The sequence below is a fragment of the Notamacropus eugenii genome, chromosome 5, assembly GCF_028372415.1.
Source record: "Notamacropus eugenii isolate mMacEug1 chromosome 5, mMacEug1.pri_v2, whole genome shotgun sequence".
Classification (NCBI taxonomy): domain Eukaryota; kingdom Metazoa; phylum Chordata; class Mammalia; order Diprotodontia; family Macropodidae; genus Notamacropus; species Notamacropus eugenii.
This window is the reverse complement of record NC_092876.1, coordinates 341731349-341803437: the sequence shown is the minus strand read 5'-3', so window position 1 is coordinate 341803437 and position 72089 is coordinate 341731349. Positions and strand designations below refer to the sequence as shown.

At 36.9% G+C, this 72089-nt stretch overlaps 1 pseudogene; it reads left to right on the top strand.

Annotated features, from left to right (window-relative positions):
• The first annotated feature begins 12321 nt into the window (after positions 1-12321).
• On the top strand, positions 12322-67791 carry LOC140507935 (protein mono-ADP-ribosyltransferase PARP14-like; annotated as a pseudogene).
• Positions 67792-72089: the final 4298 nt, after the last annotated feature.

The following is a 72089-nucleotide window of genomic DNA, read 5'->3' as shown; positions in this document are numbered from 1 at the left end:
CCTGAAAATGAACACTTACATTTAAAGGATTTAAATAAAATCTTCTCTCTTTGCACACTATATAATGACACGACTTGAGGGCTGAGTAAGATTAGAGGAATATAGTAGGGATTTGCTACAATTAGCTTGAACCAGCTTAGGAAGCTGATTGTTAATTTTTCATTGTGAACAATTTACACCTTAGAAATTGGTAAATGTTACAAATCAGGGTTTGATTTGTTTTCTTGATTTCCTAGACTTAAGATAGTGATGGAGAAAATGTTAAGAATAAAATTAAAGTTAAAAGTGAATTATGGCTAGAAGTTGTTAAAAAATTTACCAGCATACTCCTAGATATGCCCAAGTGAAGATCCTGGGTTATACTCAAACTGCTTGTATTGCCTCTGAATCCATAGAAGTTAGCTAGGAAAATGAAGATATGCTCTTTTGTCCTAAGTAAACTCAGAGTCAGAAGCAATAGTATAAACTTGAAATAATTCTCTTTGACTCACCCTGTGATTTCAATGGTATAAGGAGCTACAAGTGAGGGACTTCCACTGTCAAATGCAGATTGATCCCTTCTCTAAATCTTATAGTTATATATGTTAAATGCGTCTACAAACTATCATAAGCAGGTATGACAAGGTCAATGGTAGCAGTCTTCAAGTATTTAAAGAGCTGAGAATACAACTAATAATAATGTGGAAGAGGGGTAGATTTAGGTTCATTATTAGGAAAGAGCTTTGAACATCATCCCACTATAGGTGATGCCATTGTGAAGTAGTTATAAGGAAGTAAGGTTGTGTGATGGAAAAAATACTGGACTTGGATTCAAATCCTGCCTTGGGCATTTATTGGCTGTGTGTACTTTGGCAAGTCACCTAATTTCTTTGAACCTCAATTTCCTCCTCAATAAAATGGGGAAACAGCACCACCTACCTACCAGGGTTGTGATTATCAAATGAGATAAAACCTTTAAAGTGCTTTGCAAACCTTAGAGTGCTGTATAAATACTACCTGTTGTTTTTAGTGAGATCCCAATGAGAGTGTGGATGTCCATGATTTTGGCATATTACAGTGGGGATTCCACCAACTGATCTAGATGACCTCTGTGCCCCTTTCCAGATCCAAGTGTCTGTAATTCATTCATTTTGCTGGGTTGCCAAGTTCTGTTTCTCAGGCAGTCAAAATATCTAATTGTTTTACATTTCCAAGAGAAGCAGTCCCACCCCCTTAAAAAGTGCTACTATTCCCATGCCAATGTGGTCGCAGTGTGTTCCAGGAAAGGTAATTCTTACATTATTCTACCACCTATAGCTACCCTCCTTCTTCATCCATCATTCTACCTCTAGTAGTTAACATCTTATGACTATAGCTATTGATCGTTTCACAAGAAGCATATCTCAACAGTAATGTAGTGGCAAAGGATTAATTCAACAGCAAGGATAAATACTCTGACATAAAAAAATATACTGAAAGTAATACCTAATGTCTCCTGCCTTTTGTTAATTACCAAGAAATAAACACACACACACACACACACACACAAAAGTTAATCTTTTCCAATTACACATAAAGACAATTTTTAACATTTCAATTTTTTCAAGTTTTCAGTTCCAAGTTTTCTCCATCCCACCTTTACCTTCCCCTTCCCTAAAGGAGTAAACAATTTGCTATAAGATATATACGTGCAATCATGTAAAACGTATTTCCATATTAGTCATGTTGTAAAAGAAGAAATAGACTAAAAGAGAAAGAAAACATGGAATAAACAAAGTGAAAATAGTATGCTTCAAACTGTACTCAGATTCCATCAGTTCTTTCTCTGAATGTGGATAGCTTTCATCATCATGAGTCCTTTGGGATTGTCTTGGATCAGAGAAGAGCGAAGTTATTCACATTGTTCATCGGACAATATCGTTGTCTCAGTGTACAATGTTCTGCTTATGCTCACTTCACCTTGCATCGGTTCATCCAAGGTTCTCTATATCTTTCTAAAATTAGTCTGCTCATCATTTCTTATATCACAATAGTGTTCCATTACAATCACATACCATGAATGTTTAGCCATTTTCCACTTGCTGGGCATCCGCGCAATTTCTAATTCTTTGCTACCATATAAAGAGCTGCTATAAACATTTTTGTACAAATAGATACTTTTCTCCTTCTAAAAAAATCACTTTGGGATATAAATCTAGTAGAGCTATTGCTAGAAAAAAGGGTATGCACAGTTTTATAGCCCTTTGAGTATAGTTCCAGATTGCTCTCCAGAACAATTGGATCACTTCACAACTACACCAATAGTGCATGGGAGTGACAATATTTCCCATATCCCCTTGAACATTTATCCTTTTCCTTTTCTGTCATATTAGCCAAATTGTGATGGTTGCAAGATGGTACCTTAGAGTTGTTTTAAATCACAGTTTTCTAATCAATAATTATTTTGAGAATTTTTTAATGTAACTACAGATAGCTTTGATCTTCATTTGAAAACTGCAAGTTCATATCCTTTGAGCATTTATCAACTCGGGAATGACCACAAGAAGCATAAATTTAAAATCACACTGTTATGATAATGCAGAAAGTACTAATCTCTGCAACAAGAATGAAAACTGTGACCAAAAAAATGTACTGAATGCTAAATTATGTTACAAATAAGTGTCTCCATAATCCCTCTTGCATGAGAAATCAAAATGTTATTTCCTGAAAGTAATGAGGCACTCTGGATAAGCCTGATTATCGTAAAATATGACAAATAAACTTGGATTTATGCTATTATTAGTGACACTGTCATGTAGAACAACAGCGTCTTGATCTCTCTTTGTGGGAGGGACAATTAATGATCTACTTCCATGAATGTAATCACCAGTATGCACTCACACATAATACATATACTTCTTCCCATTGATATCTGACTTGGATTACATATCTTTAGCTGAATATTGGGCACTGACAGCAAAATAAGTTCCTTTTCCCCATGCTGCAGCTGTGAAAATGAAGGCAATATTTTTACAAAATTAAGATTATGAAATATGCATTATTACATCAATTATGATGATGCCTGGACATATGATCAAAGGATAAAACCTCATTTCATCTTGTTGGGATGTTCTCTTTGCATTCATCACATTTTATCATTCATTTTAAATTACTCATATGTCTATGTAACACATCTCCTTACTAAACACCCTAAAGTTTGGATCTTTGTTGTATTTAATCATTACATTCTCTTGCTCTAAGAATTTACACAAAACACTTGCCTAATAAACATTTTTAAGTTGAATTCAGAGTCTTCCTCATTAAGCTAATACCATTTTATAACCTATCTAGAAGTCACTTTATTAAAAACAAAAAATTTTGTGTAGATAATGACTACAACCATATAAGCAAAGTCAACATAGAGAGAGAAGAAATCTCTAGTCAACCCCAAAGCCAACGGTCAACAGCCTGTCAGGCGACAAGCATTTATTAAGCCCTTATTATGTGCCAAGCACTGTGTGAGGTGCAGGGATAGAGAGAGAGACAGAAACATGGTCTTTGTCTTTAAGGAATTCACATTCTGGCAGAGAAAACAACATGCCAACAGCAATGTACAAGAAATATATTGAATCAATGGAAGGTAATCTCAGATGGGAGACTATAGCAGCAGGGAGCGTCTCCTGCAGAATGTGAGATTTAGCTGAGCCTTGAGGGAGGTTCGAGAAGCCACTTGGCAGAGGTAAGGAGTGAGAGCACTTGAGCCATGAAGGATAGTTAGTGAAACGACCCAGACCTGGGACATGGAGTCCAGTGTGTGAGGAACAGCAAGGAATCTGGTGGAGCTGGACTGGTAAGTGTGTGCAAGTACACTGAGAAGACTACAAAGACAGGGAAAGGCTGAGCTGTAAGGGGCTTTCAGTGCAACCAAACCATTTTAGATTAGATTCTTTATTTATATTTGATTTATATTTGATTTGTGAGAAAACAGGGAGTCACAGATCTTCTTTGAGTGACATTGTTGGCCCTAAGTTTTATGAAAATACATTTGATGGCTGAGTGGCAAATGGACTGAAGTGAGGAGAGACTTTAAGCAGGGAGATGAAAAGGCTACTACAACTATCCAGGAGTGAAGTGATGAAGACCTGAACCAGTGGATTGGCTGTGTGAGTGAAGGGAAGGAGACATAGATGAGAGATGTTGTGAAGACAGAAATATGACTTGGCCACAGATTGGATACATAGGGCAGTATCATACTGTCAAAATGAAAGGACGCAGCCTTCCTTTCTGCTGAGTATTCACGAACAGGCTATAGTGGTGAATGCAAACTTTGCTTCAATGTTTTTGTTGCATCAAATCAAAACAAATCATTTTTTAAAAAATCAAGTTTGCAAATTCACATACTTAAAAGATAAGTGACAATACATGTGAAGTGGACACAAATAAAATACATCTAACAGAAGTCCTTTGATCTACCTCTGGAGTTAAGTCCCATGTAGATTTGTATTATTGTGTATTTTGGCTGCATCCTAGCAATTATTCATACTTTCTAGGTTTGAAGATATTTTGGAGATGTGCAGTGGTGTAGTGATAAAAGCAGAGGCAAGATAGCCCTGGATTCAAATCCTGATGCAGAAATTTGCCATCTGTGATCCTCAGACAACTTCCTACTTTCTCTCCGCTCCCATTTTTTCTCATAAGATTAGAGGACTGAATCAATTGGAAGGTTCTCCTAGTTCTAAATCTCTAAGTCTTTGATCACTCCTCTCTGTGGTATAGATCATAACCCAATTCAGACCTCCCTCATTCTTTTCCATTCTTGTTCATATCCTCCTCATTGTTGACCATGTGATACATGCTCTTTATCCCCACCATATGTCCTTCTTTACACCCAAGATGTGTCTCACCCACTGCCTTCTGAGTCACCCATAATTTTGATTGTTTGGATATTGCTGTGTTCCATTATTAATAGTCATATACCATCAGGGAAAGGGTATTGAAAGCAAAACGAAAAACGGTGATGTGTGTGTGTATGTGTGTGTGTGTGTGTGTGTGTGTGTGTGTGTGTGTGTGTGTGAGTGTAGACACATGTACACTTCCTTAGGACAGCTGAAGTGGATGATGCAATCTTGTTCATTTCTGGACCAGCCTCTTTCTTTTTCAGTTGTAGTCCCTACCCCAGATTTGTGATTTGACTAACTCAATGGATAGAGACACTACAATCATCCATTTTAACATAGCTGCACTACTTTGGGCCTTCTCTGACTCTCCACCACGCCCATGGAAGCTCATTACTGGGATAACCTCATCCTCCTGTAAGACCTCATCAGCCTTGGTATTCCATCTCATTACTATCCTCTGGCTCTCTGGAGAGGGTATCATGAACTCTGAATCTCATTGTAAGGAGGGAGCTCAGCTCAGACAGGTCCTCTTTTCTCACATAACTGCACCATGTTGGGTCTTCTTTTACTTTTCTATCATCCCCCCCAAGCCCTTTTAAACTTCCTTTTTCTATTATCTTCTCCCATTGAATTTTAAGCTCCTTGATGGCAGGAACTGTTTCTTTTGTGTATTTTTATGCCCAGTGCTTAGCACAGTGCCTGACACAGAGTATGGGCTTAATAAATGTTGATTAATTGAGAAACAAAGCAGATTTCATGGTGACTCACTTTACAGTGTTCAGGTGTTGATGGCGTGATGTGAAAGCCACACCTCACCTTTGAATTTTTTGAAGCAAACAAGACACTTCCTGCTTTACTTAACCATTTTTCCCAACATAACTGCAATTAAAGCCTTGGCTATTGATATGGGACGATGAGTAAATATCTGTCCCATGGAAGAGGCATCTTTCATTATTTGTTTGTTTGTTTTGGTCATCCATGAATTCTTTTCGGTCTTATATGAATTCCAAAGTCTTGTGTTCTGTATCCTCTGAATCTACAAATTAGAAAGGGATAGTCAATTTGGAAATGAGCATAGTGATAGGCATGAAATACTTGTGGAAGTGAGTAATAAAATGATCAATCCATAGGAAAACATTTTAGATTATGTGTAGGGCAGTTTTCCTTTGAGCATAAAATAATAAACATCAAGTTCAGTGTTAACTCTTTTGTTTTCCAGATATATTCTTATATCTAGGCAACCTTTTAAACCTGGAGTTTTATAGGATTGTGCTTCAAAAAGAAATAGGTCCTCATTTGTTCACTTTCTGGAAATTTTGTTTTGTTTTGAATTGTACATCTGATGTCTTTAATATAGGATACTCTTGGTGAGGATCTTAACCAAAACAGATGGACACTTGCTTGGGAACTCAAAACTGTAGGGAATTTCTTGGAGACCTGAAAGTTTCAATGACTTGCCTGGGTTTATATGGTCAATAGGTGTGAGAAGCTCTGCTTGAAACAAAGACTCGTCCACTCCAAAGCAAGATATCTATCCATCATACCACACTGTCTCTCTCACTAACATTTTCAAGTTGAATTGTTTTTAGCTCATTTCTGATAGATGACATTGGCTAAAGATTGAGAAAAGTTATCGATCTTTTCCCACCCTTACCACACACAAACACACACACACATAGACATATAAGCACTGTCCTCCAAAAGTTCAAGGTCAAATGTTGAACACTGTCCTAATCTGTAAATGCCATTTTATTTCATATTTAATGTAAGTAGTATTTTATTATTTTCAATTACTGCAAATTTTTCAACATTCATTTTTGTATGATTTTTGTGTTCTAAATTTTTCCCTCTCCCTATCCTATGATGGCAAGCAATCTGATTTTGGTTATCATGTGCAGTCACGTAAATCATATTCCTTTGCAAAAGTCTTTTTAAAACATAGTTTGATCTAGGACCATGATCACGACTTGTTGCCCTTAAGTTTGTTAATAGATCTCAAGAGAGGTAGGGTTTGGGATAATGGCCCACCCAACATAGCCACCATTTCTAATATCTCGCTATGTTTTTTCTCTTCCTCTGAGTTAAAAATAATTGAGCGGTCATCATTCTGAGTCTCATAATAAGCTAGACATTGCTATAGAGTGAACTAGATGAGCTGGAACAAAAATAAGATTCCACTTGTGTTTGATAAATAGAAAATGATATAATAAGCATGTTTAGACAAAGCAGGCTTCAGCGGGTGGTGCAAATTTTATAAGAGCAAGTTGTTTTATTTATATTTCCCTTAAGTTCTATTCCTGTTCATCATTCCACTAAATGTTTAAAAGGAAATTTACTTGCTTTTTTGTGAATAAAAAAGAAAAACACCAACTGCTACCAAAAGTTTTGTATTTTTGTGATCATTATTGTATTTTTTATATTTAAGTCACTGAGGAGGTGAGGCAGGGCTGATTACTGTTTCTACATGTGGTACAACACGCTTATGGAGCTATAAATGTCACAGATACACAGGATTGAAAATAATTTTCAAGAATCAGCAGACTTGCTAGCATTTTTCCTCACTTACAAGATAGGCCATTACAATAACTTGGCCTGTGGAAATATCTTTTACGTCTTTCCCTAATCCCAACTCTACCCTTAATTTGTTCCATTACTACAAGAAGAGTGTAAAACAACAGAAAATGAAAAGAACAGGGGGGATAAATGGAAGGAAAACTCCAAACAAATCATAATTAGGTGAATAAGCTTGTCTATTCTGTGTTAGAAAACATTAAAGAATGGTTGATCTTTTTTATTGCTGAATCGCAGAATATTTGAAGGGGTCTCAGAAATCATCTTTTCCAACTCCCTCACCGTACAGGTGAAGAAACTTAGGCTCTTAGAGTAGGGAAGTGATTTTATCACAGACCACAGACATAGATTCCAAAAGCCTCAGATCAGTGAAGGCACACAGGGAGAAAGCAAGAGTAATAGTTTTACTAAGTAATAGTAATAGTTTTTTTTGCCTCTCCAGAATTGCTTGCTATAGACCTAGGTTGCCTCAATTGTCCTCTTTTCAATCTCCTCCTTCCCCCATCTCAAGATCTTCATAGTTTGGAACACATTATCATTTCTTTTACCATGGAAATTGATACAAAGAAATGACCCTGTACACTTTAAAAACATTCAGGAAACCTTAAGTTAGGAAAAAATGTCTATTTACATTTATGTTTCTGTATCCAATTTAACCTTTAATCAAATCTCATTTAATCAAATCATATCAGGAGATTCATAGAATCAACATGGAATAATACTAAGATCTACTCCATTAAAATATCTACAACAATATTTTTCTCAAGCTAATGTAACTGGTGAAGATGAAGAGATGCTTTAAGGATCATTAGGTACAGGGTAGATGGATTGATAAAAGATGATGACCAGATGAAGGAATTTCAGAACTAATGAACGTGGAAGTGAAACACTTCTAGGTGATGGCAACACCAAGAGTATGACCATTTCACTCTGATTCAGTTAGGAGTCAAAGAGGGTGCCAAGGATAGTGAACCTGTAAAAGTAGATTCCAAGAATAGGAATGTTGGGATGAAGGAAGGATGGGGGATGAAAGACAATAAATTTGTTTTGGATACATTGAATTTTAGAAGTCTAAAGGTAAACATGAAAGAGAAATCATGTGACTTAATAAGGTTAAAATGTTTAAGTTTCTATATGGGAAGAAGATCTGTGTAAGACCTAAAATTTTCTCATCATTAGGGCTGTTGGAAAGAGTCTACATAGACCAAGGAAGGAGAGAGAGAAGATGGAAATAGTGAACACAGAGTAATCAGAACATAGCACTTAAAATTATGACAAAAGTAAGAGATAAGATCATAGAATTGAAAGGAGCCTTGGCCATCATCCACTCTAAATGATTACGTTTACACATGATGAAACTGAGGCCCAGAAAGGTGAAATGATTTGCCTCGTCACACATCTAGTTAGTAGCAGACCAACCAGGATCCAAACCCATATATCCTGATTCTGGCTTTAATGTTCAATCCACAGAACTGCCTTGCCCAGAGAGATCAAGTCATTTGCTAACCGGCAAATTAAATTGTATTGATTAAATTAAAATGTACTGGGCTTCTTGCTGGGTAGACAATCCAGTTTTGTGACTGCATATTACATGCATTCTTCTATTCAGATACTTCATTTGGCAAATGAGGGGATTCCTCTGAGGAATTTTGCCTCTTGATTAGCTGGAACCAAAACAGGAATTTCCTCATCTGGCTAGCAATATTTTTTCAATAAAGACTTTCTTCAAGCATGGCATGGCATGAACTCTTCATGGCATGAACAGAGGGTAAATCATAACCTAACTGAAAGGACCTGTTAGGTGTTGTTTGTTGGGGCAGCTAGGTGTTACAGTGAACACAACGCCAGGCCTAGAGTCAGGAAGACTCCTTCTGGTGAGTTCAAATCTGGCCTCAGACACTTACCAGCCATATAATAACAAGGGCAAGTCACTTCACCCTATTTGCCTCAGTTTCCTCTTCTATAAAATGAGCTGGAGAAGGAAAGAGCACATCCCAGTACCTTTGCCAAGAAAATACCAAATGGGGTCATGAAGAGTGTTACCATGGTCTCTAAGAAAAATATGAGATGTTACTTCTTTTATAGTTCAGTGAAGCCATGTAACCAGAAGTCACTATGCAAATCCACTCTGGCCTTGAGACCCTGCCAATCCAAAATTGATTTCCCTTTCAGAAACAGGCAGTCTGTAGTCTGGGGTTTCTGCTGAGGAATTCCAGCTGAGAACTCTCCAAGAGACCACCAGCTTGAAAGTGAAAGGTTCCACCTTAGACAACTAATTGAGTAGTATTCTTGTTGCACAACTATAATTCTCCAGCACCACAGAAGGGCTCAAGGGTATTTAAATTACTTCAGAGAAGACAACATTTTTTGCACTGGAATCATATTTTAAGGTCCTGGTCAGTGTTGCTGGGATTTTAAAGCTAGTCCTCCTGTTACTCAGTATATAAGAAAACTAAATAAGAGTTAATGACATGAGTAACCTGTTGTTTTGGGAGAGGGAGAGAGAAAATCTAGGTTCTAATCACTGATGAAACAGAATTTAAAACTCCTTCTTGGTGAACACAGAGAATGAGAATGTAATGTTGCCTACAAAACCATTCAATCTTCTATAAGATTTGCTGACTAAATGAATATCTTTGTAATTAATCCTTTTGCAAATGCTACAAATTCTAAGCCTCAAAATGGGACCATCACAGTTCATCTTGACTGTTGTCTTGCCACTAGGCTCCAATGAATCTGGAGGGGAAAGTGAGCCTGACTTTGCATGGCTCTGCTCACCTAAATCCAATTCACTTATAACTCAAGACATCCATACTGCTGACGTCATTGGTTTTGTTTGAGAATGAAGGATGAACAACAACAATCATTAAAAGAACAAAAAGGAAAACTTTCTTAAGGTATCTAACCATATGAATGCCATATGTGACTGACAGGTGTCTCACTGTTGTTGTGATGTCAAGTTGTGTTGCAGGGTCATCTTGAAAGAATTCACAGATTCAGACCATCTCCAACCCAAGCAAAGGCATTTATTGAGGATTACACTCTCAGAATGGGGTAGGCTCCTAGAAGGAACCAACAACTAGCAAAGTAAGGTATTTATAGAGCAAATATTTATTTAGAGAGTAAATGATACTGATTACATAAAAGACTATATGAATATTAAAATATGGAAGGGATTTACTAATCTGGGGTGGGTCCTAGTCTTGGTGGAACTACACATATGGCTACCCACAATGCATATAGAAAAGCCCACTTGTGGGGGGCATTAATGTAGGACAATAATATTATTATAAGCCTTTCTATGTCATAAGTTCCCCTAAGGATAGTTCTTTGTTATTACTGTGAAGGTGTCCATTTAGGGAAAGTTTCTTCTGTGATTTCATAGTCAAACATCCTGATCAGCATCCTGTTGGTTCTGCTTTCTGATTGGCTGGCTGTTGTGGTCCTATATGAGATCAGATGGCTGGGCTGCCTATTGTGGTCTTACCTAAAACTAGATGGATGTGATTGACACACCTGCTGTTCTAGTGAGGCATATGAGGAAGTTGGATCTTGGGACTGGAGAAAGTAGCTAGACTCCATTATTATCACAGAAAAACTTTCACATGTGGATCCAAGGTCTTAGTTATATAAATCTAGACAAGCTACCATGGAAGGGGCTGCCAGGCCTAGAGGCCTGAGGGCTACCCGAGTCTTACCTTACCTGTCCCAGGTCTTCGGTTGGCCAAACCGGATAAACATATGAGAGAAGAGACTTTCCGGAGTCGAACAAGGGTTAGGCTTTATTCAGGGTCCTGGTTACATGTGCAGGGGGAGATCTTCCTTAGGAGGGAGAGAGAAATCTCCCAAGGAGGCAAAGATCTTACGGTAAGAGATTGGAAGCAGAAGTGTAAGTGGGGAGAGAGGGGGAGGGGAGAGCGAAGAGAGAAAAAATGGAGCCTTCTGTCCTGTCAGGGCCGCTCCGCGCTAAGAGTTCCTTCAGGCTTTCCTGACCCTAATTAAGCTCTCCGGCCATGTAGTTTGCACCTGAATACCGTGCCTGTTAGATAACAATAGGTGTGCCCAGATCCGGGACAGTCTCGAGGGTGGGGATGCTCCTCCCATCACGTTTCTCACGGGAAGAGGCGGAAATACACGAGATAGCTCAGTCTCACTCCTCGATTCCCTGGTGTTTCATGGGGGGCCTCATGAGAACTCTAAGATTTAGAAGTTCCCACCTTTACCCGCCCGAGACTGTCCACATGGAATTGAGCTTCCATCCCCAACAAGGGGCCATCTTCTAAATCTCCCAGCATTGAGAAGACTTGTATGAACTAAAGACGAATGTAGTGAGCACTTTGGACAATAACAACATTGTAAAAACAAACAGCTTGGAAAGATGGAGAACTCTGACAAAGACATAAAAACATTTAAGAACCTCTAATCAGAGTAGTGGTGGACTCAGAGTGCAAAATGAGACACGATGAATGCCTGATCTTTTTAGGGGGGTTGATTATGCATATTTGTTACAAGGGGCCTCTTCCCCCCCCCCCCACCATGGATTTGGAGGAGTAGGTATGAGGAGAAAATGTCAATTTTTGTCAACTGAAAAAAAATTAATTTGACAAATATTTTCCAGAATCTTTAAATGTAAGTATTTTCATTCATGACCAAGATCAAAGGCTACTGTTTACATTTAGTTATCCAGTTCTCAAAATGAATAGAAAGGAAGCAATCATCACTAATCAACATCCTCTATATGGATGAATTACAATATGTTTTTTTCCCTAAATTTTTAAATCTTATCACCATGAGGATAATAAATTGTTGAGATCTTATATGCAGATGTTTACTCTGTCCTTTTATTTCATTGTTCTGATTTCTGAAGTTCCTCTGTTTGGGGCTATCTAGACAAATGAATCCGTCTCCACCTAAGCCTGAGTGCAACACAAGGGAGCTTCAGGTATCCTTGATTAAATTACTTCTGAGCTTGGGTTGGGGTTTGACCAGGATTACCAGGCTCAAAACAAACTCATTATCAGTAATGTCCTTCTGAAGAAAAAACTCAGCTTTGGAAGAATGGGGCTGAGTGACAATCTGAGTTTCCAAGATATTGATTAATAAGAAAAAAAATTTACACACCAGCTATTTCTTCTAGGTATGACTGTACTGATAGTACTGACAAGGTTTAGAATTGTTAGAGCTGGTTCAGGTGTGAAAGAATTCACACAGACCTTCTCTGAAGCCCTTGGAAAATTTGTGGATGAAAAAGCATACGGGCCTGAGATTGAGCAAGGAGCTAAACAAAGGCACTGATATAGGAAAAGAATCAGATTTAAATAGACAGAAAGCTATACAGCCTGTAGGATGATGATATAATTTTTTGGGTTTCTAATGAGGGTTGGAGATAAGTAAAAACAAGGTGAAAAAGCTGATTGCTTGCAAGATAAGGAAAAGTTGTCATGACACAGAATGAGGAAGATGAATGACAGGATAGGGAACACAGGATAAGGAGGACAAAAGATGCCTGATATTTCAAGATAAGGGGGAATGGACATTAGGATACCCACAAATTACAGGATGGGCTATAAAATGAGCCTCAAATCCTTTCAGAAGGCCTGGGAAAGTAGCCCTTGTAGCACCATTTGTATCTATCAGTACCTTGGTAACAATTGTCACTAACCACAAGAGGTCCTTTACAGCACCAGTTTCACAAGAAGAAGCAGCTATGAATGCTTCTCTCAGTTTGGGCAGATCTCATAGATTCCACATATCCTATAGTCGTATCTATATTGTTGTCTTAATTGAAAAAAACAGAAGAAACCAATAAAATAATTTTTGAAATCTTGGACAAGTAATTATATACACTAAGTGGATTCTATGCTAGAATATTAAAAGAAAACAACATTAACAGGGTGACTTTGATCATTAACTTTATAAAAATGACCACCAGGGCGTGGGGGAGAAGAGGAAAAAGAAACAGTGAAGCATTGATATGATAAAATCTGCTTTGCAAATTGGATTGGGCCGGATTTTCAAATATATTCATTATAATTCTGAATTGTTTTCTGGTTAACAACATAAAAACACAAAAAATCTGGAGGAAAGGGTAGACAGACTACATAAATATAAAATATATTGCTAAAATTTTCTACTTGAAAAATGGAGGGGAAGGAGAAAAGGAAATCAAGAACTATTTGGTGTTAGGTGTCACACATGGTGCTATAAGAAATGTGCTCACAAAAGAATGGGACATTAACTGATGAGCCTAGAAAGGCATTTCATTTCATTCTTGCAAGAATGGTTAAACTAAACATAGGCACACTTATTTCAGGCAAATATAAAATATTTATACCTCACCCCAATTCATATTTCCCTCCCCTGCTTCCATTGGCTGGTAGTAGTAGGGTGCCCAGTCTATCAGAAGACACCTAAAACCCATCCATGTGGGTCGTTACCTCTGATTACATTTCAGCCTCCCCCCCATTCTAACTCCCTTTATATTTTGACAAGTCACAAATTCTTTCAAAGGAATTTCGTTAAGTGATGCACCATATTTCTAGCACAGACCTGAAAGTTTGGTTAAAGAGGCAAACAAGCTAGGTAATATCTTAACTGAGTGAGTGGTAAATGCAGTAAGATAAGAGAGTTGACAAAGTGTCAATTGAAATTGTGACCCAGGATATCTGTATTTTCTTTACCATTAACATGCCATGACATAGTATGTGTACACAAAATATGAAGAAAAAGTCCCATTATTCAAGATAGTGTCTCAGATTAAGGGTCTCATAAATAATGCTCTCAAGTCAGCCCCATCTGGCCTTGTTGACAAAGAAAGAATTTACTCTGAATTTACTCAGAGAGCAAAGAAACTGTTAGATTCAGGCCCTTCTTCTGGTTGATTAGTTTCCTGGCCCTTATTAAAGATAAAAATGATATTAAATGATTATCATAGTATTAGAGATATTACATATTTTCTGAGGAAACGTAAGTTCAATTCATCTCTTATAGTACATAGTGAAAAGCAGACTAGATTTGGAGTCAGAGGACCTGACTTCAAATCCTGGCTTTGCTACCTTCTGACTGTGTAACCTTCCTCCAACTTGTGGGAAGTCTGTTTCCTCTACATGAGTTGGCTTCATTATTGAGGGCAAGGCTGAGAAAAAAAAAGATTTTCTTTTAATAAACAACTGTTCATTAAGTGCCCAATATGAATAAGGCACTGTGCTAGGTGCTAGAGGTACAAAGATGAAAAATGACTGGCTCTCTTTCCCCCACTCTTTTCTCCTCTTTTCTTCTGTTAATTTTTTGGATGTCTTTCTAAAAGGTCAATTTTACATGCTACCAATTGATGCCTGGTGGGAAGAGAGGGCCTAGAGGACCAGTCAAGAAGGGATTTGGAGGTTACACATTCAAGTTACTAAGCAAATATGTCAGGCTTGCTGCTTCAGAAGGTTGGACACTCAACCATCCTCAGAATAATGCAATTCAACCAACATATGTCAGGAGCTACTATGGCTAGGCAGTGTGCCAGCTACCAGGGATACAAAACCAAAAATGTGGCAGTTTTTGCTCTCAAGAAGGGCACTGTGGGCATCAGAGGGGAAGAGAGGTAAGGGGGAAGGTTGGTGGGGAGAGCGAGAAATATGAGAAATATGATGTTCCAAACTTTTCTTGTTTCCCTCACATTTCCCACAGCATCCCCTCCTATTCTCTTAGCTGAAGCTTCTCCCTTTTCCCACATCTGACACCTCTCTGACATTATTCTTCCTTACTACCTTCTCCTTCACTTCAGTCTCTGATGAGATAGCCCTTCTCCTGGTCAAGGCCACACTATCTTCATGCATCCTTGATCCCATCCACTTCCATCTTCTCCAGGTGATGACACCACCATGATATCTATCTAACTTTCCATTTCCCTATCCATTAACTCATTCCCTGCTGTCTACAAACATGCTCATATTCCCTCCACTTCAAACTCAAAAAACCCTCATTAGGTTGTACTACCCCCTACAAGCTGTCTCTTCTTCCCTTCTCTGTTCAGTTCCTTCAGAAGGCTGTAGATACTACATAGATTCTCCTTATTCTCTTGCTACTCTATTGCAATGAAAATATGACTCCTTGCTTCATCATTTAACTGAAATTGCTTTCTGCAAAGTTACCAATGAGCTCTTCCTTAACAAACCTAAAGACATTTGAAAAGTCCTCCATTTTCTTGACTTCTGCAATATTTGACACTGTCGAACACATTTTTGTACTAGATAGTTTCTCCTCTCCAAAGTTTTTATCACACTGCCATCTCTTAATTTTTCTCCTGACTTCCAGACCTCTTCTCAGTCTCCCTGATTGGACCTTCGTTCTTGTCATGCCCAGTAGATATGTGTCCCTCAAAGTGCTATCTGGAATTCTCTACTCTCTTCTCTATATTATTTCACTGGATAATATCCTTAGTTCCCCTGGATCCAATCATCATCCATATGCAGATGATTCCCAGATTTTCTATCTACAAGCTTAAGGTCTCTCTGGGGCAACAATTCCACAGCACCAACTTTCTTTTGTACATGTTGACCTAAATGTCCCAAAGACATCTGAAATTCAATATGTCCAACACAGATCTCATTATCCGTTTGATAAATTTATATTTGCATACACATAAAACAGGACACATAAATATATGTATGTGTGTATCCTACTGCCTGTTAATACACAGTTTTTCTTTCTTTTTTGTTAAGGAATGTATATGTGTTTGTGAGGAGTATACATTACTGTATGAGTAATACCTTTGATATGATTACATAATGTCAAAGCTCAAATTTAAAACTGGAAACTTTTAGAAAACTTTTCCCCAAGACCTTTTTTTTTTATTTAAGAAGCCCTTCTCTCTGACTAACTGAATTTGAAGAAAATATTAGAAATACTGAATTATAATTTTTAAAAAAGAATTGTGAATAAAATGCTTAAGATTAATTATTCATTCCGTATGTGCTGTTAATTGGGTCACCCTAAACAAATTACTTCATCACTGTTGGGGCAGCTAAGTGGTGCAGTGGATAGAGCATCAGTACAGAAGTCAGGAGGACCTGAGTTCAAATCTCACCTCAGACACTTGACGCTCACTAGCTGTGTGACCTTGGCCAAGTCACTTAACCCCAGTTGCCTCATCTGGGGTCATCTCCAGTTATCCTGATGAATATCTGGTCACTGAATTTAGATGACTCTGGAGGAGAAATGAAGCTGGTGACCTGTACAGCCCTCCCTCACTCAAAACAAAGTCAAGTTCAAGTCATGTCTTGCTAGGTATATGCTAAGATCAAAGAGCCTCAGTGCTCCAGGGACCTATCTAAATTACTTCCATTTATTTACATAAGAAGAATAATTTTCCCCATTAATGAATTCATGGGACCAGATGGAAAGAAAATAAAAACCTTTGAAGCACTTCTAAGTTATTACCATATATTGATTGGTATATCACTTTTATTCTCCTCTCCCCACCCCAAAGATTTTTATACAATGGAATACATAGAATTCTATGTGAAAGTGCTTATAGTATGCAATCTTCATTCCTATACACTGAAGACAAGTAGTACAACACAACTTAATTCTAGAGAAAATTTGTCAGTTGTTAAGTCTGTCAAACTCCTCAACACTCCATGTAAGGTTTTTTTGACAAAGGTACTGCAAGTGGTTTGTCATTTCTTTTTCTAGCTCATTTTACAGATGATAAAACTGAGGCAAGCAGGAAACTGAGGTAAACAGGTTAAGTAACTTGACCAGGGTCACACAGCTAGGAAGTGTCTGGGTCCAGATTTGAACTCAGGAAGAAGAATCTTTCTGACTCAAGCCCAACTCTCTGCCCCACTCTGCTATCTCTCAGAGCCAGATGTAGTCCAGTTTCCTGGAGGAACTGGCATTTTCTTTTTTCTTTAAATGTATCCTTTTTTATTAGCTAATTTATTTATTTTTAGTTTTCAACAATCGCTTCTGTAGATTTTAAATTTCCTCCCTCTCCCTCCCCAAGATGGTATGCAATCTGATATAGGCTCTACACATACATTTCTACTAAACACATTTCTGTTAAACATTAGTCATGTTGCATAGAAGAATTATAAAGAATGGGAGAAACCAGGAGAAAGAAAAACAAAACAAAACAAAAAAGAAAATAGTCTGCTTCACTCTGCATTCTGATTCCGTAGCTCTTTCTTTGGATGTGAATGGCATTTTCTGTCATGAGTCCTTTGGGATTGTTTTAGGTCTTTGCATTGCTGAGAAGGATTAAGTCTATCAGACACTATGGTTGTTACTGTGTGCAATGTTCCCTGGGTTCAGTTCACTTCACTCAGCATCAGTTCATGTATATCTATCCAAGTTTTTCTGAAATCCACCTGCTTATCACTTCTTATAGCACAATAGTATTCCATTACATGTATATGCCACAACTTATTCAGTTGTGCCCCAATTGATGAGTATCCCCTCAGTTTCCAGTTCTTGGTCACCACAAAAAGAGTTCCAATAAATATTTTTGTACATGTGGGTACTTTTCCCATTTTTATGATCTCTTTGGGATACAGCTCTAGAAGATGTATTCCTGGGTTCAAGGGTATACACATTTTTATAGCCCTTTGGGCATAAAAGAAACAACATTTTCACAAGAAAAGAAAGAATTTTCTCTGGGCTTCTTTTTGCTTTATGTTGATAGATAGATGATAGATAGATAGATAGATAGATAGATAGATAGATAGATAGATAGATAGACAGACAGATAGATGATAGATAGATAGATAGATAGATAGATAGATAGATAGACAGAAAGAAAGACACAGATACAGATAAAGATATAGGTGTATACTTACACACACACGTGTGTGTGTGTGTGTGTGTGTGTGTGTGTGTGTAACTGAAAATCCATGGATATAGTTCTACCCTTGAATAAATCTCCAACAAACAAGAGTAAATGCTATCAGAAGAAGACCCTCATTTGTTCCTAGACCTTATCACTATTAAGCCTACCAAAACTTGCTCAAAGGCCCAAGATAGGGAGTGAGTGACAAGAACAAAAGTGGAAAAGGGGGACAGTGCTCACTCTGAAATCCAATAACCTGACTGAAAATCATGGCTCAGCTCCTCAATCCCAGAGGCAGCTAGGTGGCTCAGTGGGGAGAGCAATGGGTCTGGGGTCAGGAAGACCTGAATTCCCATCCAACCTCAGACAAGAGCTGTGTCGCCCTAAGCAAGACACTTAACCTTTCTTTCCTTCAGTTTCCTCAACCACAAAATGGGAGAATAACAGCACCTCCCTCAAAAGGGTTTTCAGGATCCAATGGGATATTTGTTAAGCACTTAGCACAGTGCCTGGCACACAGTAAGCACTATAGAAATGCTTATTCCCTTCTCAGTGGGACATTCCGTGAATCATAACTTCTCTGAGTTTCATTTTCCTTCTTTTTAAAAAGAGAGTGTTGAACTCGCTAATCCCTAAGGTCTCTTCTACGTCTAAATTTGTGACCCTACAAGACTTAAAGCTCTGGGGCTGAAAGGTGCTCCTGGGTGGTCTTGTAAAGCTCTGTCTGAATTCTGAATGAGAGTCTACCAATACACACTTGCTGTCTTTTGTTTTTTAAAGGAGGAGACACGAGTTGGTGCTTTTTACAACTACAAGTTTTCTGGAATTTTCACAGCTTTATATATGAATTCCTTTACCCTAAACAAGACCTTGAAAGCAGAGCTGACCCCATTTTCCAAGCGCTCTCTCATCAGCCTAAATGGCAGTGATCAGGGGGTCCTGGTCCGAGAGATGTGTTGGTCCAGGAGGGGCCAGGGAGGGAAGCCTGGAGAAGGTGCTGCTTGCCAGATCCAGGATGGGCTTTCTTTCCTCCTGCCCCAGGATCCCAGAACAGCTTATGAAGATGCTTCTTTATTTCACTGGGGTTGGATGAGGGCTCTCCCTCTCACCTTTATTCAGGATCTCAGGATTATCACCAGAGAGGGATCCATCATCTTTGTATCAGGTCAATACACATGTATCAAAGTTACGTGGTTTCACCTCCATGTTGTTAGAAAGCTAGAAATCTCCCAACAATACCACTCTTCAACCCACAAACTCTTTCTTGGAAGAAGGTGGCTGAACCATCCCAGTGGAAAAAGAGAACTGCAAATTAAGAGGGACCTGAGCTGTTTGTCTGAGGGGTGAGGGGACAGGGAAAAAGGAACAAAGATTATGTCTGGATCATCTGGGTTCTCACATCCATTGTATTCCCCAAACCCTGACAGAGTGGGCTGGACCCTAGGTTTTCCCAGATTGACTACCTCTTTTCACTCATATAGGCCATTATTTGGGGTTCAAATTCAGTGAAGCTCCAGCTGTAAATAATAATGAAGTAGAAGAGAAAACAGTCAAACCTTCAATTACCTCTACATTAAGATTCTGAGCAACACAGGGTCAGAGTACAGAAGAAGCAACAACAGACAGGAAGCAAATATAAAACTAAGAAATACTGTAGAACATTATTAGCCTATAAAGGTGTGGATGATAAACTTTTTTTTTTTTTTTGCTATTTACTGGGCAGTTGATTCATTTTAAAATTTATTTTAATTAATTTTTTGTTTTCAACATTCATTCCATAAGATTTTGGAATTTTTTTGGAAATTTTCTCCCCCTCCCCACCCAAGAATGACAATCAATCTGATACAGGCTCTACATATACATTCATATTAAATTTTCAGATTAGTCATGTTGTAAAGAAGAGTTAGAACAATGGGAGGAACCACAAGAAAGAAGAAAACAAAAAAAGAGAGAGTAAATAGTATGCTTCAATCTGCATTCAGACTCCATAGTTCTTTTTCTAGATGTGGGTTGCATTTTCCATCATGGTTCTTTTGGAGTTGTCTTAGATCCTTGCATTGCTGAGAAGAGCTAAGTCTATCAAAGTTAGTCATGGCACAATGTGATTATTACTGTGTACAATGTTCTGATTCTGCTCACTTCACTCAGTAGCAGTTCATATAACTCTTTCCAGGTTTTTCTTAAGTCTGCCTACTCAACATTTCTTATAGCACAATAGCATTCCATGACATTCATATACCACAACTTGTTCAGCCATTCCCCAATGGATGGATATCCCCTCAATTTCCAATTCTTTGCCACCACAAAAAGAGGTGCTATAAATATTTTTGTACATGTAGGTCTTTTTTCCATTTCTATGATTTCTTTGAGATATAGTCCTAGAAGCGGTATTGCTGGGCCAAAGGGTATGCACATTTTTAAAGCCCTTTGGGCATAACTCCAAATTGTTCTCCAGAATGGTTGGATCAGTTAACAACTCCACCATCAATGCAACAACTCCACCAATAATGCAAGTGTTCAATTTTCCCACATCTTCTCCAACATTTATCATTTTCCTGAACAAACTTTCTTTTTTTCCTAGATACCTAGTGTTTGTTGAATGAATGAATATATGACTAAGAAGTTATTGATACTTTTTGTTTTCTTTTAACTACTTTTACTTTAATTTATTTTTAGTTTTGAATTCAAAATTTTCTTCTCATCTCTCTCCTCCCCCCCACTCCAAGACAGCATTCATTCTGATTATCCCTTCCCCCAATCTGACCTCCCTTCTATCAACCCCCCTTCTCTTATCTCCTTCCCATCTACTTTCCTGTAGGGCAAGATAGATTTCTATACCCCATTGCCTGCATATCTTATTTCTCAGTTTCATGTAGAAACAATTTTTAATATTCGTTTTTAAAACTTTGAGTTCCACTTTCTCTCCTTCCCCACACACCCTCACTGAGAAAGCAAGCAATTCAATATAGGTTATACATGTATAACCATGCAAAAAACTTCCATAACAGTCATTTTCTGAAAGACTAACTCTATCTCCCTCAATTCTGTCTTGCCCTCCATTTATTCTATTCTCTTCTTTGACCCAGTCCCTCCTCAAAAGTGTTTGCTTCTGACTACAACCTCCCCCAATCTGCCTTCCCTTCTATTAACCCCTCCCCCTTATCTCCTTTTCCCCTACTTTCCTGTAGGGTAAGATAGCTTTTCACACTCAACTGAATGTGTATGTTATTCCTTCCTTAAGCCAAATCCAATGAGACTAAGGTTCACTCATTCCCTCTCACTTCCCCTTCTTCCCCTCCATTGTAAAAGCTTTTTCTTACCTCTTTTATGTAAGATGCTTTGCTTCATTCTACCTCTCCCTTTCTCCTTCACCTAGTATATTTCTCTCAACACTTAATTTTGTTTTTGAGATATCATCCCTTCAACTCACCCTGTGCCCTCTGTCAACATACATATATACATATACATATACATATGCATATACATATACATATATATATATGTATATACGTAAAATTATTCCCTCCAACTACCCTAATACTGAGAAAGGTCATATGAATTACAAATATCATCTTTCCATGTAGGAATGTAAACAGTTCAACTTCAGTAAGTCCCTTATGATTTCTCTTTCCTGTTTACCTTTTCATGCTTCTCTTGATTCTTGTTTTTGAAAGTCTAATTTTCTATTTAGTTCTGGTCTTTTCATCAAGAATGCTTGAAAGTCCTCTATTTCATTGAACGTCCAGTTTTTCCCCTGAAGTGTTATACTCAGTTTTGCTGTGTAGGTGATTCTTTAATCCTACTTCCTTTGACTTCTGAAATATCATATTCCAAGCTCATTGATCCTTTAATGTAGGAGCTGCTATATCTTGTGCTATTCTGATTATATTTCCATAATACTTGAATTGTTTCTTTCTAGCTGCTTGCAATATTTTCTCCTTGGCCTGGGAACTCAGCTACAATATTCCTAGGAGTTTTCCTTTTGAGATAACTTTCAAGTAATTAGTGGACTCTTTCAACTTCTATTTTGTCCTCTGGTTCTAGAATATCAGGGCAATTTTCCTTGATAATTTCTTGAAAGATAATGTCTAGGCTCTTTTTTGGATCATGGCTTCCAAGTAGTCCGGTAATTTTTAAATTACCTCTCCTGGATCTATTTTTTAGATCAGCTGTTTTTCCAATGAGATATTTCACATTGTCTTCCATTTTTTTCATTCTTTTGATTTTGTTTTATAATTTCTTGATTTTTCATAAAATCATTAGTTTCCATTTGCTCCATTCTAATTTTTAAGGAATTATTTTCTTCAGTGAGCTTTTGCACCTCCTTTCCCATTTGGCTAACTCTCCTTTATAAAGCATTCTTCTCTCATTGGCTTTTTGAACCTCTTTTGCCATTTCAGTTAGTCTATTTTTGAGGATGTTATTTCCTTTAGCATTTTTTGGGGTCACCTTTAGCAAGCTGTTGACTTGTTTTTCATTATTTTCTTGCATCACTCTCATTTCTCTTTCCAATTTTTCTTCTACTTCTCTTTTTTGATTTTCAAAATTCTTTTTGAGGTTTTCCATGGCCTGTGACTAAGTCATATTTTTCTTGGCAGCTTTGGATGTAAGAGTTTTGACTTTTTTGGGTTTTTTCTGGTTGTATATTTTCATCTTCTTTGTCACCAAAGTAAGATTCTATCATCTGATTTTTTTGTAACTGTTTGCTTATTTTCCTAGACAATGACTTGATTTTTGAGTTTTTGTTTAGATAGTACTCTGCTTCTAGGGTGAAAAGTGTATTGTCCCAAGCCTCAGAGGTTTTGTGCAGCTGTTTTCAGAGATATTTCTAGGGACTGTAAATTTTCAGTTCTCCTAAGGTTGTATGATCAAAGGAGAGGTGTTTACTTCTCCCCTGGACTGCTCTGGTCTGTGAATAACCAAAAGCACTCTTTTCTGCCTTGGAACTGTGAGGAGGATCCCCTCTCTACTGCTGCTACAAGCTCCACCACACCACTGTTCTTCCTCGCCCTAGGACAACCACCCAGCACTGCAAGCCAGATACAAAAAGCGAAAACCAGAAAAATCCTGCCTCAGAGCCAGTAAAGACATCCCAGCAGTCACCCTGTGATCAATTGCTCCCACTGTCTGTGGAACCCCAGCAGTAGTTGCTACAGCTGCCACCACACTACCACCTCCCTGTGTCTGAGTCTGGACCATGCTCCTCTCTCAGCCAGGTCTGACAGACTTTTCAAGTTGTCTTTGGTGTTTTGGGGTTGAGAAGTCTGAAAATCTTTATCTTTACTTTCACAAAGAAAGCTGATAGCTGGGGGGGATGCCAACTGACTGTCCACAGGCCCCGGATACCTGAAACTCAGGTATCCAAGGAAAGAGGCCCTTATGGAAAAGACATTTTATTTAGCCCCATATTTTTATTAAGAAAAGTCTTCACAATCTCCTCATCTCACTCAATCTCTCCTCTTCTCTATTGTGTTTCTGCTTTTATAACATATCCATTATTGAAATATGTTTTACATGATTGCACAAGTATAAACTAGATCAAAGTGCTGTTTGTCTTAGAGAGTGGTGAGGGAAAGGAGGGAGGGATAAAATTTGGAACTAGAAATTTTATTTTAAAAAACAGTATTAAAAAAATGATTTTTTTAATTTAAAAAGTCAGTATTTTTTACTTAATAAAACCTAACTATCCAGTGTTTTAATGGGATTCAACTGTAAAATAATCCCTTGACAGAACTCCACTTCACAATAAATGAGAGTATAGTTCATTGTTTAAGTGGAATACCTATATTGCATTACTATGACTCTTTAATAACATCACTATTTTAAAATAAAGGCAGTTATTTCAAAATTTCAATAAATGTTAGCTTTCTCCTTATGACAAATTCTGCCTGAATTTAGATGGAACACAGTTTAAGTTTTTATGAACTGTAAAAAATTTGCATTTATTTGTTTCATTTACTTTTAGTGGTCAAAACCATATTGGCAAAAAAGCTTCTTTTCAAGAACAATTCCATTTCAACATTCCCATACTACCATAGTTTGGGTACTGCTTTATAGAAATGCAAAACTACCAGTGAAGCTGCCAGAGCACTTAACAATACCAGTAGAGCCTTATCTATTGAAGTTCTTACAGAAAGAAGATCAAGCAGTTGAAGAGATAACTAGCACCCTGGAGAGCTATCATTGTGAGCTAACATGTCCTAGACCCCATGGTAAAGAACCAGAAATTATGCTTAGTCCTTCAGCCAACTTAGTCAGCCAAAAAAGAACAAAGAGTAACATAATCAAGACATGGAGTGAGGATGTTTCAATGGAATTCTCTTGCCTCATTTCTAAATACCAGGTTAGGAAGTATTATGTAGACCCTATGTGGGAAACAATTTGAGACAGCATAGAAAACAAGAGTATTTTGATGAAGTATGATAAGCTTCAGGAGACAGTAGTCATAGCAGGGAGACTGGAGGATGTGCAAAGAACGAAAACAGAAATGAGAATTCTGATAGAAAGGATCACCCAAAAAATAAAAAGAGGGGGAAAAAGTGCAAGTATTCTTGTGACCTTTGGTTCTGGAATGTTTTCCATTTTATCCAACAGTGGGTTAGAAGAGAAACTCCACAAGGAATACCCAGAGCTGGAAGTCACTTACAATGTCCTTACAAAGAATATTGACCTGAATGGATTGGCTACAGGTGTCTACAAAGCAAAGAGTGAAATTCTGGAGAAGTTGCACAGCTTGGCTCAGAAATCCCTCCATGTTCCTCCTCAGATCATTCAGTTTCTGCAGCAGATAAACTGTGAGACATTCTCTGAATCTCTTTTTGGAGCAGAGAGAATTTCTGCTGCTTATGAGTTGGAGGGTGAAGCAGCTGTGCTAGTTGGTTCCTCTCGCCAAATTCTTTCAGAAGCTGAGGAATATATGAAGAGAGTCTTGGACTTGAAGTGATTCAATGAGGTAGAAAGTGGGATTCTTAATGATTTTCAGTGGAAAAAGCTCACTGGTGAATTAAATGAGAAATACAACTGCTCCTCTAATAATAGAGCAACAAAATTCAGATACTGGTGTTCAGGTCATCATTGCTGGTTGTGTGAGGCCAGTACACGGAAGCTATCAGGAACTTTATGAATTTTTAGAAAAAAACACAAAAATACAGGAGTTGGTCACTGTGAACTCTCTAGCAGTTATCCAGTATATGAAGGAGGAAAAAAAGCAAATCTGGAAAAAAACTAAAGAAAAAAATGTGAAGGTTAATTTCAAAACACTAGCCAACCAAAGAGGCATTTCACTGAGTGGTCCAAAAGGAGAAGTGATAAGAGGAGTGGCCAAAGTTAAACAAGCACTAGTTTCAATACATGTTAGACATTTTAGCATTGATAAACCAGGGGCCAAATCCTTATTCAGAGACAAAGAAGATTATTGTACAAGGGAAGCCAAACGGAGGTATAATTGTTTAATTTGGCTACAAAAAAGATGGAAAAGAGGGCAGTGGGAGCAGTATTGATGGACAGAAGGTACATTGCAAGATAACCTTAAATCTGGCATTTTATTAACTGTTCAGAAAGGTGACTTAACCCAGTTCTCAGCAAATGTGGTGGTGGATGCAGCAAATGAGGACCTAAAGCACTATGGAGGCCTGACTACTGCATTCTCTAAAGCAGCAGGCCCAGAGCTACAGAGGGACTGTGACCAGATAATCCAGGAAATGGGCATGATTTTTCCTGGCTGTGCTGTTGTCTCAGGCGCTGGACAGCTCCCATATAAGCAAGTGATTCATGCTGTTGACCCCAGGTGGATACAAGAACATACTCACAGATTTGTGCAGCTACTGAAAAATGTTATCACAGAGTGTCTTTATCTGGCTGAACTTGATGACCATGCTTCAATAGCTATCCCAGGTTTTATCTCTGGAGACTTAAAAGTTTGCAGAGACCATCATTCTGTTCATCAAAGAAAACTTCCATAACTCCCAAAGTAAACACAGCTTGAAAAAGATTCATCTTGTTGATTTATTTGAGGAGACAGTTCAGGCTCTTTCCAAAGCCGTGAGGGCCATCTTTAAAGATGCATTACTTAGCAACAATTCAGTATCCTGTACACCATTAGAAAGCCAGAAAACCACCTTGAGAAAAAGTACTGAACACAGAAAAGTATTGAACTCCTTCCAAACCAGCGAACAGCTGAGCATCATCTTGATGAGAGGGGATGTTCAGGATGTGCAGGCAGGTATTTCCATTTACCAAACACCACTGAAGGATATTTTGAAATTTAAGTAGCCTAATTCCCATGTAACTGAGATGATATATACTATCATCATATGATCTTTGTAAGGTTAATGCAGATTTATTCTAAGGGTAAAAATCTACTCCCTTGAGTGCATGAAAGTTAAATATAAGTCAAATGACTTGCCTAGTATATAGCTCATAAGTGTTGAAGACATATTTCAACCTAGCTCTTCCTATCTACAAATCCAGTGCCCTATTCATGATACTATGCTGCCTTCCTAAAGAAATTTTATATGATCTAGTTTCTGTTCCTTTCCATCGTTACAATTAGTCAAGAGTTGACTTTATCTAGTTCTGTCTTTTTTCAGTTTTATCTAACTGTTTGTGACCCTATTTGGGGTTTTCTTGGCAAAAATACTGGAGTGATTTGCCATTTCCTTCTCTAACATATTATAAAGATGAAGAAACTAAGGCAAATGGGTTAAATGACTTCATGGCATGGCGACAAAAGATCTGAGATCAGATATGAAGACATGATTCTTCCTGACTCTAGGTCCACCACTCTGTCCACTTGACTACCTAGTTGCCCAACTTTATCTAGAAAACTATCTATTCTAGAGAAGGAAACACATATTTTTTAAAAGCCTGGTCATATTTTTGGGTGTTATTCCATTGTTTTAGTCACATCCAACTTTATGTGACCCTTTTCTGGGATTTTCTTGGCAAAGATACTAGAATGGTTTGCCATTTCCTTCTCCAGCTCATTTTACAGATGAGGAAACTTGAGGCAGAGTTAAATGTCTTGCCCTTGCCCTTGCACAGGGTCACACAGCTAGTGTCTAACACTGGATTTGAACTCTGTTCCTCCTGACTCTAGGGCCAGCATTCTATTCACTGAACCACCTAATTCCCCAGTCATATTTTTACTTTATCTTTAAAAAAATTTTTTCTTCTTTATTAAGATCTTCACAAATAGCAATCAACATTAATAGGCTGACATAGAAAGAGGCACAAAAATTATATGTGCAGCTGTGATTTTCTATTAGGCAGCTTGAAAGTGTGTTTTTTATATGTACATTATATTTAATGCTATTGTAACAGAACTGCCCTGCTTGTCTCTCTCCCCATCTGAACTTACTTCTGTGTGTTTTTTAAATGTTTCATCAATGTTTTCTTCTTTCCTTTCTCCATTTTTTCATTTTTGCATTATTATTATTCCCACCATTACCTTTCTCCAGAAACTCTGGTTTCTGCTTTCTTCATTCTACATTAGTTGATTAAGGTTTTGCTATGTTTTTCTTGAGCCCCTAGATGCACAGTGGACAGAACACTCCATCTGGAGTAAAAATGACTTGAGTTCAAATCTACCCTCAAGCTCTAAACAGCAAGCTACCTAGCCACTATCTGCCTCAATTTACTCATCCATAAAGTAGAAATAATAATAACACTTGCTTCACGGGGTTGTTGTGAAGATCAAATGAGATATTTGTACAGTGCTTACATAAATGCTCAGTGTTTTTTAAAATAATTCCTTGTTTTCATTGCTTCTTATAGGATAATAATATTCTATTATATTCATAGGCTCCAAATAACTCAAACATTTCCCTTTTTTCCTTTGTTTTTCTATCATGAAGATTGCTGCTATGATTACTTTGTTCTATTTGGGATTTCAGACCTCCATAAGGTCTGAACCCAACAATAGTTTTGCTAGATCAAAAGGTCTGAATAGCTTATTGCCTGTTTTCACACATTTGCAAATTGTTTTCCCATGTCATGGAAAATTTCTAATTCCCCTTCTCCTATCAGTATGCATTGCTTCCCACAGCTCCTCCAACACTGACGTGTTTTTTTTTTTAAATCAACTTTTCTATGACGGATATAAAGTCTATTTCTTGTTATTAATATAATGATGCTTTTCTCATATGGTTGTTCAACATTTGAATTTTTGTTTGGAACGCATCTCTGTTAAGGACTTGCTTTTGTTCTTATATATTTTTTATTTATTGTAATTTTATTTTTAAAAGATTAAAACCCAAACCTACAAATATATTGCTCTTAACCTTTCCCTTTGAAATCATCTCTTCAAAAAGTGCTTCTAGTCAAGACCCATCTCAAATCCCACAAAGCTATCCCAGATTATCCAGTCTGAAAGGATGGATTGGAATGGAAAAGTATTAATTACAGCACTATGTGCAAAGCTCTGTGTTAAGTGTGTAATACAAATAGAAAATCAAGACAGTCTCTGCTCTCATTGAGTTGACATTCTAATGTGAGAAACAACAAATAAATGAAGGTTCATATTAGGTCACTAATGTCCTATTTGGTTTATAGCAGATTGAAAGATCAGGTAGTACTTAGGAAAAGTAGTGGGTTGGGTGGCAAGACCCAAAGGCCTTTGAGGAGTAATGGTACAATGGATGGTCCCCTTCCAGGAAGACAGTGGATGCAAAGACTAGAGTGGAGATGGGTTCTGGGTTACATTCAGCAGAGATAAGGATATGAGAATCAGCATGCAGGTGACAGTGGGCATCTTGAGCCCAGTTGACACTGGACAATGAGACAACGAGAGTTAGTTGGAGAAGGGAAACTTTTATGGCTTTCTTCCCTTGTGATGCTACTCTGTCTTTTGTGTTAGTCTGGGTGCAGGTGGGCAGGAGTCAGGAGAAGCTAGGTGACTCGGAAGTTGGTTTGCTGGGTCTAAAGTTAAGAAGACCTGAATTCAAATCTGGCTTCAGTTACTACCTGTGTGACTCTGGCAGAATTACTTAATCTTTGCCTGCCTCAGGCAATCTGTAAACATTTATTAATACTCTGTGCCAGGTTGGGAAAGGTTTCCTGTAGAAGATGAGATGCCTCAGTTTCCTCAACTGTAAAATGGAAATAATAATATCATCCACATGCCAGGATTGTAGTGAGGATCAAAAGAGATATTTGTTAATCACTCTGAACAGTCAAAGTCAGAGACACCACATGACAGGTGCTTAATAAAGGCTCTTTCCCTTCTTCACTTCTCCTTGTCACTGTTCTGGTGGAAGCAGCTACTGATTATCTCTATACTATAGCAATTACTACTTGAACAATTATTAAGCAATTAAGTTTATACTGTTCTATGCCTTTGCTTATATGTTATGTGTTGTCTTCAACTTTCATGTGAATATTTTATTTTTATTTAACTTTTTATTTGTAGAGCCTAACTCCCCAACTAGATTGTAAGCTTTTGGAATTTAGGAACTATGTCTTATACCTCTTTGCATATTTCACATTGCTTTTCACATAAATATTTATTGATATGATTTTGTTTCTAACAAGGTTTGTTTTTATTTTAGACTGATATTACTGTCAATTCCACGCCTTGGAACTTTCATCTTAACAGTGGACTACTTTCTCAAGCCTTATTGAGGAAAGCTGGCCCAGAACTCCAGGAAGAATTAAATACATTTGGAAAAACATCAGTGAAAACAGGTCAAGTTCTCCTGACAAGAGGCTATAATCTGGGCTGCAGATTGGTGCTCCATATAGTGGCTCCTGCCTGGGATAATGGAGCAGGGAAATCACAAAAGGTAGAAAAATGTTAAAGCTCTCAATCAACAAGCATTTATTAAGCACCCATTGTATGCCAGACATCGTGCTGGATGCTGGAAATACAAAGACAGTCCTTACCCTCATGTGTTTACATTCTGTCAGGAAAGAAACATGTACACATGTAAGAAAACACAAAATATATAGAAAGTAAATACAAAGTAATTTGGAGAAGAAGGGGCACCATCAGTGAAGGTCCAAGAATGTCTCACATGGAAGGTGGTATTTAAACTGAGCTTTGAAGGGAGCTAAGGATTTCTTAAAAGTGGAGATGGGTTAAGGGTATACTCCAGGCATAAAGGGATAGTCTGTGCCAAGTCATGGAACCAAGAGATTCATCACCATTCACAAGCAACAGACAGTAGTCCAGTTTGGGTACAGAGTATATGAAAGGGTATCACATGCAGTAAGTCTAGAAATAAAGGCTGCAGTTGGATTATGAATAGCCTCAATGAACGTAGAAGTTGGCAGCCAAGTATTGTAGTGGACATCAAATGCCAGGCCTGGAGTCAGAAAGACTTGCGTTCTGCCCTGACTCTTAAGTCACACTAAATGTTTGACTCTGGACAAGTCACTGAAACTTTACCTGTCTCAGTTCCTTCAACTATAAAATAAGGATTAATAATAGCACCTAACTCCCAGGGCTGTTGCAAGGATCAAATGAAATTAATATTTATAAAGCACTTAGCATAGTTCCTGGATACTCTAAGTGCTATAAAATGTAATCATTATAATCATTTATTGTTGTTATCATCGTTACCATCATTATTATCATTATTTTATCTCTAGCCCATTTGGAGACATACAGAATTTTATTAATTTTCTTTTTTTAATATATAACATTTATTTTCAGTTCTCAACATTAGCTTCCACAAGAATTTGAATTCAAAATTTTCTCCCCATCTCTCCTCAAACCCCACAGCAGAACAGCATATACCCCTTCCACCGCTTCCTCCAGTCTGTCCTCCCTTCTATTTCCCCCCCACTTCTTCCATCGCCCTCCCCTCTATTTGCCTGTAGGGCAAAATAGATTTCTATACCTCATTGCCTATAAATTTTATTTTCCAGTTGCATGCTAAAACAATTTTATTATTCATTATTAAAGTTTTGAGTTCTATATTCTCTCATTTTCTCCCTTACCACCCACCTTTATTGAGAAAACAGGCATTTCAATATAGGTCATACATGTGTAGCCATGCAAAACTCTTCCGTAATAGCTATGTTGCAAAGACTAAACACATTTCCTTCTATCCTATCCTGGCCTCCATTTATTCTGTTCTCTCCCCTGACCTGTCCTCCCACAATAATGTTTGTTTCTGATTATCTTTCCCCAATTTGCTTTCCGTTCTGTCCTCTTCCCTCTCCTATTGCCTTTCCCCCTGCCTTCCTGCAGGGTAAAATACATTTCCCTATCCCATTAACTGTGTGTTATTCCCTCCTTAAGCTTAATCCCATGAGAGTAAGGTTCACTTATTTCCTTTCATCTCTCCCCTCTTCCCCTTCACTGTAAAAGTTCTTTCTTACCTCTTTTATGTGAGATGATTTGCTATATTCTACTTCTCCTTTTCTTTTACTCCTAGTACATTGCACTCAACAGTAAATTTTATCTTTTAGGTATTCTCCCTTCATATTCAGCTCACCCTGTGCCCTCTGTCTATGTATATACATACATACATACATATATATATATAGTATATATGTACACACACACATATACATATACATAACTACACATATATAATATACACAGACATAAATACCATACACACCTACATATATATGTATGTGTGTGTGTGCATGTGCGTATGTGTGTGTGTATTCCCTCTAACTATCCTAATACTGAAAAAAGGTCTCATGAGTTAAAAATGATATCTTTCCTTGTAGGAATGTAAACAGTTCAATTTTAATGAGTTCGTTAAGGCTTCTCTTTCCTATTTACCTTTTCATGTTTCTCTTGATTCTTGTATTTGAAAGACAAATTTTCTATTCAACTCTAGTCTGTTCAACAAGAATGCTTGGAAGTCCTCTATTTTATTGAAATTATACTCGGTTTTGCTGGGTAGGTGATTCCTGATTGTATTTCCACAATACACAAATTGTTTCTTTCTGGCTGCTTGTAATATTTTCTCCTTGACCCAGGAATTCTGGAATGTGCCTACAATATTCCTAGGAGTTTTCCTTTCTAGGATCTCTTTCAGGAGGTGATCAGTGAATTCTTTCCATATCTATTTTACCCTCTGGCTCTAGAATATCAGGGTAGTTTTCCCTGATAATTTCTTGGAAGATAATGTCTAGGCTCTTTTTTATCATGGCTTTCAGGTAGACCAATAATTTTAAAATTATCTCTCCCTGATCTATTTTCTAGGTCAGTGGTTTTTCCAATGAGATATTTCACATTGTCTTCTATTTTTTCATTCTTTTGGTTTTGTTTTGTAATTTCTTGGTTTCTCAGAAAGTCATTAGCTTCCATTTGCTCCATTCTCATTTTTAAAGAACTATTTTCTTCAGTGAGTTTTTGAACCTCCTTTTCCATTTGGCCAATTCTGATTTTTAAATGTTATTTTCTTCAGCATTTTGGGGTCTCCTTTAGCAACCTATTGACTTACTTTTCATGATTTTCTTGCATGGTTCTCATTTCTCTTCCCAACTTTTCCTCCACCTCTCTTACTTGATTTTCAAAATCCTTTCTGAGCTATTCCATTGCATATTTTTTTTAGAGTCTTTGGATGTAGAAGCCTCGACCTTGCTGTCTTCCTCTGATTGTATGTTTTGCTCTTCATCATCAGAAATGATGGAAGAAAGTACTATTTCACCAAGAAAAATAACCTTATATAGTCTTATTTTCCCCTTTTTTGTGCATTTTCTCAGTCAGTTACTTGAATTTTGATTCCTTTGTCAATTGGAGGGTATACTACCCTAGACTTTAGAGGTTTTGTGAAGCTGTTTTCTGAGATATCTCTAGGGACCTGTAAGTTCTCAGTTCCTCCAAAATGACACAATCAAGGGAGAGGAGTTTACTTCTCTCCTGGCCTGTACTCTGGTTTGTGAGCAACCAAAAGCACTCTTTTCTGCCCTGGAACTGCAAGTAGTATTCCCTCTCCACAGCCACCACCAGCTCTGCCACACCAGTGCTCCTTCTCACCCCAGGATGCCACTCAGGACTGAGACACAGATGATCTGCTCAATTCCCCCAAAGTCCTTAGGCTGAGGGTTCCAAAATTGGTTGCTCCTGTTGCAGTGGCTGCAGCAATCCTGGATGAAAGCTCCTTTCTCACCCAGGTGAAAGCTTTCTTACTGACCTTTGAGGCAGTATTTGGCATTTGTGGGTTTAGTAATCTGAAAACCACAGCAGCTACCCATGATTCAGAGCCCTGAAGCCTGTTCCAGTCCTGTGTCTGTTACCAGCGAACACTGGGCTGCACTCCACTCTGAATTCAGTGAAATAGATCTTTCCTGTCAGCATTCCAGGCTGTCTTGGGCTGAAAATTTGTCTCACTCTGTCATTTGGTGGCTCCTGCTAGAATTTTTTTCGAGTCTTTTTTTACAGGTATTTTAAGGGCTATGGGGGAGAGCTAGAGCAGGTCCATCCTTCTACTCTGCCACCATGGTTCCACCCTCCTCCCCATCCCAGAATTTTATTTCTGCATTATCATAATTTAAATATGTCTTTGGAACTCAAAGTAGAAGTTGTGGGACAATCCATCATTGTCATATTTACATCAATAAAATTGACTCTTTCTGCAGCTTAGTCAATAACAATAAAGAGCATAAAGGCATAAGACATTAGTAGTAATAGATGTATCAGTGAAATTAATGATACTGATGGTCATATTTCATTCATGAAATAAGGACATATGGGCTATAAGGAGAACAGCAGAGTCAGTGACACTGTGGTCATGCATCTTTTAGGAATTTTAACTTATTCCCAACTTAGTACACTTTTCCCCTTCAATAAATTAGGAGTTCCCTGGAGGGTACTTTGTACTTTCTTCAAATATTCTGTTACTTTTCTTTATTTTTTTAGCTTTTCAACACTTACTTACTTGCATATTTTTAAAATTTCAATAAATAAAACCTTTTAAATACACACACAAACATATACACACATACAAAAAGGTTACTCTGATTTTACAGTTTAGTTTATAGTTTTCCAGGACCTTGGAACATAATCAAATTTAATTCTGATAAGTAGATTAACTTTGGTCCTACTCAGTTTCTTCTTCACCAACTTGAAATCTCTTTCTGTGCCTTCTGGACCAAAATTAATTAGATGGGCAAATGGAAAGGGAGCATGTTGTGGCTTCATTATGAGTCAGTGGGTGTCTTTTTTTTCATTTTTTACTGTTGATGTGAGACAGGCAACATCACTACCTCTCACTATTACATAAGTTGAAGTAATGATCTCAGAAGACAGTGTGTGTAAGCTATATCCTGCATCTAGATCTAATGTTCAACTGTTTCTTTTAAAGGTTGTGGGGTTTTCTTTTGTACTTTTGTCTTCTGTTAAGGCTTATTGAATTTATGAACCTCAATCATATATGGTTTGTCAGACATATTTGCCACTTAAGGAGTAATAGATGGAACTCACCAGTAAGTCAGTCTTCTGAGGTGACTGCTCTGAACAATTCTTTCTTCTTCCTTCCTTTTCCTTTTTTAATTCCCTCAATTCTTCACCAAAGCAGTAAGCAAATCAGTTAGTCAGTTATGAAAAGTTGTATTTCTTTCTTCTTCTTATCATTAGCAAATGTGTTTTATCATTTAGTACACACATCTTTCTCCATCACATACACACACCTAGAGTTTAATTGACAGGTGAGTATTTCTGGAGCCATGGGGGCACAACTATTTCTCCTTTGACAGCACCCTCCATTTCTGTTGCTAGTCCAATTTACATTAAAATATTTGCTATTTTTCAGATCATGGAAGACATTATCACTGAATGCCTGGAAACCACTGCCTCCCTATTTTTAACATCAATCACTTTTCCAGTAATTGGAACAGGAAATTTGAGATTTCCAAAAACCATTTTTGCAAAATTAGTCCTTTCCCAGGTGCTCAAATTCAGTAGATCAGGACCTTTCAAGAATGTAAAAGAAGTATACTTTCTGTTGCATTCCAGTGATATTAACAACATTCAGGTAATAGTGGAATTTTCTTGGGATTAAGTTGCCAAAATGATTTGAAATCTATGCCTCTAATAAAATTAAAAAATTATTTTCAACCTATGAAACTACATGCTCTTGTTATCCTGAAGGGAGGAAGGTTATATTTGAAAGATGGTATTTATAAGATACTCATATTTAAAATATATTTAATATATGTATGTGAGTATGTATATTTAAATATGTGGAGAGACAGAAATTTATGAAAACACTACCCCATAACTGCTTCAGGATAGAAAGGTATTTTGGAAGTGTGTTTCTATGTGTGTATATATTATACATACATATATAAATGTATATAAAATGCACACATTGCTATCATATATTTACATGTATATATAAATATGTGTGTATACACACATATATGCACATGCATTCATATATATGTATATATACATATATATGTACACACACATGCATACGTACATCCACTTTGAAAATATTGCCTAACAACCTTCCTTCAGAATAGAAAGAGAAATTTCATTCAGAATAACTATACAATATGCAAAATATTGATAGTCTATCTACCAGGATACATAGAAGAACTATATTAATAAAATATTAAACACTTTTTATAGAAATAGAGACAGGCCTAAGTGGAAAAATATTAATTATCCATGAGTAGATTGGACTAATATAATGAAAATGAAGATAGTCCTAAATTAATTTACTTGATCAGTGCTACACCAAGCAGACTATAAAAGGATTACTTTATAGAACTTGAAAAAAAGATAACAAAATTCATTTTAAAGAACATAATGGAAAAAAATGGAAGGATGCCTAGAAGCACCAAAATTCAAACTAGGTTACAAAGCAGTATCATCAAAACTGTTTGGTACCGGTTAAATGATAAGAGCAGATAAGTGGTGTAGTAGATAAGAGCACTGGGCTTGGAGTCAGGAAGACCCTTCTTCATGGGCCAGGAAGAGCCATCTGGCCTCAGACCTTCCCAGCTATGTAACCCTGAGAAAGTCAATTAGCCATGTTAAGTGTTAGTTCCTCATCTATAAAGAGAACTGGAGAAGAAAATGGCAAACCACCCCAATATCTTTGCTAAGAAAATCCTAAATTGGGTCACAGTTGTGCATGACTAAAATAATAACCAGAAAAAAAAAAAGAGATTGACCAGTAGAACAGATGAGGTATGCAATATACAGAGGCAAATATAGTAGTCATGTGCTCAATAAACCAACAAATCCAAAGGCCTTAACTTTTAGAATTAGGTTTCATTACTTGATGAAAACTACTGAGACTATTAGAAAACAGTCTGGAAGAAATCAGATTAAGACCTATATGTCATACCATACACCAAGAAAAGTTCTAAATTGATGTACGACAGATATAAAACATACATCATAAATAAATTAGAGGAGCAATGAATAAAATACTGTGCACAACTGTAGTTAGAGGGAAAGTTTAAAACCAAAGAAGAAAGAATGGATATATTTGATTACATAAAATTAAAAAGTTCTTGTGCAATCAAAGCCAATACTACTTAAAATTTAAAAATAAAACAGGTAAAAAGGGGGAAAATTTTTGCAGCAAGTGTCTCTGAAGGTCTCATATCCAAGCTATATAAGTAAGGTAGCCAAATACATAAAAGCATAATATTTAAATGGTCAAAGAATTTGAACATGTATTTCTAAAAAAAATTTCTGAAAGAAATCCAAACTGTCAAGAATCATATGAAAAAAATGTTCTAAGTCTTTCTTAAAGCTTTATTTATGATCTTTCAATAATATGATCATAGACTTAGAGCTAGAAGGGACATTAGAGGTTGTCTAGTCCAACTTCCCATTTTATAAGTTATGAATTTGAAGCCCAGAGATGTTAAGTGACCACACAAGAAGTAAGCCAAAAAGCCACAAATCTAGGTCAGATCTTTTTTTTTTTTTAGTCTGATCTCTTCATTTTATTTTTTTTTATTAATTTATTTAACTTTTAACATTCATTTTCACAAAATTTTGGTTTCCACATTTTCTCCCCTTTTGTCCCCTCCCCCCACCCCAAAACACTGAGCGTTCTAATTGCCCCTGTCTGCCAATCTGCCCTCCGTCCCTCCCCACCCCTTCCCTTTGGAAGGCAAGCAATTCAATATAGGCCAGATCTGTGTAGTTTTGCAAATGACTTCCATAAGAGTAGTGTTGTGTAAGAACTAATTATATTTCCCTCCATCCTATCCTGTCCTCCATTACTTCTGTTCTCTCTTTTGATCCTGACCCTCCCCATGAGAGTTGACCTCAAATTGCTCCCTCCTCCCCGTGCCCTCCCTTCCATCATCCCCCCCACCCTGCTTATCCCCTTATCCCCCACTTTCCTGTATTGTAAGATAGGTTTTCATACGAAAATGACTGTGCATTTTATTCCTTCCTTTAGTGGAATGTGATGAGAGGAAACTTCATGTTTTTCTCTCACCTCCCCTCTTTTTCCCTTCACTAAAAAGTCTTTTGCTTGCCTCTTTTATGAGAGATAATTTGCCCCATTCCATTTCTCCCTTTCTCCTCTCAATATATTTCTCTCTCACTGCTTGATTTCGTTTTTTTTTTAAGATATGATCCCCTCCTCTTCAGTTCACTCTGTGCACTCTGTCTCTATGTGTGTGTGCATGTGCGTGTGCATGTGTGTGTGTGTTATCCCACCCTGTACCCAGATGCTGAATAGTTTCAAGAGTTACAAATATTGTCTTTCCATGTAGGAATATAAACAGTTCAACTTTTGTAAAGTCCCTTATGACTTCTCTTTGCTATTTACTTTTTCATGCTTCTCTTCATTCTTGTGTTTGAAAGTCAAATTTTCTTTTCAGCTCTGGTCTTTTCATCAAGAATGTTTGAAAGTCCTCTATTTCATTGAAAAACCAATTTTTCCCCTGAAGTATTATATTCAGTTTTGCTGGGTAGGTGATTCTTGGTTTTAGTCCTAGTTCCTTTGACTTCTGGAATATCCTATTCCACGCCCTTCGATCCCTTAATGTGGAAGCTGCTAGATCTTGTGTTATCCTGATTGTATTTCCACAATACTTGAATTGTTTCTTTCTAGCTGCTTGCAATATTTTCTCCTTGACCTGGGAACTCTGGAATTTGGCCCCAATGTTCCTAGGAGTTTCTCTTTTTGGATCTCTTTCAGGCGGTGATCTGTGGATTCCTTGAATACTTATTTTGCCCTCTGGTTCTAGAATCTCAGGGCAGTTTTCCTTGATAATTTCATGAAAGATGATGTCTAGGCTCTTTTTTTGATCATGGCTTTCAGGAAGTCCCATAATTTTTAAATTGTCTCTCCTGGATCTATTCTCCAGGTCAGTTGTTTTTCCAATGAGATATTTCACATTATCTTCCATTTTTTCATTCTTTTGGTTTTGTTTTGTGATTTCTTGGTTTCTCATAAAGTTATTAGCCTCCATCTGTTCCATTCTAATTTTGAAAGAATTATTTTCTTCAGTGAGCTTTTGAATCTCCTTTTCCATTTGGCTAATTCTGCTTTTGAAAGCATTCTTCTCCTCATTGGCTTCTTGAACCTCTTTTGCCAATTGAGTTAGCCTATTTTTCAAGGTGTTATTTTCTTCAGCATTTTTTTGGGTCTCCTTTAGCAGGGAGCTGATCTGTTGTTCATGCTTTGACTGCATGTCTCTCATTTCTCTTCCCAACTTTTCTTCCACCTCTCTAACTTGATTTTCTATGAGCTCTTCTATGGCCTGAGCCCATTGAGTGGGCTGGGATATAAAGGCCTTGACTTCTGTGTCTTTCCCTGATGGTAAGCATTGTTCTTCCTCATCAGAAAGTAAGGGAGGAAATGCCTGTTCACCAAGAAAGTAGCCTTCTATAGTCTTATTTCTTTTCCCTTTTCTGGGCATTTTCCCAGCCAGTGATTTAACTTCTGAATATTCTCTTCACACCCACTTTGCCTCCGGATCCTACCAGCCAGCGCTTGGGGTTTGAGATTCAAATGCTGCTTCCAGCCTCAGGGCTTTTGGCAGGGGCAGGGCTGCTATTCAGTGTGAGATTAAGTTCAGGTGCTCAGTTCGTGGCAGGGCCGCCTCACGGGCTCAGTTCCCTCAGGGGGTTTATGCAGAGACCTTCAACAATGGATCCGGGCTCCTGCCTGCTTGGGGAGCCCCAGTCTGCTCCCGTCTCCACTGTTGCCTCCCGAGGGGGCCTGAGTTATGGGGGCACCCCACTCTCCTCTTGACCCGCCAAAGAGACCCTCTCACCGACCCCTGTCACCTGTGGGTGGAGGGACCCGTGTGGCCACTGGAGATTCCATCCCTGAAGCCCACACAGATCTTTTCCTCTCGCTGCCGCGGCTGCAGCAGGGCTGTACTCATCTCCCAGTCCCGGCGCCCAGTCCACGGCATGAAGGACCTTTTGCGAAAGGTTTGCAGGTCTCTCTGGAACAGAAATCTCCCTCGCTCCAATGTTCTGTGGCCTCTGGGTGCAGAATTCGCCACGAGTTATTTTTTTGTAGATGTTCTATGGGTTGTGGGTTCGGAGCTATGTGTATGTGCGTCTTTCTACTCCGCCATCTTGGCTCCGCCCCCCTAGGTCAGATCTTTTGACTTCTAACTCAGTACACTTTGAAATAAAATCCTGGCTCTGCTCCTTAACTGCTACAATCCTTTAGGATTTTTATAAGATCTTCTTTTAGGAATAGAACTTCTATTGGGAATATGTCATTGTAATCACCAGGTACAGAAATATGCCCTTATTTTCTTGCTTCCTATGCTACTTTTAAAAATATGATTAATATTTATGCTGAGAAATGTTATATTCAGTACCTTCCTTTCTTTTTCCAGGCATTTGAAAGAGAATTCACTAAATGTACTGATGGAAATACAACCAATGATAAAGTTTCCAACATCAGTGATATGCAAGATCTAGTAAAGTTATTTTCTTATAAGTTGTTTACTAATAATTCAGTGGCAGTGAAAATGCAGAGAAATATAATGGTTTATATGAAAAATAGAGAAGTAATAGAGAAGATATAAAGCCATATGCAATATTTCTAATCATATAAAATACTAGATATATAGATAATAGATAGATAAATAGATAGATAAAACATTTTAAAATTAAGTGCTTATTGTGTTCCAGGCTCTATGCTAAATGCTAGTCATTTTTATCAGTCATGAGTCAGATCAAGTTATCTAGTGTGAGCCCATTTTATTGAATAATATGGGATGAGACCAATATTTTTCTCAGACTTGTCAAAATCACTTCCACATACATTAACTTAAATTCAACCAGCAAGATGTTTCTAGCTCTTCCAGTTTGGTTATACAATTAATGCTACACATGGTCAATATGCTATTTTAAAATATGTATCACTGAATAGAGAAGCTATTACACATAGAAAGTTAGAGGATTTGGAAAAGTAAAGAAGACAGACTACCTAAAAGGGAAGAGTAAGAGAGAGACATACAACAGAATCTGATAAGTGGACATTTCTATCAGTTACCACTTAAAATATGTGGAACTAAGTATGACAGCAAAGATCAAGTTGTCATAGGGGATGAAGCTACCAGAAAACAATTCCATTCCTTTGTACTCTTCTTGAGTGAATTTTACCTTAACACAGAGATTAAGGCAACAAAGGGACAGGATGCAAGAGCAGATGTTCTTCAAGTTGCTCTTTGGGAATTGCTGAATGTCCTTTTTTCTAATCCTGTGGACAACAATTTCACCTGTGTAATGAAACTGGTGAAGCTAACAGGATCAATTTTGAAAGATGAATGGAAGGAAAAAGGAAATACGGATAAGGATGAAATGATTCAGAGAATTGAAAATATTGTCCTTGATGCAAATTGCAGCAGAGACATAAAACAAATGCTTTTGAAGCATTTGTAGAACTCTGCTCAATGCCACCTTAACACACAAAGAATCAATGCCTGAAAATGATCCTAATTATTTTATGTATGGACAATTTTATATATCTGATGGCATTCCTTTTACTGTGCTGATCCATATTATCAAGAAAAATTTTAGGAGTTATGTAATAGAAAGAATTTCTTCCCAGATTATGAAGAAAATGAAACAGACTTATCAGGGGCTGGAGATTCATGCTTGGATGGATGATATTATTGATGAGACCCAGAAGCAGAAGAAGCCTATGAAAAATTTTGTGTAAAATCAGACGATAAGAGAAAACAGTAAATTTAGATTAAATGATATTAGCTTTACAAGGCAATTGAGATATAGTGATTAGCAAAACAGAAGGAAGCAAGCAAATATATCTCATTTATACCAAATTAAGGTTGAGTTTAAGTTATTGATAAATGCACCTTTAATTTTGCTTAACAGTATTTGCCCAGAAAAAGTAAACTTATTTCCTATAACTTAAATTGTGTGTGTGTGGTTTATTATGTACATATTATGAACAGCTTTGGCTGCAATAAAATTTATTTGAAATAAGTGACACATTTAAGGAAAATTTTACTTATTAGCTTATCTTAATAAAGCACTATTTTCCTTGAGAAAAAAATAAACCTTAGCTTATACATTATAATATAAATATAGCACCCTTTTATTTAACACTATGTTAGGTTAAGTATCCACTAATAAATTGGGGCCCAAAGATGAGTCATAATCAGGAAGAGAGCTTTAGCATTCTGAGTTTGAAATCATTCTTAACAACTAATGTTACATATGCAAACTAATTACTACTTAGGATGATAGTTGTTACTGTTCAGTTGTGTCCAACTCTCTATGACTCCTTTGGGGATTTTCTTGGCAGAGTTACTGGAATGGTTCGCCATATCCTTCTCCAACTCATTTTACAGTTCACCAACTGAGACAAACAGGGTTAAGTAACCTACCTGGGATCACATAGTGTGTAAGTGACTGAGGTCAGATTTAAACTCACCAAGATGAGTCTTTCTCGTTCCAGGTCTGGCACTCTGTCCACTGTACCACCCTCGCTGCCTACTACTTAGGTTACCAAGGTTTTTTTAAAAAGTATTAGTTTGTAGAAGAAAATTACAGCTAAAATATTTTATAGAAGAAAGCTTAAACAACCAGACTGCTTCTATGACAAAAAATTATTTCAATAACAAAGTTGCTTTGGCAGCTTTATTTTTTCCTTTTTAAACCTAGAACCTTAATTTTTTTTTACATCACCAACTTGATTATTCTCCAGAAAAGAACTAGAATATTGTCTTTTGATTTAATTTATACAATTTCTTCAGTTTTGTTTTGAAGTATTGAAAATTTTTGTAGTTGGGAATTTTAACAGGTTTATTCACCTACTCCTGATAGTTTCATTTTTCTTCTGCTTTATACTTTTGATCGAGTTATTTTTTCCTAATAAAAAAACTCTATAATTTTAGCATGGTTCTGTATTTGTTGAGTAACAAGTAAAATTCCTGCCAAACTTGAACCTGTACTAATTTCCACCTTCCTAAAAGTAGATAAAAGCTCAAAAACTCAAGTAGAAAAAAAAGATTGTAAATATGCATGTAATTAGTTCTGTTAATAATACGTTGTAACTTATTTAGTGCATTTATTTGTGTCAGTTAATATAGTTAGCTTTCTGACTCAGTTTTCTATTTGTTGAACATATTAGTTAAAAAATCATTTTTTAAGTAAAGGAGAGTTTGGGTTTCTTTAAATAAAAAAAGATCCTTGTATACAAAATTGGAAATTTCTGTTATATACAATTGCCTGTCTTTTAAATTCTACAATAAGCTCAATATGTGACTTTCAAAGCATTCTACTTCTCTGTGATACTTTCTGGTCTTCCTTCTGTTATTTTCTATGCAATTAAAAAATATTTCAATGACACTTTTTTCATTCTTTTTGTTTCTTTTCTTTGTTTTAAAAACCCTATCCCTTTCTCTCTCCTTAACCCCTACCTATTTTTTTAAAGCCTGTGCAAGAAACACACACATTCAAGAAAAACAAATCTCCATATTGTCCATGTCCAAAAATGTATCTTTTATTCTACATCTTAAGTCCATCACTTGTCTTTCAGGAAGTGATAGCAGGCTTCTTCAATGTTCCTCTGGCATCATGGTTGCCTACAGCATTGATCATGCTTCAGAGGTCTTTGTAATGTTGTTGTTATTTTATAAATTGTTCTTCTGGCTCTGCTTTTTACTCTGAATCAATTGATTCAAGCTGTCCCAGAGCTTATCCCACTGTAGTAATTTGTCATTTCCTGTAACTTAAATTGTGTGTGTGGTTTATTATGTACATATTATGAACTTGGCTGCAATAGTTTATTTGAAATAAGTGACACATTTAAAGAAAATTTTACTGATTAGAAGCTTATTTTAATAAAATACAATTTAAAAATATTGCAAGCAAGCATCCAGAAAGAAGCAATTCAAGTCCCAAAGGAGTACAGTCAGGATCACACAAGACCTGGAAGCATCTACTAAAAACCAAAGTAGAGTATGGAATACAATATTCCAAAAGGCAAAAGATGAGTACTTATAATAAGAATAACTTATCCTGAAAATCCTGGAGGAAGAAAAAAAGTATCTTTAATGAAACAAAATAACATTACCTCTAAGCGTTTGGGGACAATAATCAATTGCTTTAAGCTTCAATTTCCTCATCTATAAAATGAAGAGATTGGACTAAATGACCTCTGAGGTCATTTGCTATTCTAGACCTAAGATCCAAATACCTTAAAAGATTAAGGTAAGAAGGTGTCAAGAATTCTCTCAATCACACTTAGTATGTGAAAGCCTCTATACTAGGTCACAGAATCATAGAATTTCAGAGTTGGAAGGCACCTCCAGCCAAGTTTTCAATATGCCACGGAATAAGATCTCCTCTATCACATACCTGACAAGCAGTCATTCACTTGATAGGAAACCAATATCTCCTAGAGCAGCCCATTCTACTCTGGGAGAACACTGATTATTAGACAGTTTCACCTAATGTCAAGTTTAAATTACTCTCTTGTGGGTCTTCTCTAGCTTATCAACATTCTTCCAAAATGTGTCATCTTTGACTGAACACAATATTCCTGATATAGTCTGGCCAGGGCAGGGAATCTCAGAACTATCATCTCTTTCTTCCTCAATACCATGCCCTTCCTTTTTTTCTAATGAAAACAATCGCATTAGTTTTTTTTTTTTGCTGTCATAATAAACTGTATTGTTTCATAGTGATCTTGAAATCTGCTAAAACCCAGAGAAATTTTACAAAACACATTGGTATGAAGCTGACCTCATTATTTACTTGTGAAGGTGATTTCTTTGAATCCATGTAAGACTTTTGATTTACCTTTATTAAATTTCATCAGACTAGAATATTTTCTCACCAGTTGCCTTTCTGCCTGGTCCAGAAACTGAGACTTGAGTCCTGAGATGCCAGAAGGTATCCTGAAAATCTATTTATTGCTCTGAACTCTAAAATTCAGATAGAAGTTAACTCAAAAATCGAATGATTTAGGATAAAACTAAGGAGAATCATTAACCCCACTCAAAAATATTTGAGGATACAAAACTTGCCACAAAGCCCCAAATCAGGAACTAAGACTAGAGAGATAAGTAAACTGAAGTAAACTCCCACCAATATGAAGATTTATCAAAAATCTGAAAATGTTCCCAAATCCAGTCTTGTAGTGAGAAATGCAGAGACAACTGCAAGCAGAGAGTTAAAGAGGGAAAAGGAGTGCATTTTCCACAAGAATTACATTCTAGAAGAAATGAAGCAAGAAGTAAAAAATAAAAACTCTGGAGGAAAGAATTGGAAGGGAAATAAACAGCTTAGAACTAAAAATGACAAGCTTGACTTAAGTAACAGACTTCATGGAAATTAGAATAAATCTAAGAGAAATCAGTTATTGCATTGAATAGCAAGTATTAGAATAAAAATATTTTAATTTAAAAAGATATATGATGTCTGTAGTAAAAGATGACAGACCTGGGAAACAAGTCAAAGAAAGAATCAGTGGACTTCCTGAATCATGTGATAAAAGAAAAAGGCTATGTTACATTTCAAGAAATCATAAATATAATTTGCCTATTTTTATTACAATCAAAGATCAAAATAAAGATAGAAAGAGTCCACTGATCTCATCCTGTAAGAAACACCAAAAAGAAAAGTACTAGGAATGCCATTGCCAAAATCTAGCACATTATAGTAGAAAAATATTGCAAGCAAGCATCCAGAAAGAAGCAATTCAAGTACCAAAGGACCAGTCAGAATTGCACAAGACCTGGAAGCATCTACTAAAAATCAAAGTAGAGTATGGAATACAATATTCCAAAAGGCACTTACAATAAGAATAACTTATCCTAAAAAATCATATAGGAAGAAAAAAAGTACCTTTAATGGAACAAAATTTCTGATAATTTCTGATGAAAGGCCCAGAGCTGAGTTGAAATGCAAGCACCAGATTCAATAAAAACATAAATTCATTTGGGCAATTAGGAGGAGCTATATGATGACCCAGAGCTAATATTCCAATGATGAAAAAGAAACAAGTGTCTCTTCAGGAACTTAATAGTTTCAGAGTACAAAGGGAGTTCAATAAGGAAAACAGAGATTTGGGGTGGTCTGTTGGTTCTATTCTGAGGTCTTTGAGAGCACAAAAATAAGGGAGGGTAAGAGGGATATACTAGTGTTGAAAATAGGAAGAATGGAGTGGAATTTGCTATTCCATATAAGTAAGTTACGTGAGATGAGGGAGAAACATAGAAAAATATAGAGGAATAAGCAGGAGTGTGTGAGCATCAGATGAGCCTCACTTTTATGACAAAGGAACAAAAGAGGTTGAACACACATAGACACAGAATTTGGGATAGAAATATATCAAATCTAATCAGGAAAGTGGGATAGGAATAGTCAAGAAAGATTATAATAGGGTAGCTGTAATTATATGCAAAACAAACATCCTAATCAAGGAGAGAAGAAGAGAAGATAGGGGGAAGGGGAGGAGGTAAGAGAGGAAGATAGGAAAGAAAAAAGATGATCATTGAATCTTTTTTAAAGCATGCAAAGCAGTACAGAAGAATTTTCAGAAAGAAGCATAGACAGTAAAGATTTAAAAATGATGTGTGAAATTTATCATAAACTTTTTTTTTAAGCAAGCAATATGAAGTGAAAACTCATGGCCTGTTTCTTGTGTTTTCTGTTTATAAGGAAAGGCTCTGTTTTTTGATGATTAAGCACATAAAACATTTAGCATCTTAAAACTCAGTCAAGATCTGGCAAAATTATTCAATTTAAAGAGCAGAGTGAAGATGGAGGAGTGAGAAGTCACAACTGCCACAGTACCCTCCAAATTTCTCCTATAATGATCATAGAAAATATGGTACATTCTAGCTGGAAAATCCAAGAAAAGATTATGAATCATTTTCCCAATCAAGGGTAGCTTTAAAAAATAGAAAGGTCCATAGATAACTGAGGTTGGGGCTGACCAAGAATGCAGAACAGTGGAAGCAACACCAGACAGTGGTGGTACCATCTGCTGTGGCTATGGCAGTGATGGTGGTGAAAAATCCAGCATCCAGCAACAGTAAGGGCAAGAAAGGGACATGAGGGGGCTGCTGTACCTAGTACTAGGCACAAGATCCAGTGTCATCTAGCAGTTTTGTCACCCATCCATCCAAGGGTGGAATGGAACAGTTGAAAGGGAACAGGGGCACTACCTGAGTATGAACAAGAGCACAAGGAAGGCAATAAACAGACTTCCTTCTGGATCACACCATGTTGGAGACATCAAAATCTTGTGAGCCCCCAGAATGACTTGTAAAAGGAGTAGCAGGAAATAAAAAACAAAAGTTCAGATCAGTCATTCTCCCCTTCCCAAGGTAAGGAGAGACCAGCTCTAACATAAAGTCCAAAATTTAGAAGTAGGCTGAAGAAATGAACAAAAAACAACAAAAAAACCTGACTATAAAAAGCTATTATGGTAACAGGAAAGCTTGAAACACAAACCCAGAAGAAAACAATGACTTGAAAACATCTACAAACAAAGTCTCAAATGAAAAAAAAATACAGATTGGACACAAGATCAACAAAAATTCATAGAAAATCTTAAGAGAGGCTTTTTGAAAGCAAAAAAAATTTTTAAATTAAATGAGTGGTAGAGGAAATATTGGGAAAAGAAATGAGAGCTATGCAAGAAAATTATGAAAAGAGAATTAACTTGACAAAAGAGGCACAAAAATATTGAAAATAGTTCCTTAAAAATCAGAATTGACCAAATGCTAAAAGAGGTATAAAACCTCACTTAAGAAAATAATTTCTAAAAAACTTGAATTGATCAAGTGGAAGCTAATGATTCCATGAGACATTAAGAAACAATAAAACAAAGTCAGAAGACTGTTAAAAAGAATAAAGTGTCAACTATCTCATAGGAAAAACACACTTACCTGAAAAATAGATCAGAGAGATGATTTAAGAATTATTGGCATGTCTGAAATGAATACAGAGAAAAAAGGTGACAACATAAAATTTCAAGAAATTAAAAAGGAAAACCAACCAGATATCTTGGAGTAGAGGGCAAAGTAGAAATTGAAAAAAATCCACTTATCCTTAAAAAAGTTTCAAAATGAAAATTCCCAGGTATGTTATAGCCAAAATTCAGATTTCCTAGATCAAGGAGAAAATACTGCAAGCATCCAGAAAGTCAAAATACAGTGGGGTCAATGTCAGAATCACACAAGATTTAGCAGCTACCAGTATAAAGAATTCAAAGGCTTAGAATATGATACTCTGGAAGCCAAAGGAGGTAGGATTACAAGCAAGAATATTTTACGTAGCAAAACTGAGTATATAACCCTGGGGGGGATGAGGAGTGGGGAGGAAATGAACACTTAATGAATTAGAGAAATTATTCAATTTAATAAACATTTGTTGATTAAAATCATGAAAGTCTTTTTTTTTTTAGAAAAAAAGAATATAAGTTTCTTGAGGACAGAGATGATCTCAATTATCTTTTTACATCCCCCAAACTTTCTATAGTGGTTGACATGTAATAAGTGATTAATAAATACTTCTTTCATTCCTTCGTTCATAGGCACAATGTACTAGCCTGCCAAAATCTTTTTGGATCTTTACTCTCATTTACTGTGTTAACTATATTTTCTATCTTCATGTTACCTGAACATTTTGGGGGATTCTTTATAGAACCTATTTATCTTCTTATCCTCTGCAACAGATGTTGGAGCATAAACTTCAATTATTTCCAGTAATTCTCTTTGAAAAGGGTTACTATGTGCACTGCAATATGAAATGACCAAGAATCTCATGAAATAGTTTTCCTTCTTGTTTTTGACTGCATGACAAAATCATCTCTTGTTTGTGTCTCCCAAGCGGATACTGTGAGCTATCTCTGTTTAGCTGCAACTTCCCTTTATCTTCTGGTTTCATTCATTAAAAAAAAAAATGTGAGAACTGTACAGATTTAGTTCTTTGAGAGCTATGGCCTCTCCATTGTCTCTCAATAAGGATCGCACAGTTAGAGGATTCGATAACAAGTTAACATTTGTAGGAGGTCCAAAATTTGTGTAATTCTGAACACCCTTTATCCTTTTTGTGTCATATCATTTCAGAAGCCAGATAGTCACATAAAAGTGAAGGCCATTCTATATTTTTATTGGTTTTATGGGTTGCCATGGTTTAAGAATTCATCACCAAATGTGCCCTTTCCTGGTTATGTGTCTTTTCATACTTAACTAGAAATGGGCTGTGGTCAGGTTGTATTCAAAGCCTTTCTAATATGGTAGACTCTGAAGCTGCCAGGATTTCTTCACTGGAATTCCCATTCAAGAACTCTGGATTACTTCTACACCATAATGAGGCATTAGAGCACGAATTTGTGAAAGGTATTAGGAGCTTTACATGTAATTATGATTAAATGACTATATTGAATTTTGAATCAGAAAGATCCCTGGACTAGTTCACTACCTAACTGTGTGATTTGAATGGTGATTTACTGCCCCCTTGTGGACCTTAGTTTCTTCATCTGTAATATTAACGGAGTATGATCTAAAGAGATTGAAGAAAGAAGAAATCTGTGTGTGTATGCATATGTGTGTGTGGAGAAAGAGAAAGACAGAGAGAGAGAGAGAGAGAGAGAGAGAGAGAGAGGGAGAGAGAGGGACAGAGGAAGAGAGAGAGAGAGAGAGCAGCACTTTTTGTTCTAACAAGGAAATTAAATATATGAGTGTGCCTGTCTGTTGAGTTGGACTAAACAAATGTGGTATAAGAATATAATAGACTACTATTGGGCCATAAAAAATAATGGAAGTGGTGGTTTCAGAAAAACCTGGTGAGTGTTGTATGAACTCATGTACAATCAAATGAGTAGGACCAAAACAATAATTTATTCAAAAACAACAATGAAATAACAAATTTGAAAGGCCTCAAGACCATTTTTAGACATGTCCAATGTGTAAATTTGTTTTGTTTGACTTTGCATGTTTGTTATAAGTGTTTTGTTTTTCTTTTCTCTTAGATGGGACTTGTGGAAAGGGAGAAAATAAGTGTTTACTAATTTAAAAAAGAATTAAGGTAAAAATAAATAAAATTAAGACAGTGTAATAGATGATCTCTACAATCCTTTCCATCTTTGACATTGCGTGATTCTTTAATTCATGTTCATCTCTATTATTATTCTCTTATCCAAGGATTTCTAAAGCCATTTTAGAAGCTGCTAGACCACCTGTGGAATCAGAGTGTGCTACGTTAGGTAGCTTTAGCCATAATCCAGTGCAAGTGAAATAACTGGTAGTGAGAATGAGGGGATGTGGAATTGGAGGGAAACAAGTCAGAAACCCTTTAAGATCCATGGGAGAGGGACCAGAAGGTGAGATTATAATAATTTTCCTTCAAAACTTGAGCTAAGACTATGCAGGACTATAGTAGGAAACAACCACATATGGTATGATTTGAAGGATCCAGAAGGCTCCCTCTGTCTCCCATCTTCCCTAGCAATCTATCACAGTATCTAAATCTTTCACCATCAGAGCCTCTTCTTGGGGGTTAAAGACATTACCTCTATGGATTGTTGCCTCAAAAGGCATCAGACATTACAATAGTCTCAGGTACTACAACAATTTAAATATTTAATGTCAATATGAAGAGGCAAGAAAAATCTTGAGAATTCCAATTGTCCATGTTGGTACCATAATATCAAAATTAAATAACAAAGTCTTCTATTGTGTTAACAAATCAACAAATTTAACTGGTCTGGAGGAATGTATATTTAAGGGGAAGTGTTTGGGTGTTTCTTGGAAAGTATAGCAGAATAAGTACAAACTAATTTTTTAAGGATACGTATGAAATCCTACTACAAATGATATCTGTAGTAACCAGATTACTTAAATCCCTGCCACAGCCCTCCCCCTTCCCATGCTTTAGATTGTGTCTCTTCAATCTTGAGTAGAGAAGCCTTAGGAGTGGGATGTGAACTGGTCATTGTCTTCAGATATTTGAAGTCTTCCTATATGGAAAAAGGATGTGACACTCCATACACTTCCAGAGGAGTATTCTAGACCAATGGGAAGAAGTTCTCAGCATTAGATTGTGAGCTCCTTGAGAGGAAGGGCTGTCTTGGTGGATACACTTCATTGTATCCAGTGTATTGACTATGACTAAGACTATAGGGTCATAGATTTAGAGATAGAATAAATGTTAGTGGTTACCTAGTGGAACTCTTTTAACAGATAAATAAACTGAGACCCAGAAAGTTTAACTGATTTACCCAAGGTTGCACAGGTCATTAATGGCATAACCGGAAATTGAGGCCAAGTCTTCTAATTCCAAAGTCATTGTTCTTTCCACTGCACCACAGTATAGTTGTTAGAGGTTTAGGGGAAACAAACTGATCATTAAATTCTGGGCTTAGAGCTGGAAGGGACCTCAGAGCCCTTCTTGTCCACCCCCTCTTATATCCAAATGACTAACTTGAGGTCCAGAGAGGTTCAGTGATTTGCCCAAAATGATAAGTACCAGAAATGGGATTTGTAACTACATCCCCTGACTTCAGAGACAGGACTCCTTCTAGTATACCATATTGCAACTGGTAAAATAAAAAAAAGAAAAGAAAAGAATGGGTTACTTTATAAGTTAGCTTTCCATCACTCAAGATGTTTAAGTAGAGGGTGCATAATTATGTCAGTGATGCTTTGGAAATATTGATGTATAGGACAGGATTTCATTATATGACCCCGTAGGTGCCTTTCATCTTTGAGATTCAGTAAGAATTTTAGGCAATAAAAGGAACTCCCTAAACTGGGACTGTTGTTTTCATGTCCTCTAAATAAAATATCCTCTCTTCTCAATTATCCAAAAGTTTCAGTTTAGCTAATGTTTCATGCCTTTGTGTCTTCTTGTTTTACAGCTATGAATCATCCCGTAAATTTTATGATAACACAGGGTGGAAATCTAAGATGCAAGAAAATAATTCATGTTGTTGGGAGAAATGATGTCAAACCAACCGTCTCTGAAGTACTAACGCAATGCGAACAGATGAAATACTTGTCTGTTACCCTCCCAGCCATTGGAACAGGCTTGTAGCCTCCTTCAGAATTATTTTTTAAGTACTTAGATTCCCCTGGACTACATATCCACTAGTAAAGATAATCATTAAGGTTGACTGTATATGAGAGTGGTGGAAGTAATGTTTATTTATTTAGGTCTTGGCAATGGTTTTTCACTCTGGGGACCACGGTGCTTGTGGGGACTCTTGGGTTTTGCCTCTAGTCTTAAGCTATGGATAAGCAAAAAGAAAAACAGAAAAAGAGAAACAGGTAAAGAGCAAGACTAAAGGACAGAAAACGAAGGTAGGGAAGAGAAAGAAAAAGTAGAAAGAAAATAAATAGATCCATTTCTCAGTCTATTTCACTATCTCTTCTTTTCTATTTTTTTCTTTTTTTCTATTCTATTTCTGTTATTTTTTTATGTTTCTTCTTTTTCTATTTTTATTTTTCATTTTCTATCATTTCTCTGGTTTAACTTCTTGGCTTCCTTCTCTTCCCTCTTTCTCTCTCACATATCTACCCTTTAGGAGAATTCACTCATTCATTTTTGTTTTCACCTTCTACCTCCATGCAGGTAGCTTCTCAATCAGCAGCTCCAACCTGTGAACACCTTCAGCCCCTAGTCTAATCTCTCTTTTATCAGACAATTCTACTTTGGTGCAACCTAAAACTTTTCAGGTCAAATACTGAACTTATCATTGAATCATTGACTTTTTATAGTCAGAGGACATTATGTAATTCTAGTTTAATTTCCTGGATTTCAGCCGAGACCTAAAGAAGATAAGCAACTTGCCCGAGATCCATTAATAATAATAATGATTCAACTCCTTATATTCAACTCTTCATTTCAATTACCCAGTCCCCCGTCACTTCATATATGGATTACTACAGTAGTCTTTTAGATGATCTCCTTTTCTTCCTTCACTTTTTGTTATGTATAGTCCTAGGATAATCTTTATTCTTTTGAAAAAAATGTTGTTAAATATAATAATGATTTTACATTTAGTCTTTTTTTAAAAAACTGAAAGGTTTTTTTTCTACACAATAAACACTTTCCAATGTAAACACAAACAATCCTCTAACAGAGAACATTCCTAGAAAAAGAGTTTATCAATTGTTACCAGGAAGTAAGAGTATGACAGTATGGTGTTAAGACTGACTTTATAATTGAGCAGACTTTTGTGGACTCTCCTTGTTAACGTTATTTAATTTTCAATCAGCACAGTCTATCTTGCTTTTCAAGCTCAGCTAACTTTCCTCCATTTCATTTCAATACAAGTCTTCATCTCTGGTAATAATCAACTGCTTGTGAGAAGGCCAAGTATTTTGCAGTTGATTTGTTTATGAAAATCTGTGATTTTTATGTATTTATTTTACTTTTATACACTTATGTAAGTCTTATAGAATAAACTTGGTGGGTGATAAAGGTAAACTTTCAACCATCCTCTATGTTCAACTCCCTTGCTCCCATGTCCTGGTAACACTCCTGCCTTGCCATGAATTACTCCACCTTGAATCACTGCCATCCCTGCCTCCTCCTTTCCTCCTTATCTGCTTTTGAACTGAAAAGAAGGTTATCACACAGTTGTGTTCACCAGATCTGCTTCAAATTTATGGTATCCAATCTCAATAAGTTCTTCACTGGAGGTAGGTAGTCTCTTTATTCCTCCTTAAAAGATTCTCTTTCCCACTCATCACAGCAGCATTTTCAATCTTTCCTCTGCTCTTCAGGCCTCTCATGGTGCTCTTTCTTTCCCTCTCTCTCTGAGCTGAGGATTCTCCCTCCTATTTGACAGAGAGAATCAAGACCAATTGCAAAGAACTCCCCCTTTTACTCTGCTCTTCTTCTGACACCTTCTTGACTTCATCTCCCACTGTTTCCTTCTTTGCTCCAGTCTCTGATAAAGAGGTGATCTTCATTTCCCAAATAATAAGAAGTCAGAGGAAAGAGATATCACACAAGTCTCTTCCCACTCAGTTATCACAGTAATATTAAAGCCTTATCTTTCCAGTCTTCCTTTACTTCACATCCCACCATGGAATCTGTGATCCAATGACATTGGTGTCCTGGCTGTCAGTTGAACAAAACAAGCAATCTCCAGACTCCAAACGTTTTCACAGATTGTCTCCCATGCCTGGAATGCTGTCCCTCCTCATCTCTACTGCCTGGCTTCCCTCACTTCCTTCAAGTTCCAGCTAAATTCTCGTCTTCTAAAAAAGAAAAAAAAGCCTTTCCTAATACCTCCTAATTCTTAGCTCCTTATATCTGTTGTTATTCTCTATTTCCTTTGTACACTGTTTATCTATATTTGTTTGTATGTTGCCTCCCCCATTAGACTGTGTGCTCTCTGAGAACAGGGACTGTCTTTGCCTCTTTTCATGTGTCTCGCTCTCCCTCTCTCTCTCTCTCCCCCCTCGCTCTTGCTCTCTCAGAAGCAATTGGTATTAAGTGACTTGCCCAAGGTCGCATTTACTCACTGCACCACTTATCTAGCCCTGTGCCTCTTTTCACATACTGAGTGCTTAGCACAATGTCTGGCACATAGTAGGCACTTAATAAGTGCTTACTGACTGACTGTCTTCCTCCTATCAATACCTAAGATGTTATTAACTTTTTGGTTTGGTTTTGCTCCCATATCACCCTGTTCCCTTATATTGAGCCTATACCCCATTTAAAACAGATACATATGAAATGCTGTATAGTCATCCCCCCCCCATCCTATGCTATGGACTTTGTAAAACTCAAATGTAGAAGTCAGCATTTATCTTGTTGGTCCTCTCTCCATAGCATCGCTGACATTTTTTCCCTTCTCTTTCCTCACGGTCATTACCCAAAGTCAGATCCTCATCTCTTGTCACTTGAATTATTACGTTAGCTTTCCAAATAATCGTCCCTTATCCAGCCTCTCCTCTCTTCAATCTATCTTCCACAAAGCTGACCTGTTGATATTTCTAAATATCATGATCTATGATAATAACAATACAACCATTTTGCTTCCCCACTCAAAAAACCTTAATAGTTCCCAATTAACTCTAGGATAAAATACAAATCCCTCTGCTTGGCGTTTAAAGACCTTTATATTCTAGCTTCAGGCTATCTTTCTAGACTGATATGTTCTTCATACATTCTATGTTAATGTAACCTACTTGCTGTTTCCCACACATAATAATCTCTCCTCCATACCCTTTTATAGGCTCTTGTCATGTCTGGAATTCTCTCTCCTCTGCCCTCACTTTTACTTTTTAGTGTCCTTAGTTTCCATTAAGTCTCAGTTCAAGTGATTTAACCTACCCAGGATTTTGCCTGGTCCTCCTGGCATTAGTGCTCTCCCTCCAGAGCAATTACATCTAGGTGCCCCTAGGAGTAGAGCTCTGAACTTGGAATCATGAAGACTTGAGTTCAGATCCCACCTGGGGCTTTATCTACCTCAGTTTCTTCATCTATGAAATGAAGATAATACCACCTGCTTCCCAGAGCTGCTGAGAGGCTAAAGTTAAATAATATTTGTGAAGACATTATAAATCGCAAAGTGCTATATAAAGGCTACCTACCATTATTATGTGTTTTGTATATATTTTTTATTTATGTATCTGTGCATGTGGCATCTTCCTAAGTAGCACAGAAACTCCTTGAAGACAAATACTGTTTCATTTTGAAATTTGTACCCCCAGTACCTGGTCCACAACAAATGCTTTTCAGACTGTCAGCTCCCAAAGAAACTTACTCAGCTGAATGGCCAAAATGCCAATTATTATCTTTATTCTTAAGTAATTCAAAGAAATTTTATGCCCTTTCATTAAAAAACAAGGTAGAGACCCAACACATTGGGCATCTTGTCTTTCTTCACATACCTTCTAAATGGCTGTCAGTTCATATGGTTAAGACACTTTACTGACTACCAAAAAACTTATCTAAAAGGGGGCGGGACATGAAATGAGCATCTAAATCCAGTGAGCACTCAAGTTCAGTCTTCAGATCATTCAGATTCCTGTAGCCATTGCTAATTGAGCTGTAGGCTTCCAGAGTGTTTCCTATAGGACATAGATAAGAGGGAACTCTTGTTTGAGATACTGACAATGCATCAAATAGGGATTATTAATTTGGAGGAAGCAGCATTTTTCCATTAAGGATCAAGCCTGCCAACATTTAAATAGTAGTTTGGGACAGAGGGAGACTAAGAAAAAGGGGGAGGTGTGACTTTTTATTACTTTGTCTTTATCATTTTTTTTATTTTATTCCTTTAGGACAGGCCAAAAAAGACCCTACTAATGTTGCTGAATCTATAATGATGCCATTGAAGATTTTGCACAGAAAGGGTTTGGCCAATTAGTGGAAAAAGTGAAAGTGGTCCTCTTCCTGCCACAGTTACTGGAAATTTTTCATGATACTATGAAAAAAAGAATAAGATCTAAGCCACAAACCTCAACCACTGTGTTCTCCAAGGAAAAATGTAAGTTGTACATTTTCTTTAAAGTACATGTGCCTATGATTTACCTTGAAAATATTTATGGGTAACTTCTCATTATATTTTCATTTATTTTTAAAGCACTTTTCAGTCTTGCAAGCCAGTCTCCCAAAAAACAAGATAATTTGGTTTTGGAAAAAATTTAAAAATTAACACCTTTCCAGGTGTGTGATGAAAGCAAGGAGAATGTTGAAAGCATTATCTCTTGGATGCAAGAATTGATTTTAAAAGAACACAAAAGTTGTACTTTCTCTGATGAGGCCATCCAAAACTTTGGTGAAAAAGAATATAATGAACTGAATGAGCTGCAAAAAAGACTAAATATCACCATTGATGTGAAACATGGAGGGTCTCAAACTGAGGTCACAGGAACTGCCCAGGATGTATTTGAGGCTTCTCAGGGAATTCAAGGCATGATCAAGAGAACACAATGACATATGGATGAGGACTCTAAGGCTGAAGAGCTCAGTAGTTCCATCACATGGGAATATAATGACAATGGTATTTTCAAGCCTTTTTACAAAATAACTAATCTGCATTTAGAGGATGCAAGGAAAGGAAAAAAAATAACAAATAAATGTCCAAATTGAGAATGAAAACTACACAGTAGACTTTAACACTCACCTTGCTACAAATACAAAGGGACACAGCTTCCCTGTTCATCATACCAAAAAACCTGAAGGTAGATTCAGCTTTGATTTACTTCTTTTAACATAATGTCTCGCCTCCTCCCCTTCTACCTCTCTGTTACTCAGCCAATAAACATTTATCAAGCATCTACTATGTGTCTAGGTACTGTGCTAAGCAACTGGAGGTACAAAGAAAGACAAAACCCTTCCCCCTCCCAAAAAAACCCTATAAATTAATTTTCAACTTTGTAAACCAGTCTCTGCCCCGTTCTTCTTAACTTGAATTAGTTTTATTGATAACCACAGGGACAGATTTCTTCTGGAGAAACCTATAAAGATCAAGCTTTTGGAACTGGCAAAGAAAATACAGAGCAGAACACAGGTAGAAGCATGGTTGAGTTCAACAGATTTATTTTTCCTAAAGTCAAGTTTTGACAGTGAAGCAGGAAGAGGAGCATGAGCATACAGCTGGCTGGGTAGATGAAGAGGTGGCAGAATGAGAGGAGTATGACTCATTGGGAGGTAATATAGTACCCTCAAAAGATGACCGGATCTGGAGTCAGACAACCTGGGCTCAAATCCTTCTACTGCTTATTACCTATGTGAATATGGACCAGTCATTTATCTTCCCTTGGCTTCAGTTTTCTCTAATATAAAATGAGGTTTTTGGACTAAATGGCTTTTGAGGTCCTTTGCTAAATCTTTGGTCTTCACCGAAGACATTTGACAATATTATCTAAATTTGGTCCTTTAATGACATAATTGATGTGTTAATCAGTGAAAAGTGAAACATGGTTGCAAAAATCATCTGAATGCCAGAGATAATTGAGAAAAAAAATCAGAAAAAATTAGACATACAGATCTGTAAAGGGAAATGCTCCAAGAGTGAGGATGACAAGAGTCCTCCTCCAGAGTGCTCCATCCACAAGTTAAGAATAGATTCAGAACTCCAGACCCATTTCCTAGAGCAGGAGATCTTAATTTGGGATCTATGAACTTAGTTTTAAAATATGTTGATCACTATATTTTAATATAATTGCTTTCCCTTATAATTCAGTATATTTTGTTGTAGACTTGTAGAACCATTATTCTGAGAAGGGGTCTATAGCTTCTATCAGACTGCCAAAGGAGTCTATTATCAATCAGTAAACTTTTGTTCTGTGCCTACTACATGCCAGGCACTGGACTAAGCTCCAGGATACAGATAGAAGCAAAAGACAGTCCCTGACTTCAAGGAGCTTGCAACTTAGTAGACTGAACCAGAAAAGGTTACAGATAGGTGAAAGAGGGATCTTGACCATCAAGGACTAAGCCATCCAGGAAGATTCAACTAAGATAATTTGCTCCAAGAAACCAACCAAAACAAAGAGAGATGGGCAACATAAGAAAGAGAAAACAGCTTCCAGGCGCCAGCGTATAGTACGGGAGGTTGAGGGGAACTGCAGCCTCAAGACCACATGTGAGAAATAAGTAATAAAAGAATTTGTTCTGTGACATTCAGATTCAGTCAGAGGTCCACATTTGAGGACCTAGAGGGCCACATGTGGCCTCAAGGCCACAGATTCCATACCCCTGGGGTGGAAAGTTGAAAGTTAAAAGTAGGCCCATAATCTGGGGAAAGGTAGCTTTGGAGCCTGGATAGAGAAGGGTACTTTCTTGATGGAAGTTTAAAAAACAGGAAGCACTGTTCCTGTGGTTCCTGGACAGTGGGTGAGGTCACTTCACTTCTCTTGAAGACTATGAGTTATAGAAAAGATGCCACTTTGCATTGGTGGAGACAATGTTCTCACCCAATAGTTCCTTGTACTAATGAAATCATAAATCTAGCCCCTAACTCTATACAGAGTTTTTAATATTCCATATTTTATCAACCAACAGGAATCAGCAAGGAGTAGATGACTTGCCCAAGGTTCCAGAGTGACTCAGGGACAGAGCTAAGCATAGAAGCAACGTCTCCTCCTCCTTTGATTCATCTCTCCAGGGACCAAAATAACACTAAATTCAGTGTAAGTGCTGCTCAAGCAGTGCTTGTTAAGAGAAAAATGAGGTGGTTTTAAAATGATGAAGCTAGGGTAGTTATAAGTGGAATAAACTGACCTATCCTAAGGCTTCTGCATTCTATATTGAGAACAGAAGAGATATTGTGGGCTGATAGAACTAGAGACTGAGCCAGTTCAAGATCAAGCCTGAGAACTAGGAATTTAGATATTAGGAAGCAGAAGTGATGTGGGCCAAGCATTCTCTCATTAGTACTGAAAAACAGGAATAAATTCCAAGAATTTGGGCAGCATGTATGGCTGTTAAACTCTTCCTTATTAGTGTAAATGTGCCCATACCCCCACTGTCGCCTGTCCAGAGCTTTGGACAGAGATGGAAAGTACACAGAGTACTTCTTAGTGATCTCCATTTAAAACAACTGAATATTATGTGTTTTCGGGTATCATCTGATCAGTCAACAAGCATTTGTTAAACACCTACCATGTGCCAGACCCTATGCTAAGGGCTAGCTAGAGATAGAAAGAAAAACAAAAAGACTCCCTGCACCCCTTCTAGTAGGAGAAATAACATGTATAATAACTAGGAGCATACAAGATATATACAGAGTAGTTGTAAGTCCATTTTGGAAGGGATAGAATGCACTAGAAGTTGAGGGAACTAGAAAAGACCTCAAGAAAAGGGTGAGTTTTGAGCTAATTCTGGAAGGAATCCAGAGAAATTAGGCGTTAAAGTTAAGGAGGGAAACATTCCAGGTGTGAGAGACAATCAGTGTCTCAGAAATGAAATGCAGTATACAGGAAATGGAGAATAGGCCAGTAGAGCTGGATTGGAGAGTGAGTGGAAGGCAGTCAAGTGTAAGTCAAAAGATAGGAAGGTGACCAGTTATGAAAGTCTCTAAATGCCAAATAGGCTGAGACTTAACAAGACTTTTGTGACACCCAAAGACTGGTCAAGGAAATAGTCAGGCAAGATGAGGTGAGGAGGACAAGGCAATGAGAAGAAAAAGCTATAATCAAATGACTTAAGTTTTTTTAATTAAATATGAGGCAAAGACATCAGATAAAAAAATGGAGAAAGGAGTACTATGAAGAGGTTAGAAGAGAAGATTTGAAATGGCCACTTTGGTGAGCAGGATACCTAATTGATTAGAGAGGAGAAAGCTTGCTTGTTGTAGGGAGGGTCCAGTTGACATTAGGAAACACTTTTAGTTGATTATCATCTTGCTTTTGTGATTTGCTCCAGCTTCATGAACAGACAGCATCTGGATGGACATGATAAATATACGTGGTAGAATTCATCCAGGCATTAGGAGAAAGAGTGGGATGAAGGATGCCTTCATGATGGCAGAAAGAGATTAAGGGGATCTCAGACAACTATGGGGATTGGTGATGGAAGAAACCTATAGGTATCACTAGCTGACCAGAACAAGTAAGGCTAGTTCAATTATGAGAGGGAGCCAAAAGGCTGAGATACCATAAAAAGGTGATGGACAGTAGCCTCCTGGTTCCCAAATTTGGGTTGTCGTTTCTCAGCTGCTAGCATCCTAGGTTTTTTTTCATATTCTAGTGTCTAGTTTGGAGATGCCTGTTTTATTTTGTTTACTTTGGTTTTGAAACTGTGCTGTCATTGGTAGAAAGAGCTCCCAGTGAGAAAATGCTCTATCACAATCAGGGAGGAAATGGCTTCAAAAGATCAACACCATGGACTTCTAGTGTAGGAGAGTTGCTGGGGGAGTGAGAACTGAAATGATTTATCCATTGTCAGACATCCACTATGGTACCAGAGGAAGAACTTACTAACTTTAAGAAATAGTTCTTTCTGCCCACTATACAATACTGCTTCTTTATCCCCCACCTTCCATTATAAATTAATAAGTTTGCTTTCCAGTTTGTAATTCTATGTCTTCTGAGTTTTCTTCACCTCAGATCATTTCTGCAAAAATCATTTCTTCTTGAACTAATAAAATAGAGTTTCTGAACCTGCCATGCCAGGTACAGGAACCTGGGACAGAGGTAGAAGGCAGTTCCTTCCATACCAGCTCATACTTCCTACCAGCCTTACCCATTACATTACCTCACCTGCTTTTCTATTTAACTCTTATGAATTCAAGAACAGATGTGAAAGAGGGAAAGAAGTATTTATTGAGAACTACTATGTATCAGACATTGTGTAATTTTAACCAATATCTCATTTGATCTTCACAACAACCCTGCAAGGGAAGTGTTGTTGTTATCCTCATTTTATAGTTGAGAAAATTGAGGCACGTAGACTTTAAGTGATTTACTCAGAGACTCACAGTTCATAAATGTCTGAGGCTGAATTTGAACTCAGATCTTCCTGATTCCAGACCCAGGACTCTAGCCACTGTACCATCTGGCTGCCTGTAAAATATGTTGAGAAGATGAACTCTAGATAAATTGTGTATGCTAGTGTTTTTAAAATAAAGTAGCAATTCATGCAATTTGATTTAAAATATTTGAAGGAAAATTGAATGATAAGAGATAGCATGGTATAGTAGATAGAAGTTGGAGATAGGAAGGCATAAGTGCATATCCTGCTTCAGACTCTTACTGGCTGTGCGACTCTGGGCAAGTCACTGAAATGCCCCAGGACACTAAGTTATAGATAGGATACAATCTGTATTGATGCTATAGGTAGTAAAATAGACTTATGGTATAAGTGATGTATTAATCTGTTCATCAGTTACATGTTATATTGATAGCAGGGTGAGCAGAACAAGTCAATACACACTCAACAAGGACACCATGGGTATAAATTTTTTTCTTAATATTACACTATCTTTAATGTAATTCGTGCTTAATTAATGTTTACTCAATTGAATCAAATTCTCAAAACCTAGCGTTAAGAGAATGTAAAACAATTCAAATGCTATTTTGCTTTTTATAGAACCCTAGGAATTTAAATTGCATAATCCTATCCTTCCATTTGGGAGGAAATTATTGATCACCAAATATCTGTCTTTCAGTTGAGATCCCTAGTCATGGGATGACATGGAAGACCAGAACCTTCTTTTGGTGGATTTACCTCCAGGACATGAAGAATACAAGCAAGTGAAAGACAAGTTTTGTCAGACTTGTGCTAACAACACAATAGAGAAGGCAAACCTATTCTTTATCCTTGTCATGACTTCTAATCCTCCATTCCTAGGTTCTGTCTGTAATCCTCACCCCTGCTCCTCTTTCTTACATATGTATCTAATCTAAGATCATCTCCTGTTTCCCAGTTGGCCTAAACACTGCCTACTGGACATTTTCAGCAGTATATCCCATAGACTTCTCAAATTCAATGTATCCAAAACAGAATTCATTGTCTTTCTTCCCCCACCCTCCCTTCTTCCCAACATTTCTATTATTGGCATCTACTTTTACAGGTTCACTATCATGGCATCCTCTTTGACTCCTTACTGAATCAGAGTGAAATGGTCATACCCTTGGTCTTACCATCATCTAGAAGTGTTTCACTTCCATGTTCATGAACTTGGAAATTCTTTCATCTGGACACCATCTTTTATCAATCCATCAACCTGGACCTAAGTTAATTCTTCATCTTTATCAGTTATATTAGCTTTAGAAAAATATTGTTGTAGATATTTTAATGGAATAGATCTTAGTATTATTCCATGTTGATTCTATGAATCTGCAAATAGTAACAATGAGATTTGATTAAAGGTCAAAATGGATACAGAAACCTAAATGTAAATAGACTTTGTTTCCTAACTCAAAGTTTCCTGAATGTTTCTAGAGTGTATAGTCATTTCTTTTTATTACTTTCCATGGCAAAAGAAATGACAATGTGTTCCAAACTGTGAAGATCTCCAGATGGAAGAATGAGGAGTGAGAAAAGAGAAAAACTGAGGCAACCTAGATCTGTCGCAAGCAATTTTGGAGAGGGGAAAAAAAACAACTGGGTTCCTGTTGCTTTTTCCCTGTTTTCACTGGTCTGATGCCTACAGAGTCTATGTCTGTGATATCTGATAAAATCATTTCCTTACTCTAAAAGTCTAAGTTTCATCTGTGTAGTAAAGGGATTGGACTAGATGTTTCTGAGACCTCTTCTAACATTCTGTGAGTCAGTAATGGAAAAATAGTCACTCTTCAGTGTTTTCTAACTAATAATACACAAAAAACACCCACCTAATTATGATTTGCTTTGGAGCTTTTTTTCTATTTATCCTCCCTGTTCTTTTGATTTTCTATTGTTTTTGGACTCTTCTTGTAGCAACAGAACAGGTTAGAGGCAGATTTGGGATTAGGAAAAGAAGTAAAAGAAATTTTCAAAGGTCAAGTCATTGTAATGGCCTATCTTGTAAATGAGAAAAAATGTTAGCAAGACTGCTGATTCTTGAAAATTATTTTCAAGCTTGTATGTCTGTGATATTTACAGCTCCATAAGGGTGTAGTACTACATTTACAAATAGACCCTTCCTCCACCTCCCCAATAACTTAAATATAAAAAAGATATAATAATGAACATAAAAATACTAAACTTTCCTTAGAAGTTGGTATTTTCCTTTTTTATTCACAAAAAAAGCAAGTAAATTTCCTTTTAAACATTTAGTGGAATACTGAATAGTAACAGAACTTAGGGGAATTATAAATAAAACAACTTGCTCTTATAAAATTTGCACCACCCAGTGAAGCATGCTTTGTCTAAACATGCTTATTATATAATTTTCTATTTATCAAAGACAAATGGAACCTTATTTTTCTTCCAGCTCATCTATTTCACCCTACAGCAATGTCTAACTTATTATCAGACTCAGAATGGTGAGCCTTCAATTCTTTTTAACTCACAGGAAGAGAAAAAAAACACAGCAAGATATTAGAACTGGTGGCTATGATGGGTGAGCCATTATCCCAAACCCTAGCTCTCACGAGATCTGTTAACAAACTTAAGAGCAATGAGTCATGATCATGGTTCTAGATCAAACTATGTTTTAAAAAGGCATTTGCAATGGAAATGTTTTACATGATTGTACATGTATAACATATATCAGATTGTTTGCCATCATGGGGTAGGGAGGGAGAAAAATTTGGAACACAAAAATCATATAAAAATGAATGTTGAAAATTGTACATGTAATTGGAAAAAATAAAATACTATTTACATTAAAAATGAAATAAAGTGGCATTTGCAGATTAGGACGGTATTCAACATTTGTCCTTGAACTTTTAGAGCATACTGATTATATGTCAGTGTATGGGGGAGGGTGGATGGAGAGAGAAAGAGAGAGGGAGAGAGAGAGAGGTGGAGGGAAGGGAGAGACAGAGAGAGACAGAGAGACAGAGACAGAGAGAGAAGGGAGAGAGAGGGAGAGGGAGTGTGCATGTGTGTGTCTCTGTGTGTGTGTCATCTATCAGAAATGAGCTAAAAACTATTCAGAAATGACAGCAAGAGAGACATTGTGGTATAATGAATAGAAAGCTTGCTTTGGAGTTGGGAAGTCTGTTGCAAGCTGAGCCTCTCACACCTACTGAGAAAATAAACCCAGGCAAGCCACTTAATGTTTCAGGGCTCCAAGCGACTCCTCACAGTTTTGTGTTCCCAAGCAGGTGCCCATCCATGTTGGTTAGGATCCTCACCAGGAGTGCCCTATATTAAAGACATTAGATGAGCAATTCAAAACAAAACAAAATTTCCACAAAATGACTAAATGAGGGAATATTTCTTTTTGAAACATAATCCTACAAAACTCTAGGTTTAAAAAATTGTGTGGACATAAGAATATATTTGGAAAACAAAATAGCTAGCACTGAACTTGATGTTTATTATTTTACCCTGAAAGGAAAATTGCCCTACAGGAAATCTAAAATGGTTTCTTATGGATCGATCATTTTAAAATTCACTTCCACAAGTATTTCATGCCTAACACTGCTCATTTCCAAAGTGATTTTCCTTTTGTAATTTGTAGATTCAGAGGATACAGAACAGAAACCTTTGGAATTTATATAAGACAAAAAAAAATATTCATGGATGACCAAAACAAACATACAAATAATGAAAGATGCCTCTTCCATGGCACAGATATTGACTCAGTGTCCCATGTCAATAGCCAAGACTTTAATCACAGTTATGCTGGGGAAAATGGTAATAAGTAAAGCAGTAGGAATCTTATTTCCTTCAAAAAGTTCAAAGGTGAGGTGTGACTTTCATATCACACCATCAGCATTTGAATACTTCAAAGTGTATCACCATGGAATCTGCTTTCTTTCTCAATCAATCAACATTTATTAAGCACATGCTACACATCAGGCACTGCGCTAAGCACTAGGGATAAAATTACACACACAAAAGAAACAGTCTCTGCCCTCGAGGAGTTTATAATCTAATGGAAGAAGATAAAACAAAAAGGAAGCTGAAAAGGTTATGGGGGGATGATGGAAAAGTAAGAGAAGACCCAACGTGGTGTAGCTAGGTGAGAAATGAGGAACTGTCTGAGGTGAGCTCCCTCCTTAAATGAAGAGTCAGAGTTCATGACACCCTCTTCAACCAGAGAGCCAGAGGGTAGGTTGATGAGATCTTACAAGAGGATGAGGCTAACCCAATAATGAGCTTCCTGTGACATGGTGAAGTTAGTCAGAGAAGTCCCAAAGTAATGCAGCCAAGTTAAAACGGATGATTGTAGTATCTTCATCCATTGTACATAGTACATCAAATCACAAATCTGGTATAGGCATGATAGCTGAAAAAAGAAGGAGCTTGGTCCAGAAATGAACAAGATTCCATCACACAGCACTTTCAGCTTTCCTACATGTGTCTACACACACACACACACACACACACACAAAACACCTCTTTTTTTTTTGCCTTCAATAGCTTTTCCCTGGTGATATATGGCTGTGAATAATGGAACACTAATCTCTAGACAATCAAAATCATGGGTGACTCAAAAGGTAGTAGGTGAAATACATGGTGGGTGAAAAGAGGAACATATGGTAGGGATAAAGAATGTGCATCACACAGTCAACAATGAAGAGGATATGAACAATAATTGAAAAGAATAAAGAGGTCTGAATTGGGTTATGATCTATACCACAGAGAGGAGTGATCAAAGACTTAGAGATTTAGAACTAGAAGGGACCTTCAAACTGATTCAGCCCCCTCATTTTATGAGAAAAATGGGAGCACAGAGAAGGTCAGGAGATTTCTGAGGATCATAGATGGCAGGATTTGAACCCAGGTCTACCTTGACTCTAAATCCTCTGTTCTTATCCACTACACCATTGAATATCTCCAAAATATCATCAAAACTAGAAAGTATGAATAATTGCTAGGCTGCAGTCAAAATACACAATAATACAAATTTAAAGGGGACTAAATTTCAGTGGTAGATCAAAGGATTTCTGTTAGATTTTTTTTTTATTTGTGTCCACTTCACACAAATTGTCACTTCCCTTTTCAGTATGTGAATTTGCAAAGCTGATTTTTTAAAAAGTGATTCATATATTTTATTTTGTTGTGATGCAACACACTGAAAGAAAGCTTACATTCACCAGTATATCCTGTTTATGAACCCTCAACACAAAGAATGGCTGTGTCCTTCCATTTTGACAATATGATACTGCCCCACATATCTAATCTGTTGCCAAGTCATGTTTCTACCTTCACAACTTCTCTTATCTATGTCTCCTTCTCTTCACTCACACGGCCAACACCCTGGGTCAGGTCTTCATGATGTCACTCCTGGATACTTGCAGTAGCCTTCTCATCTCCCTAACTTAAGTCTCTCCCCACTTCAGTCCATCCTCCACTTGGCCATGAAAGGCATTTTCATAAAATTCAGGGCCAACAATGTCAACATCAGTGACTCCCTGTTTTCTCTAGAATCAAATATAAAATGCGTTGTTTGCATTTAAAGCCCTTTATAATCTAACCTTTCCCTATCTTTGCAGTCCTCTCATAGTTTACTTGCACACACTTACCAGCCCAGCTCCAATGGCTTCCTTGCTGTTCCTCACACACTGTACTCCATCTCCCAGTTCTGGGTATTTGCACTAACTCCCATGCCTCAAATACTCTCACTCCTTACCTCTGCCAACTGGCTTCTCAAAAATCTTTCAAGGCTCAGCTAAACCCCACATTATGACAGAGATTCTCCCTATTGCTATGATCCCTCCTCTGAGATTTCCTTCTACTTATTTGATATATATCTTGTACATCACTGTTGGCGTGCTGTCTTTTCTATCAGAATGTGATCCCCTTAAAGACAGGGACCATGTTTCTGCCTCTCTCTCTATACCTACACTTAGCACAGTGCCTGGCACACAATAAGAGCTTAATAAGTGCTTGTAGCCTGACAGGTTGATTGACCACTGGTTTTGGGGCTTGACTAGAGATTTCTTGCCTCTCCACGCTGACTTTGCTTACATGATTATAGTCATTGTCCATACAAAAGTTTTTGGCTATGCTTTTAGTAACATGACTTCTAGACAGGGTATAAAGTAGCATTAGCTTAATGAGGGAGACTCTGAATTCAACTTAAACATTTATTAGACAAGCATTTTGTGCAAATTCTTAGAGCAGGAGAATTCAATGATTAAATAAGACAAAGATCCAAACTTTAAAGAGGTGTGTTACATAAAAATATGAAAAATTTAAAATGGAAGATTAAATGTGATGAATGCAAACAGAACATTCCAAGAAAATGAAAGGAGATTTTATTCCTTTGATCATGTGTCCAGGCATCATCATAACTGGCAAAAATAATACACATTTCATAGTCTTAATTTTGTAAAAACTTTGTCTTCTTTTTCACAGCTGCAGCATGGGGAAAAGGAACTTATTTTGCTGTCAATGCCCTGTATTCAGCTAATGATATCTACTCCAAGCCAGATATCAATGGGAAGAAGCATATGTATTATGTGTGTGATTACACTCTTGGAAATAGATCCTTCATTGTCTCTCCAACAAAGACAGATCCAAGTGCTGTTGTTGTATATGACAGTGTCACTAATAATAGGATAAATCCAAGTCTATTTGTCATATTTTATGATAACAAGGTTTATCCAGAATACCTCATTACTTTCAGGCAATAACATTTTAATTTCTCATTGGAGAGATATTATGTAGACACTTATTTGCAGCATGATTTAGTATTCCGTACATTTCTTAGGACACAATGCTCATTCTTGCTGCTGAAATTAGTGCTTTTTGGATTATCACCAGTGTGATTTTAAATTTATGATTCCTGTGGTCATTTCCCAATCGATAAATGATCAAAGGATAAGAGCTAGCAGTTTTCAGATGAAAATCAAAGCTAGCTATAGTTGAATGAAAAAAATTCACAAAATAACTATTGATTACAGAAATACCATTAAAACAAGTCAAAGGTACCACCTTACATCCATGAGTTTGGCTAATATGACAGAAATGGAAATGGATAAATAAATGTTCAAGAGGATATGGGAAAATTGGGACACCAATGCATTATTGGTGGAGTTGTGAACTGATCCAACTGTTCTGAAAAGCAAACTGGAACTATACCCAAAGGGCTATAAAACTGTGCATACACTTTGTTCCAGCAATAGCACTACTAGGCTTTTATCCCAAAGTGATTTGTACAAAAATATTTATAACAGCTCTTTATGTGGTAGCAAAGAATTGGAAATTGAGGGAATATCCAGCAAGTGGAGAATGGCTAAACAAGTTGTGGTGTATGGTTGTAATGGAATATTATTGTCATATAAGAAATGGTGAGCAGACTGATTTCATAAAAATTTATAGAAACTTAGACAGACTGATGCAAAGTAAAGTGAGCAGAACCAGAACATTTTACACAGTGACAGCAATACTGCATGATGAACAATGTGAATGATTTAACTCTTGTCAGCAATGCAATGATCCAAGACAATTCCAAAAGACTCATGATGACAAATGCTATCCACATCCAGAGAAAGAGCTTATGGAGTCTGAATACAGATTGAACCATACTATTTTCACTTTATTTTTTCCATGTTTTTTTTTCTTTTGGTCTGTTTCTTCTTTTACAACATGACTAATATGGAAATATGTTTTACATGATTGCACATATATATCATATCAAATTGCTTACTCTTTTAGGGAGGGGGAAGTAAAGGTGGGAGGGAGAAAATTTGGAACTGAAAATTTGAAAAATTTGAATGTCAAAAGTTGTCTTTATGTGTAATTGGAAAAGATTAACTTTTATACGTTTGTGTGTGTGTGTGTGTGTATACTTCTTGTGAGTTAACCAAAGGCAGGAGACATTAGGTATCACTTTCAGTATATTTTCTTAGTCAGAGAATTTATCCTTGCGTTGAAATTAGTCCTTTACCACTACATTGTTGTGGGCATTGAGACATGCTTCTTGTGAGACAATCAATGGCTATAGTCATGAGGTGTTAAACTAGAAAAAATATACATTGGATCTGGAGAAAAATGAAGAGTAGATTCCTTTTTGCTCAAAGAGGAGATAAGGAATAAAATTAAACTAGAAAAAATGTACATTGGATCTGAATAAAAATGAAGAGTAGATTCCTTTTTGCTCAAAGAGGAGATAAGAAATAAAATTGGTTCTATGAAAGAAAGAAGATGTGGTACTGAGAGTCCCAGCTTGTCTTCTTTCCCTATAGAATCATACTATAGGTAGAATGATGCATGAAGAAAGAGAAGAGGGGAGCTATAGGTGGTAGAATAATGTAAGGAATACCTATCCTGGAGCACACTGAGAACACATTGGCATGGGAAGAGTAATTCTTTTAAAGACAGTGGGATTGTTCCTCTTGCACACCTAGTACAATTAAAAATTTTGACTGTCCTGAAAAACAAAACTTGGCACCCCAGGCAAAATGAATGAATCATAGACTCTTAGATCAGAAAGACAACACAGAGGTCAACTAGATCTGATGGGGGAATCCCCACTATAGTATCCCAAATTCATGGACATCTTGTCCATAGACTCTTGTAAGGATCTCACTAAAAATAACAGGTAGCATGTATATAGCACTTCAAGGTTTGCAAAGCACTTTGAAAGTTTTATCTCATTTGGCAATCCCAACCCTGGGAGGTAGCGGTTATTTCCCCATTTTACAGAGGAGGAAATTGAGGCTCAAAGAAATTAGGTGACTTGCCAAAGCGCACACAGCCAATAAATGTCCAATGGAGGATTTGAACTCAGATCTTCCTGAATCCAAATACAGCATATTTTCCATCACACAACCTTTCTGCCTTACAACTGCTTCACAATGGCATCTTCTATAGTAGGACAATGATCAGAGGTCTCTCCTAATAATATACCTAAATCTACTCCCTCTTCCACATTAGTGATAACTCTAATCTCAGCTCTTTACATGCTTGAGGACCACCACCGACTATCATTCCTACTTATGATAGTTTGTAGACATATTTAAAATATAAAACTTAAAGTTTTAGAAAAAGGATCAATCTGCATTTGGTAGAGGAAATCTCTCACCAGTAGCTAACTATACCATTGAAATCATAGGTTGCATCAAAGAGAAATAATAAAAGTTTATACTATTGAACAATAGACCACTGGACTACCTTGCAGCTGACTCTGACTCCACTTAGGACAAAGGAGCATGTCTTCATTTTCCTGGGTAACTCCTATGGATTCAGAGGCAATATAATCAGTGTGAGTATAACCCAGGACCTTCATTTGGGCATATCTAGGAATGTGCTGGTAAATTTAACAACCTCTAGCCGTAATTCACATTTAAGTTTAAGTTTTATTCTTAACATTTTATCCATCACTTTGTTAAGTCTAGACAATCAACAAAACAATAACTCAAACCCTGATTTGTAACATTGCCAATTTCTAAGGTGCAAAGTGTTCATATTGAAAAATTAACAACCAGCTTTTCTAACCTGGTTCAAGCTAGTTCTAGCAATTCCCTAGTATATTCCTCCAATATTACTCAATACCAAAGTCATGTCACTCTAAAGTATGCATAGAGAGAAGATTCTACCTAAATCCTTTAAACATAAGAGTTCATTTTCAGGGTGATTTAGAGAACAACAGTGGAGGGACATTGAGGGAGGGAAGAAAGGTTATCAGATCCACTTCTCAAACTATACTACAAAACTGCAATCATGAAAACAGTTTGGTACTAGAAAAGAAATAGGAAAATTGATCAGTTGGACCAGGTTAGTTACATAATATATGGAAGAAAATAAGTACAATTGTTCATATTTGATAAAATAAAAGATCCAGTTATTGGAGAAAGAATTCATTGTTCAACAAAAATTGTTGGTAAAACTGGAAAGTAGACTGGTAGAAACTGGATAGAGAGAAACTTCTCATAGAACATATCAAAAAAGCTCAAATGGGTACACGATTTAGATATAAAGAGTGACATTATAAGCAAATTAGTGGAGCATGAAAGAAATTACCTGTCACATCTATGGATAGGTGAAGACTGCATAACCAAATGAGATAAAGAGAGTCATAGAAGATAAAATGAATCATTTTGATTACAGTAAATTAATTTGAAACTCAGAAAGACTTCACTTCTCCTTTGGCATACCAGCCAGCTCAGTATCAGGTTAAGCTGCAGGATTCTAGCTTCTAGATGAAAGAACCAGAGGTCACAATACACAAAGCCTCAAGTTGAAAGCACAAGAATGGTAGGACAGAGTCCCCTGTGCCCCAGAAACAGAGATACACTTTAAAAGCCAAGAAAAAGGTGATCAGCATGAGCAAAAAGTATATCAGAAAAGAACATAGACTCTTTCTATGGTGACAGGAACCAAAACACAAATACCAAAGAGATCAGCATTAAGACTGTACTCCCATATGAAATCTCAGAAGGGAATATAAACTGGTTTCAAACCCAAAGAGCATTCTTGGAAGAACTCAAGAAGGATTTTAAAACCCAAATTAGAGAGGTAGAAGAAAAATTGGTCAATGATTTTAAAAATATGAAAAAAGAATTCAATGAAGAGAACAGCTTCTTAAAAGGGAAAACTGGACAAATGGAAAAGGAGATGCAAACAATAACTGAAGAAAATAATCTATTAAAAATTATAATTGGGCAAGTAGAAGCAATTAACTCTATGAAACATAAAAAATCAGGCAAACAGACTCTAAAGAATGAAAAAATAGAAGAATATGTAAAATATCTCATTGATAAAACAACTGACCTGAAAAATAGATCCTGGAGAGAAAATTCAAGAATTATTGGTTGACCAGAAAGCCATGATGAAAAAAGAGCCTGGACAATATCTTCGAAGAAATCATCAAGGAAAACTTCCCTGAGGTCCTAGACCAAGAGGGCAAAATACTCATTGAAAGAATCTACTAATCACCTCCTGAAAGAGACCCCAAACTGAAAACACCAAGGAATATTGTTACCAATTT